This window comes from Hibiscus syriacus, unplaced genomic scaffold (assembly GCF_006381635.1).
Source record: "Hibiscus syriacus cultivar Baekdansim isolate YM2019G1 unplaced genomic scaffold, ASM638163v2 tig00111095_pilon, whole genome shotgun sequence".
Taxonomy (NCBI): Eukaryota; Viridiplantae; Streptophyta; class Magnoliopsida; order Malvales; family Malvaceae; genus Hibiscus; species Hibiscus syriacus.
Genome location: NW_024062980.1, coordinates 2808010 through 2880098, shown reverse-complemented (window position 1 = coordinate 2880098; position 72089 = coordinate 2808010). Strand labels below are relative to the sequence as shown.

Here is a 72089-nt window from a genome sequence, read left to right as displayed (position 1 = left end):
CTTGACATGTTCTTATTATCATTGTTTGGTTACCTCATCAGATATCACTCAAGGTAAATATTTTGTCAAAAGATGAAATATAAATGGAGTATATGATATCTTGAGATAAATGTATTCAAATATATTATTATTTTGGTTATCTTTTAATTGAAAAACAAATTAAGAGAAATTGATTGGTTGACAATAATTTATGGTTTTATTTATATTGTTAATGCAATATATGTATATATTAAATTTGGTTTTCAATTTTGAATGTTGATTTATATAATATATATATTTTGAAACAAACTAATTCATATTTTGGCTAGGTTTATATTTTGATAGATTAGTTGAAACAAAATGCCACCAAAGTGACCTCTTTTGTGTAGATTGATTTATTTAAAATATTAAGATGATTATGTGTTTCTTGTGATTCATGCATTAATTAATGGACTCAAAGAAAATTTAATATTTGGCAGAATTTCAAGTGACACCCGTGGTAATAATATGTGGTAATAAAGTACTTTATGTGAGCATTACATTAGTCCTAAGATTAGTCTTTTGTTGGACATAGCTTATTGTCAATGCTTGATTACTACAACAAGAGTATCGTTTAATGTTAATAATATTATCGAAAGACTTAATGTTGATGCAGTATTTAGTATCATATGATGTGAGTAAGCCATTATTTTGAATTTATTGTTTGCTTATATGATCTTGTTGTTTATTTTGTTCATCTAGTTCTTTTGATATCACAATTTTATTCTCATGATTAATGAGACAAATTTCACGTAATAGAAAAATCACTTACATAAGGTTTTGGTTGTATGAACATAGACTTTTCACTAAGGAAATAGCAATTTCCACCTCTCATGGGGATAACATCCTGAATTGATATAGAAAAATTTTGAGAGGTGAAAATTGTTCAAATTGCACAAGTTTAGTGGTCATAAAACACAACATTTTAGAAGCCTTTAGGGGAACATAATCTAAAAAGATTACTAAGGCTAATGGTTTCCTTGACGAGTTGAGAAATGTTTTCCCAAAAACAATAAGATTTAGACATCACTTTTGTCTTCTTTGATGTCTATAAAGTATAAGGGTCAAGGAAATGTGAGGGAGTACATTATAGATATGTTTCATATTGCTTCAAGACTTAAGGCACTTAATATCAATTTTTTCTAAAGAATTACTTGTTCTTATGATTCCAGTATCGCTTCTTATATAGTTTAATCAACTTAAAAGGAGAAGCGATTTCTAAATGAGCTCATTTTTCATTATATCCAAGAGAAAGAAGGGTTGAAGCATAATAAGTTTGAAAGAACTCACATGAAGAGTGCATATAAAGATAAAAGGGAAAATAAAACCAGAATGTAGTTGTTAAGTGTCCATCTCACTTGAAAAGGGTTGTTCTCTTTTGAGATAAGTTAGGAAAAACGAGGAGAAATTGAGTTCTAAAACATTAATCAACTACTCTGGTTATTTTGAATGATCCAGGGGTTATAAGTTTTATGATCTCATAATTAGGAATATTTTTAAAATGAGATCTATAACATTATCTTTGATGATGTTGCGTTTGGAGGGAGAAATAAGGTTTAAGAAATTGCTTTTGAGGGGGAATTGAATTATAAATCAATTCCTATTATCACTTTTGATGATATTGTAACCTCGTAGACATGGCCTATGCATTACAACAAGATCTTGCATATTACGATAAAATTTTCCAAAACATTTTTCAATAATGTAAAACCATATTACAAATAAATATCTTTAATATATAGTTGTTAACATTAAAATTCAATTTTTAGATAATTAAAGTCGTAAAAACTGAATAAAATAAAATATTCCAACATTTTCAAAATATAGACATATGTCACCCAAAATAAAGGCAAACCGAAAGATAAAAACATAACAAAAAAATATCATTGTACGAATGTGTAGATCCTCCAAGTTCCAGGTATGGGTCGCCTATCTAAAATATTTGAAAGAGAAAAGTTTGGGGGAATGAGCTAGGGAACCCAGTGTGTTCCAACAATGTAGAAATAAAACATACTGTTAATTTTTTTAAAATCATCAGTAGAGTTTTTAGTTTAAAATTTCAGTATCGCCCTCCAACTGAACACCATATGCAGTTTCTCATAACTACATCCATAAGGACATACCCTATGCCCGAAGGGCGTAGATGTCAACCTAAGGGAGCACCTTGGGTCCATAAGGTCTTACCCTAGCCAAAGCATAGGTTCCCACCTGAGGGGAGTACCTTCAGGTCCATAAGGACTTACCCAACGCACACAGCAAATGAGCCACCCTAAGAGAGTACCTTAGGGTCCATAAGGTCTTAACACTAAGCCCATTAGGCCCAAGAGCCCACCCAAGATTCGCCTTAGGTCGATAAGGAATTATCAGCTCGATCAGTCTGAACCTATATAAAGAATTACCAGTTTGACCGAGCTGAGCCTATAGAGACTTCATACCAGATTCCAGAGTACCCTGAAGAAAATACTTTTCAGGCAGTAATCAATGGTAGTAGGAAATCAGAGTTCAAACTTATTTATTTATCAGTAAAAATAGAAACCAGATAATAGTAATCAGACAATCAAGCTTACTTTAGTCAATAAAAAATCAGACTTTAAATCAAATAAATCATATGGTAGTAAAATCAGAGAAAATAATATATTTCAAATAAGAGAAAATAATCATGTGCGCATGAGATATCAATCAGATATTCAAAACATGTATATGGCACTCAAGGAACACACCTCACAAAAACTTGATCATATGTAAATGTGTGTGTTGTGGCACACAATTATGTGCAAGTTTACACAATCGATGCAGGTAATAGAAGTGTCACTAATTAGTCATAAGATTCTTATCTAAAAAGAAAAAGCAAGAAGTACCAAATGATATGAATAGATGGAAAAATAATGTTAAGGCGAGAAAAATTATAAAGTGAAATGTGTAGAAAAGTTTGGTTAAGGTAATAAAGATATGCAAAGGTAAACAAGTAAAAATTTCCTGAGCAAGTAAAAATATTGAGTTTAATATAATCTGAAAAACCTCACACAATCAGACTTCTAACGGAGCATTTGGGTTAGATTTGCTATGGCGAGAAATTATTCTCTGTATAGGATGATTTAGTATGTTATGCCTATGTTGCCCAATAGGTTAATCAAGAATGTTCCTATAACTTTTGCTAAAGCAATACTACTCAACATGAACTACAACCCTTGGTTTGTCAAACTGTTGTTGTGGCAATACTCCTCAGCGTAAATAGTAACTTTTAGTCTATCATACTAAAACATTTACCATTTTATTCAAATGAAATCCTCTCTTTATCTCTAAGGTGGATTAGAACCTCACCATCCCAGATTAGTTCCCTTGTCTACATAGATCTAATCTAACTCTCTCGGTATCAGGTATCAACTCCTAGAAAAATGGTAATCTCTCAAAAGCTCTAACAAAGACTAGGTATATTTTGCTGAGCCACCAGGCAATCTCTCAAAAGTTTTTACAGTGTCAAGGCAAAATATTAAAACAATGAACAAAACAACATTTAGCACAAACAAAAGGCATCATTCATTAACAATCAAATAAAATATCAATAAAACATCATCCAACACCAAGTAAAACGGTTTATGGTGTGGTAAATATCATCCCAAAATTAATCTTTAAGTACAAGCCCTTTAAGTGATATGGAAATAAAGAAAAATGGTAGAAAAACTCCCAAAACAGAGCTCTACCGTGACATTTGGACCACCTCCATGACTGCTCGGGCGACCGACCTCTCTCGAGGGCCTAGCCACCACTCCAATGAAGCACGGCTATGGAGGGCACCAAGGACGGTCGAGTGGAGGACGGTGGAAAAATGAAGTGTTACAGTCGCTTACTCCAAGCCTAGGGTATATTCCCTCCTTGATTCCCCTTTATGAAAAGATATAATAGGGTATTTATAGTGGAAATTTCTAAGTTTAATGCCCATGGAAATTCCCTAAATACCCTTGGTTTCATTCCCTTTGCGTGAATAACATGACAGCTGGCAGTATTCCCAAATTCTTTAATGAGGGCATGATTGCACGTGAGGTCGATTGGAGAGTTGGCCAAGTGACGTCAGCTATTGTGTTATACTTAAAAGATAAAACTCACCTTGGCACAAAAATGTGTTCCTCATTGTTATCTTCTTATGTTCCTCGGGCCCTAGTAAATTAATTTGTCTCGGCAAATGAATTCTTCTTTAGTCATTTCTTGTATCATTACAGCCAATAAACAACATTTCCCCTTAGCAGCATTAGATTACTCAAATAAATTTTACCTTGGCAAAACTTAACCTCTACATGCAAATACGTCCTAAATGCAACTAAATGCAGCTAAAATGCCAAACCAATGGCTTTTAGACATTCAAAAACTTAAGTAAAAAAAGACACAAAATACAGTCTTTTAAGGAGTTATCAGAGTGCCATAGAGTTTTCCAGGCTTGTTATGGATGTGGATCACGTGAACACCATATTAGAGACTACCCCGAGGTAGTGAGCATAGCACCACTGATTGATTAGAGATTAGTCTCGCCAGCTCAGAGAGATGGGGGATCCTTTCAGATATGAGATAGTTCAATTTCTTGGCAGTAAAACAAAGGCACTATCAGATCTGTGGCTTTTCCTGAGGCTAGGATTGACCCTCATCAGTATGGTATCCGGGCCCAGGAGGATAACAAGACCACCAACTTCATCTCAGGTATATTTATAACTTTTAGCATGTTTGTTACTGCCTTAGTAGATCTGGGGTCAACCCACTCATATGTTTGTCGAGAGCTTACCATATAAAGAGATATCCCAATGAAAGACCTAGAAGTCAAGGTCCGAGTTTGAAGCCCTTTAGGATTAGATGTATTAGTGGGCAAGGTTCACCTTATATGTCTACTTGAGTTTGATTTAATCATAGGCATAGATTGGCAACCTGAGTACGATGCAAGTTTAAGGTGTAGAGCTAGGTAACTCAAACTTCGTAAGTCATATGGAACCAAGATTTTGATGGCGAGCAAGGAGCTCGGGTTGTACCTCAAGGATTGTTTCGGCCTTAAAGGCCCACAAGCTGATAAGTTCAGGTTGTGAGGTATTTTTAGCTCACATAGTAAACACTCTCTTTTTATCCTTTTCATTTATTCTCTCTTTCTATTTTCCCTCTTTTTTCTCTCTAAGCTCCATACCAAAGATAATGTCTTTGAGCATTTTTCATATTAATATTCATCCTAGTTAACCACCAGCTACATTGGTTTAAAGATTCAAGCCTTGTGTTTTTATTTTTGTAAGAAAATAAGGGGTTTTATCATCCAAGCCTAAGGAAGAGTGTTTGTTAGATAAATGAGCTCCATTTCGGGATCCTTTAATCAAGGTAGTGTATTTCTAATCCTATGGAGTATTAAGTTTCCAGAAATTTCAAGAAATTGCTAAGATTTGGATATTTGAGCATGTTTAGGGTTTATCTTTAATTTCATAATCAAATCACATTTTAGGTGATAATAATGTGTTTTTAAGACACCTTAAGACCCTAAAACACTTAAAAACTTTAAAACAAGATTAGAAACTAAACCAAGTCATTTGAGATATTTTTAAGTGATTCTTGAGCCTAAAATATCTATTTTAGGGTTTAAGTATCAATACTAGAATGAACAGTATCAATACTAGTTGAATTGGGGCTAAAATTAGGGATTTTAGAAAAGAGTATCAATATTATCAGGGTAAATATCCATATTTTCCCTACAGTACCGATGCTCATGGTAGAAGTATCGATACTGAGGCCCCATTTCAATAACATAATACATTTTTGTTATCGATACGCATAGGCATATCGATACTTGACCCTATGGTATCGATACTATACCTAGAGTATCAAAACTACCCACCTTGTGTGATCAGATTTGACCCAATTAAGGACCATAAGAGCTAGAGATAGTTCGTAAGGATAAGACTTAGTCCGTAAATGATGTAAATAGCCAAAGGGGCCCAGTGACACTCGTAAGAGTGGGTTAAACCTAGTGTAACCATAGTAGGCGTAATAGGTCTAAGAATCTTCAATGAGCATGTAATAAATATTTGTGGATGGAGGATCAGTGCACAAGGTATACCGGCGAGAGGTATGACCAAGCAATCAGATTATGAGACACCAGTATCGTAAACCGCCAAAACAACCGAGAGTGTTGAACGTGCAGTTATTCCTTAAATTCAAGGGCAAATTGAGGGAAAACGTAGTAATAGTTAATAAAGTCTCGCTACTCGTAAATAAACTTGAGTTAGATATCATGCCAACCAGAACCTCATCTAGTAAACAGTAAACAAAAAATAGTATTGAAGCCTCGAAATACGTATATATTTCACCAGAGTCAAAGAATAACTAAAATACCATTAAACAACGTATAACCAGATCAATAAAGATTACCAGTAGTAAAAGATTAATAAACCATCGTATAATGTTCTAGACAAGAGAACAAGTATGATAACAACTAGAAGCAAAAACAGTAACAATAACAGCTAGAAACAATAACAGTTAGGACGCCATAAAACTAGCCTTTGTGTGACACTCAGGAAACAGTTAGGAAACCAAAGTTACTTTAGCAGTAGGGTGATTATCTTGTTTGTTAGTATGTCTAGGTATATACCTAATAACTCCATAAAAAGACTTAATTTATAGTCTTTTCACTTAGGTTATTGTTCATCTAAACAAAGTACGCATTGCATTTTTAGTTGCATTTAGTCGCATATAGGTTATATTTGCTTGTGGTGGATAAGTTTTGCCTAGGCAAGATTTATTTGGCTTAACTGATGCAGCTGAGGAGAAGGGGTTGTTTGAGTTGTGTTTATGCAAAAAATCTACAGAGGAAGAACATTTCAGTCATGACAACGAAAAGTTGCAAAGGCTAATGGAGCAAATGAGAACGTGAGGAGCAGATTTATCTCGCTGAGGCAAGATTTATCTGAAGAAGTCTGAAGCACATGTGGCGAAACCGCCTATGTCACATGCCAGCTGGATGACCTACTTCACGTGCAAGCAAGCCTTGATTATTTTGACAGCCGTCGGCTGCCTTTCCTTTTTAAGTTTGGGAAATTAATAAAGGCTAATTAAGGAAACTCCAAAAGCATGCAAAGCCCTAGGAGATTATCCTTATAATTATCAGTCGTAGCCGCAAAATGAAAAAAAAGGAGAGCAAGGAAGAATAAAGAAGAGCTTTACCTCAGGCGTGAGCAAGCAATTGTAGTGTTTTCCCTCCGTCTACCCCCAATATTCCTTGGTGTCCTCCATAGCCAGACGATAGTAGAGCGATGATCAGGCCTCGAGAGAGGGTGATCACCAAGGCAGGCGTGGTGTTGATCAGGGTTGTCGTGGCAAAGCCCCTGTTTTGGTAGTCGTTCTTCCATTGTTTCTAAACTTTAATTTTATTTGGGGTTGTATATGATATTTGATAACATCATGAATGCTTTACTTGGTGTTAAACTTTGTTTGCCTGAATAATATTTTTATGTTTATGAATGATGAATTATGTTTACTTATGACTGTTTTGCTCATAGTTTAAATATTTTTCCTTAACACTGTAAGAGCATCGAGAGATCGCCTGGGGTTTCGGTAAAACATGTCTGGGCATTGTAAGAGCATCGAGAGATAGCCTTTTGTCTAGAAAGTGATTCTTGAATTCGAGAGAATTAAGAGAGATCAACGTGAGCAAAGGAATGAATCTGGGATGGCGAAGTTCTAACTTGTCTACCTTAGAGATAAGGAGTGAGTTTCAAACGACTAAAAAGAGTAAAGGCTAGAGTAGGTTAAGATAACGTCTATAGTTAACGCCGAGAGGTATTGCCATAGCAACCATCTAAGAATACCTAGTAATCCTGTTGGGAAGTTTAATGAGTCATAATAATTCATTATGGGCTTAAAATAATTATTTTCGAGACAATAGTTTAGCATCAGTGCTCTGTGACACGTCTGAATATGTGAGGTTGTTTGCATTATATTTAATCCAATACTTGTTTTGTTTTGTTTCATCTATCTGCATATTTTCTTTGTCTCGACCACACTTGTCTGCAATCATTGAATCATTATTCTTAGCTCCTTAATATTAGTTTTTAGCTTTAATACTTAGTAGGATTAATTTGTGGAATTAGTTCTAGTTGTGGTGAAAAGATATTTCTAATTCAATCCCTGTGGAGACATTCCTCTAACACTCATTCCAATACTAACTCCTTGGAATTATCCTTGCAGAAATTCATGGCCTCGACAAAAGATTTCATGGCGTCTACAAAGACCTTGATGCATGAACATTCTGCAATAATAAAAAATCAAGGAAATTTGTTACAAAGCCAAGCAATACTTTTGCAAAGCCATAGTTCATCTCTCAGAGCATTGGAGAATCAAGTGGGATAGATTGCCACGGTATTACATTCTCGCCCACACGGAAATCTCGCTAGTGATACTGAAGTCACTAAGCATCATGGAAAAGAGCAATATAATGTACTTACGCTAAGGAGTGGAAAACAAGTTGATCAAGATGACAAGTTTGGTGGAGAACAACTGAACAATTCTCACCAAGGCGTAACACAACTGGATGAGGAATCTGAGAATGCTGAACAAGAGAAAGAACATGAAGAGAAGGAATAAAGTGAAGGCTCAGAAAAGCATCAACCAGATAACAATAAATTCACGGTCAAGGCCAGCGATTACCCTGCACCATCATTAGTTGATGTGAGACCTCTGCCACCGTTCCCTCAATGATTGAAGAAACATGATGATGACATCCAGTTCACGAAATTCATTGATATTCTAGACCAGTTGTGTATAAATGTGCCCTACTCGAAGCCATTGAGTAAATGCCTTCTTATGTCAAGTATCTAAAAGAAATTGTTACAAATAAAAGGAAGGTAGAACGTGTCGCCACGACAAAAGAAATCTGCTCAGCAGTGAGCAAACTCCCACCAAAGTAAAAAGACCCTGGCAGCTTTGTGATACTATATTCCATTGGTAATGACTTCATTGGATGAGCTCTCATTGACTTGGGATCAAGTGTAAACTTAATACCAAAATTGATATTCATGAAACTAGACGGGTATCACGCCCATCCCACCTCGGTCATTCTACAGTTGGCTGATCGGTCTTATGTGCGACCCGAGGGCAGAATTGAAGACGTTGTAGTAAAGGTGGATAAATTTGTATTTCCAGTGAATTTTCTCATTCTGGATTGTGAAGCCGATGAAAATGCACCAATCATTTTGGGACGCCCATTCTTAGCCACCGGGAGAATTTTAATATATTGTGAAAAATGAGATTTCACCATGAGAGTTGGCAAGCAAAGCATCACGATCAATGTTTTCAACTCTATGAAATACGCAGATGATCCAGAGGAATGGCAATGCATTAGTAAGATTGAAGAAAAGGCAATCCTTGGACGAGGTGAATCCCTAAGGCTCGATACGTACAATACTTTGTACCATGAACCTACAACCGAGATGCACGAAGCAGAAAACTTTGGCCCAGACAAACTATTTTCAGAAGACGGTTCTGACAATCATGGCCACGACAATAGAAATCTGCACAATGAACACCTTGAAAGCGACGACAATACAAAACACGGAGGAAAGACAAAGGATCAATTGAAAATTCTTCATAGGTCAGGTATGACATTCAAACCTTTAGATTATGATGAAGTTAAATCTCAAGAGTCATCTTCACAACATGCACCAAAATTATAGATTAAGACTTTACCATCACATTTGAAATATGCTTATCTAGGAGTTGATGAAACTTTACTAGTGACAATCTCTGCCAACCTAACCACCGAACAGGAGAAGAGTTTGTTGCATGTTTTGTCACAGCACAGAAAAGCTATAGGATGGACGATGACAGACTTGAAAGGAATCAGTCCAACTATATGCATGCACAAAATCAATCTTGAAGATAGTCATAGCACCTCGATAGAACCCCAAAGGCGACTCAACCCGATCATGAAGAAGGTTGTCAAGAAGGAAATAATAAAATGGCTGGATACGGGAGTGATTTATCCTATATCTGATAGTTCATGGGTTAGCCCAGTCTAATGCGTGCCAAAAAAGGTGGTGTAACCGTGGTTAAAAGTGAGCATGATGAGTTACTCACCACGAGAACAGTCACGGGCTGGCGCATATGTATGGATTATAGGAAGCTCAACAAAGCCACAAAGAATGATCATTTTTCCCTCCCTTTCATCGATCAAATGTTGGATAGATTAGCAGGAAATGAATTTTATTGCTTCTTTGATGGATACTCGGGGTATAATCAAATTTTCATAGCACCCGAAGACCAAGAGAAAACAATGTTCACATGCCCGTATGGTACCTATGCAATTAGACGAATTTCGTTTGGACTGTGTAACGCTCCAGCCACATTCCAATGATGCATGATGGCAATCTTTTCAGAAATGGTGGAAGATTGCATGGAAATATTTATGGATGACTTCTCCGTTTCAGGTGATGACTTTGACTGATGCCTCAGTAATTTATCCAAGGTGTTGAAACGTTGTGAAGAAGCCAACCTAGTGCTGAATTGGGAAAAATGCCATTTTATAGTAACTGGAGGAATAGTGTTGGGACACAAAATTTCATGTCATTGCATCGAAGTCGACAAAGCCAAGGTGGATGTAATTGCAAATCTTCCCTCACCCACTAATGTGCGAGGTGTACGCAGTTTCCTTGGACATGCAGGATTCTATAGGCAGTTCATAAAAGACTTTTCTAAAATATCTAAACCTTTATGTCTTTTGCTTTAACAAAATCATCCATTTAAGTTTACTAATGATTGTTTGAATACCTTCACAGATTTGAAGAAAAAGCTTTCAGCAGCGCCAATAGTTATCCCACCAGACTGGAACAAACCATTTGAGCTTATGTGCGACGCTAGTGACAATGAGGTCAGAGCAGTGCTAGGGCAACGAAAAAGTAAAATTTTTCATGTTATCTACTATGCATGCTGAATGCTTAATGATGCTCAAGTGAACTATACCACCACTGAAAAGGAACTCTTAGCAGTAGTATTTGCATTCGATAAGTTTAGGTCGTATCTAATAGGCACTAAGGTAATTGTGAACATAAATCACTCAGCTATTAAATATCTGATTAATAAAAAAGATGCAAAGCCTAGAATAATTCAGTGGATATTATTACTACAAGAATTTGATTTAGAGATCAAGGATAGAAAAGGTATAGAAAATCAAGTAGCAGACCATTTGTCTAGGCTAGATAACAAACCTGACTGTCCTGACATTACAGATATTAAAGAGGATTTCTCTGATGAAAAAAATATTATTTGTCATGGTTTCACCATGGTATGTTGACATCGTTAATTTTCTTGTTAGTGGTATTGTTCCTCTTGATTTATCTAGCTAAGGAAAATAGAAAATTTGACACGATGTACGACATTACTACTGGGATGAACCATTTCTATTCAAGCAGTGCGGAGACCAAATAATCCGAAGGTGCATTCCAGAAGAAGAGTAGCAAGATATCTTACTCCAATGCCACTCGTCACTATACGGAGGACATTTTGGTGGGATGAGAACAGCAGCAAAAGTGCTTCAGTCGGGATTTTATTGGCCAACCTTGTTCAAAGACATGCATGAATTCTACAAGTCATGTGATAGATGCCAACGAACAAAAAACATCTCGAAACGGCATGAGATGCCATGGCAAAACATTTTGGAGATCGAACTCTTCGACGTATGGGGCATAGATTTCATAGGACATTTTCCAACATCATTCGGAGATATGTACATTCTCTTGGCAGTGGATTATGCATCAAAATGGGTTGAAGCCATTGCAACACCTAAGAATGATTCCAAGATAGTGTTGAAGTTTTTGCACAAAACTATATTCACCCGCTTTGGGATAACACGAGCTCTCATTAGCGACGAAGGGACATATTTTGATAATAAATTGATTGCTAAGGCACTGAAAAGATATGGAGTATGACATAGAATTGCTATGGCGTATCACCCTCAGACGAATGGACAAGCTGAAGTATCTAACTAAGAAATCAAGTAGATCCTCAAAAAAGTGGTTAACCCAAGTCAAAAAGATTGGTCGCCAAAGCTAGATGAAGCACTATGGGCATATCGCATAGCATTCAAGACACAGCTAGGAATGTCCCCGTTCAAGCTAGTCTATGGAAAGGAATGTCATCTACTGGTTGAACTCGAACACAAATCTTATTGGGCCATCAAAAAGATAAACATGGATGCTCAGCTTGTTGGAGAAAGAAGACTATTGGAACTAAATGAGATGGATGAATTTAAAGCACATGCACACGAAAATGTTCGCCTTTACAAGGAGAAAACAAAACGATTGCATGACAGAAAAATATTGCCAAGGCAATTTTATTCTGGACAACAAGTACTGCTCTACAATTCATGCCTTAAGTTATTCCCAGGCAAGCTAAAATCACGATGGTCATGACCATTTATCGTACACCAAGTCCATGACAATGGAGAAATTGAAATTTAGAACCAAAACAATGGTTCCATCTTCAAAGTGAATGGGCAGAGACTCAAGGAGTACAAATGAACCCCAGTCATGTGCGACAAACCGGCATCGTTGGCACACGATGACCAAGAGTTTGCATTTCTTAATTGAGCAAATATTCGTTGCCTAGGCAACAGAAATCTGAATTATGTACATAAATAAGTCAAGTTATTTTATGTTTTAATCCGTTTTATGTTATTATTTTATTCTCTCATATTGTAGGCAAAAAAGGAACACGTGGCAGCATGGGGAGTTGAAGCATGCATGAAGGAAAAATGACGAACTAGGGTAAATGGTTTTGGCGGAAGAAAAAAAGGGAAAGAAATCTTTTCCCCTCCTTTACGTCAAATCACATATTTCTCATTTAATGAGAAATATTTTCCCCGCCGAGAAAAGACGCAAATACCCCAAAACCAACCATCACTTTCTAAGAAAAAAACTACCCACTCTTCTTCTTCTTCATCGTGTTTCCATCTTTCTCTATAAACCAGAAAATTTGGTTTCTTTCTATCAAAACCTCCCCATCTCCAACACTAAAATCAGCCAAGAAAAATGGTGAGATCGAGACCGACCCTACCCCCCAGACAAGGTTTCAAACGTTTCCAAATAACCAAAACAGAGGCACGCTTCAAAACCATTCAGCAACGCCAAGTCTATTTGGAAGATGGATTTGTTTTTTCAGCCGAGTGAGAAGAGCATTTTGGACTTGAGGTGATGGACGTCATAAAGAAGCATAATTGGGATAAGTTTACTCATAATCCTAACGACGTAGCACCGAGAATGGTGAGGGAGTTTTATTCCCACCTTACGGACACCTCAAACCACACGGTATATGTTCGAGGAAAACTCATTCGCTTTTCCCCTTCTTCACTTAACAAATACTTTAAGTTGGTGAAGGTGGATGATCAACATAAAAAATTTGTGGCCGAGGAAAATCAAGAAACGTACAGTGGAGTTATAAAGGATTTATGTTTTGGGTGGGCCAAGTTCGAAGGGAATTCCCCCACAAGAAAACGAATAGATTGCCGAGCCCTCAAGCCACACATGAAACTGTGGAACCATTTTCTTAAAGGCAAGCTGATGCCAACGTCCCACAACACCACTGTCCTTGTCAAGTGGATGATGCTGTTGTACTCGATCATATACAACAGGACGATCGATGTGGGTGAAATCATCTTTGAACAGATCCATGACTGTGCCAAGAGGAACCGTGGTAACCTATTGTTTCCAAACCTTATAACTGCGTTGTACAGAAAGAAAAAGGTTCCTGAGGACCCATTTGAGGACTTCATCAAACCCAATGAGGGAATTACAATGAAAAAGGTCCCCGAGTTAATGAGTTTCAATGATGATGACCCTAAAAAAGGTATGGAGCGAGGAGCCAAATCGATTGTCGCGGCTAGAATGGCCGCTGTGGTCACACACACGAGTAAGACGCGTGAAAAGATTGAGTACCTGGAGGACCACATGAAAATTTACTTTGAATATGCCAAGGCAAGGGACATACAACTCAACGCCTTCGTCAAGGAGTTGCTCCCAACCACAATGATCAAACTTCCAACCTTCCCCAGTGTCATCCTCAACTATAATGTGGGCAGCAACACATTCCATGCCTCGACATCTTCTGTCCCGCCAGACGTTCCACCAGGGATGCCCACTGGTGTGCCACTATTGGCAACCCATGTCTCATCTATTCCAAAAGAAAGCTACGGTGACATCGAGGAGTACCTATGTTCCTCATCCTTCTCCACCGCCGAAAGCAGTAGTGATACTTCACCCCACTTCTTCACGGATGAAGATTTCACACCAGCACTGAAGCGATCTAAGCAGGATCCCATTCCATCCCCAGTTCAATCAACACTACCAGCCCCAACAGCAGCTCCAAGTCCACCACCAGTTTCAGTATAACCGACTCCCGCGACCGAGCAGTCCACTCCATCCCGCGCTTCAACCAACAAGAAACGATCCAAGAGAACTGCGGGCCGTATACTTCAGCCATCCCCTTATCAACCAGAAGCAGTAAACTCGGGATCCGAGAGGCCTTCCCCTCCCAAACGACACCGTACGAGGGTGTCAAGTCAAGCCACACCACAGTAAGTTTTTTTTAGTCTTCGTTTTTATTTTTGTTTTTGCATTTGTATATAATAGCATTTAGTGTAGTTTTTATGCATTGAGGATAATGTATTCCTCAAGTTTGGGGGAAATGTTGTCCATTCTGTCATACCTTGTTAAATAGTAATTGATGTTAATTGGTTAAAAATTTTGGTTGTCATGACATAAGCAGGTTAAGATTATTATTGGGAATGAATTAGGTATGCCCAATGATGAATGCAAAATTTTATTGCCTAGGCCAGAATTATTGTAAAGACTGTCTAAAGAAGAGAACCAACCCTAGCCTTGATCATTTGAAACTTATAAACACGATTTTAGGTTGTCTTTGCTATAGGTAATCTGTAAAATTTTAGGGAAAGAACTTTCTAATTACCGAGACTTCAAAAATATTCTAAGGGGAAGGTAAAAACTGTCTAGTGTTTAAAAACTTGAAAACTCAAAAAATACAAAGGGACACTCCTCTGTGCAAAGGCATGAATAATAAAAACTCCAAAAGAAATTAATAGTATCCAAGGCATATGAGTGAATGAAAGTAGTCACAGGATGACTCTGTCTGACTAGCTTGGGGGTAGAAGGTATGCTCCCTTTCACCTAGAGTGTGGAACGGTAGTTGTGATGAGCTGACTCCCCTAAAAAAATATGAATAAACTGAATAAAAGTTGGTAAATAACTAGGAGTATAAACTAAGCCTGATGAATAATTTGTTGCCTTGACAACCTAGAAGTGTTTACCTTAAGTTTTCTAATTACCTCTATGCATAAACTGGTTACAATCACGCACACACAATAGCAAAGGATCCTGACTAGGGAGGGGACTTGACTAATATGATTGTCGAACATGTTGAGGCCACATATTTTTGCTGAGGGCTGAAATCTAAAACCTGATGATGTTCTTGATACTGCTTTGCCATGACAATTTTAATTTTCTTCTAGATATTATCCAATGCTTGAGGACAAGCAATAGCTTAAGTTTGGGGGTGTGATAACTCCGTAAAAAGACTTAATTTATAGTCTTTTCACTTAGGTTATTGTTCGTCTAAATAAAGTATGCATTACATTTTTAGTTGTATTTAGTCACATATAAGTTATATTTTCTTGTGGTGGATTAGTTTTACCTAGGCAATATTTATTTGGCTTAACTGATGCTGCTGAGGAGAAGGGGTTATTTGAGTTGTGTTTGTGCAGAAAGTCTACAGAGGAAGAAAATTTCAGTCGTGATAATGAAAAGTTGCAAAGGCCAATAGAGTAGATAAGAACGTGAGGAGCATATTTATCTCGCCGAGGCAAGATTTATTTAAAGAATTCTGAAGCACATGTGGCGAAACCGCCTATGTCTCATGCTAGCTGGATAACCTACTTCACGTGCAAGCAAGCTTTGATTATTCTGACAGCCGCCAGCCGTCTTTCCTTTTTAAGTTTGGGAAATTAATAACAACTAATTAAGGAAACTCCAAAAGCATGCAAAGTCCTAGGAGATTCTCCTTATAATTATCAGTCGTAGCCGTAAAAAGAAAAGGGAGAGCAAGGAAGAAAAAAGAAGAGCTTTACCTCAGGCGTGAGCAAGCAGCTGCAGTGCTTTCCCTCCGTCTACCCCCAGTCTTTCTTGGTGTCCTCCATAGCCAGACGATAGCAGAGCGCTGATCAGGCCTCGAGAGAGGGTGATCACCAAGGGAGGTGTGGTACTAATCAGGATTGTCGCGACAAAGCCCCGATTTTGGGAGTCGTTCTTCCTTTGTTCCTAAACTCTAATTCTATTTGGGGTTGTATTAAACGATTTTAATCTTGGATGATCTTTGATAACACCATGAATGCTTTACTTGGTGTTAAACTTTGTTTGCCTGAACAATATTTTTATGTTTATGAATGATGAATTATGTTTGCTTATGATTGTTTTGATCATAGTTTAAATATTTTGCCTTAACACTGTAAGAGCATCGAGAGATCACCTGGGGTTTCGGTAAAACATGTATGGGCATTGTAAGAGCATCTAGAGATAGCCTTTTGTCTAGAAAGTGATTCTTGAATTCTAGAGAATTAAGAGAGATCAACGTGAGCAAAGGAATGAATCCAGGATGGTGAAGTTCTAACTTGTCTACCTTAGAGATAAGGAGTGAGTTTCAAAAGACTAAAAGGGATAAAGGCTAGAGTAGGTTAAGATAACGTCTATAGTTAATGCCAAGAGGTATTGCCATAGCAACCGTCTAAGAATACCTAGTAATCCTGTTGGGCAGTTTAGTGAGTCATAATAATTCATTCTAGGGTTAAAATAATTGTTGTCGACACAATAGTTTAGCATTAATGCTCTGTGACACGCCTGAATATGTGAGGTTGTTTGCATTATATTTAATTCAATACTTGTTTTGTTTTGTTTCATCTATCTGCATATTTTCTTTGTCTCGACCACACTTGTCTGCAATCATTGAAACATTATTCTTAACTCCTTAATATTAGTTTTTAGCTTTAATACTTAGTAGGATTAATTTGTGGCATTAGTTCTAAGTGTGGTGAAAAGATATTTCTAATCCAATCCATGTTGAGACGATACTCACTCACTACTATATTACTTGCATCGATTGTGTATACTTGCACAGATTAGCTTGCCTTAGCACATACATTCACAAGAGATCAATACCAGTCAGTGCCACGGTACTTCTTTTACCAACTGGGCACAGGTGCCCCAAGACTCGACGGTGTAAGTTAGCAGGGTGTACATTTTCGATACAATTATAAATCTCACCTCAGATATTCGAGGGGTCAGGTGTACGTCTCCAATGTAGTTCTGAATCTCACCCAGATACCCAAGGGTGTCCTAGGTAGATTAGAGGGGTGTGTGAGCGCCAAGATGGAACCCCTCAGTCGCACCATGATGCATACCTTAGCTTGTGTGATGCATATAGTAGTATCACAATTGCATGCATACAATGCATAGAAAAGTCAGTATTTCATTCAGATAATACATAATAGGGGTAGTATTTTATTTAGATAATGTATAGTAGAGTTAGTGATGCATTCAGATAATGCACAGGAGCGTCAATATAATATTTACACAATGCACAGCAGATATAGCAGTAGGGCTAGATAACTTTAGAGGTTTACTCATGGCTAAGCCTTTAGCTAAGGTTTTAGGGATGTGTAAGACCCCTACTTCAGGGATAGAATAGTTGAGCCTTAAGTAGGTAGCACTTGATTCAGATCATGCATGTACCTAATGTTTAGTACAATATCTTCAACATGCTTGCGTTTATGAAATTTTTATGCTGCTCTAGATTAGCAATATAATTATTGGTCTTTGTAAGCTCATCCTTTGGATGTTTTCCGTTGGTAGGTCAGTAGCTCGAGCAATTCATGAAGCACATCCAACATTTTCCTCACAGCACTGTATCGTAGCTTAGTGGGTATATATATTCTTAGAATCTTACTTATCTATTCAGTTTATTAAACTCAGAGTTTATATTATATTTTGATTTTAAATTATATTTCACGAAGCTCCGATTTTATATTTTTTTTATAACAGTTGTCTATTTTTTAATCATTAAATCATTCGGCATATTTGAAAAGAAAATGAACAAGTTTTGAAAATCAAGGATTGCCTCGGTAGCCCAATGTTGCACTTTAGGCCCAATCAGGTTTAGGGTGTTACATTTAATAGTATCATGGCATCGGGTTGAGTCGGTTCTAGGACCCAGTGGTCAGTATTAGTAAGATGTCAGTAAATACATCCATATAGGTACTAAAAGTACTTATATAATTCTGGAATCTTGATGGTTCTTCCTTCCTTAACCTATGTTGTAGAATTCGTGATGACAGGTAGTTTTTAGTGTAATTCAGTTAATCAGATAGAGAGGCAAGCCTCTAACCCTGATAAAATTAGTAAATGGTTTCTTTCAATGATAGAGATTATTGTTGTCCCATCGGGCTCAAGCATCTCAAAGGTGACCTTTTTCAGAGGTATAACTTCCACTCTCAGAGAGGTAGTGGACGTTTCCTAGAACTCAGACAGTTCAGTCAATCACCAGGGTGTGTAGTGCCAACAGAATCTCAGTAGAGAGACTAAGGATGTATCAGACAGTTGACTTCTTTGGTTCAGGCATTACCCAATTTCAGTCGATCAGTGGTTGTGATAGAGACCATATGACTTTCAGGCAGCTTCACTTTACCCCATAAGGTAAGTTAGAATGTATCAATTTTTTGCTCAAACGTGATATTATCGATTGGTGAAAACTCTATAAATGTCCCTACAACTAGAGGTACCCACGTGGAATCAATTCTCGGGTGAGTTTAGAGCAAGTATATTAGTGAGGTGCATATGGATGACTTGAGATTTCAGTTCTATCAGCTAATTTAGGGAGATCACCCAGTGTTCGAATAGGTGAAAGTTACCTTCCTTGAGTGAGTCATTATGCTCCATAGGTTATCGTGACCGAGTCTTAAGGTAAAAGAGGTATCTTGGAAGATTCTATTTTGATATGAGTGTGCAATTAGTGACAGATCTGCTCAGAGTGTTTCAACGTAGAGCATGAGGATAAGATTGTTGGGTGAGTCAGGTACCCCGAGTATAAGGACTTGTGTATCAGTGGATCTATCTCAGTCAGTGGTATGGAGAACTAGGGGTCTGCATGAGCAAAGAAGAGTGACGTCGGCTTAGTTATTCCAACCGAATCATAGGTCAATTGTAGGATCTCATAGGAGACCGTCACCCCCCCAACAATGGTGAGCTTTTGAAGCTCTGGTAGAGTTTTGGATTATTCAGGGTGCTAGCATTGTAGCAAAAATAACGAGAAATATACTTTAAACCCTCAAGTAAGTATTACGAATATGAAACCTTAATTTTTATGGTAAATGATTGCTTTAGTTCTAGTAGTAGTGTTTTATCTTGATCGAGGGGAGTGATCCCAGTAGCTTAGCTTGGTTGAAAACCTTCTCTGGGATGTGTCAGTTCTATGTTCAAACATAAGGTTAGTGGAGTAAATCGATCAGTTTTTTTATTCATCTTGGCAAATTATGAAGAGATAGGGTCAAGACGTTGTTATCGTAAATGAGATGTCAAATAGAGAATCCAAAAGTGTGGATCTAAGTGACTAGTAGGTAGACTTTGGTGGTTTAAATAAGGGTACCCTAAATAGTTATTTAGGGCTAGATCAGACTCAATAGTGGACCTAAGGGAAGTTGTTAGCACAAGTGTTTCTTGACCTTAGGATTTTGGGATTCAGAGTAAGGAGGATAGGTGGTTTTTCCTTGTTGAGTTGAAGATCAACTCTAAGAAATATTAGCCGTAGAATCTCACCCTTATGTGTTCCCTAAGGGAGTATCCTTGTTTATAGTACCGTCAGATACGAGACTATAAGTATGTCTTCATATCGTCAGTAGAGGGTTCATATGAATGACCCACAGAGAACTAGAAATCCCAGGTTCAATCATAGAGGTAGAGATCTCCATGAGAGTGTTGAGAGTACTCAATTACTCTTGTTAATATAGTGATCACCCTGTTGTCAAAGATCTAAAAATATGTCTCGGCAAGTGCCAAGGCACTTCAGGTTGTAACTGGGTACATATGCCCCAAGTACTCGCAAGGAGTAAATTTTCTTGGTGTATATTCTGATGCATCACTTCCAAAATTTCACCCTAGATTTTAAAGGTACTATAGGTTTCATAGTGAGTAATGAACTCTCAAGGTGTAATGAACCCTTAAACTTCACCATGATGTCTTCTTGCAAGAATAGTTAGTGAGTCAACAAAGTGAGCCAAGCCTCGTCAGTGGTGTCTTCGTGTGGTATATGAGTGTGGCCTATATTTCATACCCAGCAATACGCAATGTGTATAATATCACATATTTTGTGTTCTTTAGATTAATGAAAATCAAGTTCGTTAAGTGTCGTATGACTAGCGAAAATCGTCATCAAATAGCTCAGTATGGGTAAGTGATAGTGAGTGTCAGACGCAATGTCTCAGAATCTTTAATCAAAGTGTGATTAAGATATATCTCCACTTTGTGAGGCATGATATACGGGAGAGCCAGATGTTGCTAGTTTTGCTTGAAAAGTGACCGATTTCTAGTTGCGAGAACCTTATATGCTCGATCAGATGAGTAGGGTGTATGTAAGTCACAAGGTAAATGGGAAATAGTCAGATACCGTGGAATTTTGTAACGCCCCAAATTCGAGGCTGGTAGTTTCGGGTTTACCCGAGAGGTTTGTTGACCCCGTAGAATTTATAATTCAAGTTGATAGGCTTAATTGGTATTGACTTGGGCCCAATTAGCCATAAAAAATGGATTTTTGCATAGTAGGAAGATGAAGAGGGGCCAGTAGTGCAATAAGCCTGTTCTTAAAAGATGGAGACTTTATTATCTTTTTATCTTCTTATCCTCTTCATTTCTTTTCTCTTTCTCTTTTCCTTCTTTTTTCTATCCAAGCTCCATGGTAAAGGTAATGTCTTTTAGTGTTTTTTATACTTCATTTTTGTCCTAATTAACCCCCAGCGGCATTGGTTTAAAGATTCAAGCCTTGGGTTTTTATTTTTATAAGAAAATGAAGGGTTTCATCATCCAAGCCTAAATGAGAGTGTTTGTTAGCTAAAGGAGATCCATTTCGAGATCTTTTAATCAAGGTAATGTATTTCTAATCATTTGGAGTATTAAGTTTCCATAAATTTTAAGAAATTGCTAGGATTTGGATATTTGAGCATGTTTAGGTTTACCTTGGATTTCATGATCAAACCATGTTTTAGGTGTTAATAATGTGTTTTTAAGACACCTTAAGACCCTAAACAACTTAATAAAAACTAAACAAAGTCATTTATGATGATTTTTAGATGATTCCCGAGCCTAAAATATTATTTTTTAGGGTTCAAGTATCGATACTAGGATGAATAGTATCGATACTGGTTGAATTGGGGCTAAAATTACAATTTTTAGAGGGGGGTATCGATACTACCAGGGTGAGTAATGATATGTGCATGCAATATCGATACTCAAGGTATCAATATCGATATTGAGGCCCTATTTTTGTAACAGAATGCATTTTTTGTACTGATAACATAAGGGTGTCGATACTTGACCTTATGGTATCTATACTACAACTAGGTATCGATACTATCCACCTTGTGTGATCAGATTTGACCCGGGTAAGGTCTATAAGAGATAGGGATGGTCTGTAAAGATAAGACTTAATCCGTGAAAGGCATAAATAGCCAAAGGGCCCTAGTGACACTCATAGGAGTAGGTTATAATTAGTGTAGCCATAGCAGCCGTAATACGTCCAAGAATCTTCAGTGAGTACATAAAAAATATTTATGGATGGAAGATCTGTGCGCAATGTGTGCCGACGAGAGGTATGACCAAGCAATTAGATTATGAGAGAGTAGTGTCATAAATCATTATAACGACCAAGAGAGTTGGACATGCAGTTATTCCTTAAATTCGATGGTGAAGTGAGGGAAAGCGTAGTAATAGTGAATAGAGTATCACTACCCATAAATGAACCCAAGTCAAATATCGAGCCAACCAAAACCTCAGCTAGTAAAAAAATAAACACAGAAATCATCGTGAAGCCTCGAAACGCGTAGAGATTTCACTAAAGCCAGATAATGACTAAAATACCCTTAAATAGCGTATAACCATATCAGTATAGATTATTAATAGTAACATATTAATAAAACCTCGCATAATATTCTAGATAAGAGAACGAGATAGATAACAACTAGAAACAAAAATAGTAACAATAACAACTAAGATGTCATAAGACTAACCTTTGTGTAACACTCAAGATACAGCTAGGACGCCCAAGTTATTTTAGCATTAGGCAATTGTCTTGTTTGTTAGTATGCCTAGGTATATAACACTCAATGACATAATACTTCTTTTGCCAGTTGAGCGCAGATGCACCAAGACTCGACGAAGTAAGTTGGCGAGGTGTACATTTTCGATGCAGCTTTGACTCTCACTTCAGATATCTGAGGGGCCAGGTTAATATCTCCAATGCAATTTCGGATCTCACCCAGGCACCCAAGGGTATCCTAGGTAGGCTAGAGGGGGTGTGTGAGATCTGAAATGCAGCCCCTCAGCTGCACCATGATACCTACCTCAACTTGTGTGATGCATAGTAGTATCAGTATTGCATTCAGACAATACAAAATAGAGTCAGTACTGCATTTAGATAATGCATAGCAGAGTTAGTATTGCATTCAGATAATGTATAGTAAAGTTAGTGTTGTATTTTGATAATGCATAAGAGTGTTAGTATATCATTTAGATAATGCATAAGAGTGTCAGTATAGAATTTAGACAATGTGCAACAGATACAGCCAGTAGGGTTATAGACCTTTTAGAGGTGTACTCATGATTAAGCCCTTAGCCGAGGATGCATAAGACCCCTACTTCAAGGATAGAACAATTAAGCCTTAAGTAGCACTTAATTTAGATCATGCATGTACCTACTGCTTAGTACCATATCTTCAATATGCTTGCATTTATAAAATTCTTATATTGCTCTATATTAGTGATTATATTGTTGGGCTTTGTAAGCTCAGCCTTCGGATGTTTTTCATTGGTAGGTCAGTAGCTTGAGCAGTTCGCAGAGCACCGTCGCAGCAGGACTTCTAGCATCTCTTTCAGAGTATTGTATCGTAGCTTAGCGGACATATGTATTCATAGAACCTTACTTATGTATTCAATTTATTAAACTCAGAGTTTATATTATTTTGATTTTAAATTATGTGTCATGGAGCTTCAGTTTATAAATTGTTTCTATAATAGTTGTCTATGTTTTTAATTATGATACAATTTAGCATATTTGAAAAAGAAAATGAATAGGTTTTGAAAATCAGGGGTTGCCTTGGTAGCCCAATGTGGCACTTTAGGCCCAATCGGGTTTAGGGTGTTACAGGTTCCGTGTGACATTCTAATACATTGCGTTTTTGGGTTAGATCGGATTAGGGTGTTACAATCTCTATAACTTTTGGGGTTTATGTTGTAAAGATTAGTTTTGAAAGGATATTGAGAGTGATTTGGGATTCTCCAAGTTTTAGTATAGATAGTGAATTTTAGTATACATTAGATATCATGTATTTTTGTACCCTTAGTCATGTCTACGTTTGTAGTGGATTATTATCCTTCTCATCCGTGTAGGTGGATAAGACCGAATCACATCAAATCTCTTACCTCTTACACGTCTTATTTTACATTGATATCGCTTTGATTATTTTTCTACTTATAAATTCCTAACAGTTTTAATAAAAAAATCATGTGCATAATTTTAAATTAGAGCTTTTATTCTTCATGAATAAACAATATTAATCCATAAAGGGGCAAACTAGATCAAATGGAAAAAAAAATTATCTTCATAAAATTTGAGTTCATGATCGTCTAATACTTAAAATCTCCCTATCCTACCAAAAAGAACTCTCAACCCAAAGGAATTTAAACCTACTGTTAAAAAAATAATCAAATGGTAATTACATATTATATATTAACTTCAATTATTAATTTTATCTAAAGTTTCCAAATAAATAAATTAAGAATTAGATTGTAATGTATTTTATAAATGCTGAAATGGTAATTCTAACAAAAAAAAAGATTTATATCATGATTATTTACTAAAATATCTATAATCATTCTAAAAAACTCCACATATAAAAAAACTTCATATATAATGTTTCATAATTTTGTAGAGAAATATTTAAATTTTGATATATAAGATTTTATTAATAAATTCCCATTGACTATAACTTAATTTTAAATATATATTTAATTCTTTTTGTAACACCACCTACTCGTATTGTATAAATGATGAGGCTAAAGACATCATCACATTTGTATATCAAAATAATGTCCTGTCTAAGGTAAATTTAAATCTTATGGAAGTGAGGACTATTTTTTAGGTTACTTTAAAACTTTAAAAGTATTTATAAAGTTTTTAAAAGAAAATCTAATGAATAATTTACAAAATTTGAACAGGGTATCACTATTTAACTTAAAGTATTAATATCCTTGAAGGCTTGACATGGTATTAGTATCAAGAAGAGATATTAAGGGTCTCTTTGTAATTATCCCTAAATTTTGTTTGAAAAATGTTTTCAGTAAAATAAATTAATTTTTTTAGAAAACATTTTTGAAAAACGTTGTTTGGACATTACTTGATGAATTTTTTAGAAATTATTTATTACAAATATTAAATATAATAAATAATATTATTTATCATAAAAACTTAATATTAATATTGTTAAAATATTAGAATTAATTTATTCTTTGTTATTAAAAAAATTACTTCTGTAATTTTATAATTAAAAATATTAAAATTAATACATTCTATTGAAATAAAAATGGGTACATTGATGATTATTTATGTTTGTATTTTGTCCGGTCACTGATTTCAAAAAATATAAGATATGATCACTTTCATTTTTATTTAATTAAGATATGGTAACTTTCATTAAGATATAGTCATCACGGGTTAACTCCTATTAACAATTAACAGAATATGTGACATGATAGTTTGTATAATCATACATTTTTTCGTGTTATTTACATATTCTCTCAATTTAGTCATACTTTTAAATAAATTTTAACATAAAATATATATTTCTAAATGAAAATAAAAAATAAATATTTTTAAATTAACATAATAATAAAATATATTTAATAAGTTAATATAAAAATATTTTTAAGCTAATATATATATATATATATATTATGAATTTAAGTATTTATACACTAAGATACAAAATATATGCACCATGTTGTCTACTTTAGACCAAGCAATGGTCTTGACTTAATGGTTGGATACATGTTTAGTTTCCTAAGTGACCAAGGTTTGAATCTTTTTTGCCCAATTTGTTTTCTTTTGTTTTTTTTTTCCAACTAGAGGGTGGCACATGTCACTCTTTGATTGATGGAAATAAATATATTAAATTAAAATAAAGTTAGTCATCCAACCAAATTGTGGCACTCGCATGACATGTGCCATCGTTCAATTGAGGATTAAATTTATTTTAATTTATTAAAAGTATAACTAATTTTAGAGAATATGTAGATAATATGGATCAAATGTATGATTATATCAAAATGTTTAATTGTTGTTAACGGTAGTTAACTCGGAGGACCACATCTTAATTAAATAAAAATAAAACTGACAATATCTTATGTTTTTTGAAATCAACGACCAAAAGTGGATAAAACACAAACATAAGTTATTATCCCTGTAGTTAACCCATAAAAATATTATATATTATATTAATTATTTATTAAAGTAGGAGTATTATATTATATTTTGAAAAATTATTAATTAATATATTTTAAATATCTTTATTAAATTATTATTCTAAATTAAATACATAAATAATATTATTCATTAGTATTAATTTAATAATATTATTTCTATAAAATTAGTAAATAATATAAATTTATTAATAATTTGTTATATATATTAAATTAAAAATATATTATATTATATTATTATAATATTATTGAGTATATTTAAAAATATAATATTATATTATTAGAAATATTATTAAATATATTTTTTTATATTTTGATAATTAATATTTTAATTAAAATGATATTAAAATATTATATTAATATTAAATACATAAAATAAAAAAATTTTGAGTATTTTTTTAAGTGAAAATTTCAAAAAATAATTTATGAAAAATCAGACCGTAAGTCATTTTTTCAGAAAACGCAAAAGAAATTATGTTGACTAAGAAAATGTTTTTCATTGACCTATCGGTTTTTCTTCAGCTAAACATTGGAAAATGAGAAAAACGTTTTCTAAAAAATATATTTCTTGAAACAAAAAGATTCTAATATCCATTAAATAATCTTAGTGATAAAAAAAATGTTACTTTTTAGAGGTTCTCAACTTGAGTAATTATATTTGTAGTGTGTGTATTCATTGTCAATTGGGCCAAAATATTATAAACAATTACTACTTTATAATCCCCTTAAAAAAAATCTATTAATATCAATATCATGATGTTGGTATTGATATTTAATTGTTAATACTGATAATAAATTCAAGTTTGATATTTTCATATATTTAATAAAAAAAGTTTATAGGACAAATTATCAATACCTTTTACACCTAAATATTGACATTTTTTTAAATTATTTCAAAACATCTCTTATTATGCTTCAACTCTTTTTAACATATTTTACACAAAATATCACGCATTAATCAAATTTTTATGCTAGTTCAACAAATTAATTTTTAACTTGCTTTGCATATTTGATGCATAAAAAGATTGTTTCACTGTGTTGAAACTATTTTGGGATGGTTTAAATGTGTAGAGTTTTTGAAGAGCTCGTTACATGGTTGGAATTGTCATTAATCGTTTTAGGTTGGTTTTGATTGAATACCTTTAAATTAGGTATGCATCTAACTTCATGATCAAAATCAGACTTATAAGTTGATTACGTGGGAGGAATATTAGAGTATTCTCCGACGCCAAAAATCAATACCTTCAAAATAATTGAATGTTTCTATTTTTAAAGCAAATGAAAACGCACATAAAATGTTAGAAGTAATGATTAATAAAGAATGATTATGTGTGCATAAATAAACAAAACATAACAAACCCATTAGTTTAGTGAAACAAGACATCAAATCTTTTAAGTAAAGTCAAAGGTTTTAATCCTTGTGATTGTGATTGCGATTAGAGTAAAATAGGTTGGGAAGGTCGTCTTTATATCTACAGTACCCGATCCGAATTAGTTGATTAATAGATTAGATTGCGGTGGTTATACAAAAAAATTAAACAAAATGTATAATGTCAAAAAATTAATAAATAACACGTTAAGATTAAATTGCAAAAGAAAAGCTTACAAGGGTCAAATAGGCAATTAAGTTGTAAAAAGACTAAATTGAAAATATAGAGATTAAAATGACCCAAATAGTGAGAAATAACAAATAAAAGGATCAAATTAAAATATACAACAAAAATGGAAGGACTAAAACTGTAATTTACCCAAAATCAAATTAAAGGTGTGGATCCAAGGGTGGATCAGTTCAAGCACACGAGTCATAACGTGATGGGTATGGGTTGAGTCAGATTTTCAATTAACCATATTTGACCCAAAAATTATATATTTTCTACTTGAAATTTAATTCGATCTGAAAATTATATATTCTTCATTCGAAACTCGATTGACCTGGGTTTAGGGTGACTCTACACCCGATCCATATTTTTTAGATAAACTCGAACTCAATCCCACCCAATCGAAAATAAATATATTTATAAAAAAAATATTAAATTTCTTCAATAAAATAAGCATTTGATTGAAAATAAACAATATAAATATGTATTATTGTAATTATTCCTAAATATATAATATACAACTATATAATTTTTTGAGTCTCGTATCTTTTACCTTAAATGTAAACTCAACCCAGCTTAAATTTTCCTCTAAAAAACCTAACCCAACACGATCCAAACCCAATTTTATTTTAAAAAAATCCTAACCCAATAAGAACGAGTCCGATCGGACTCCATCGAATTCGAATTTCGTGTCCAATAAGATCAGTGCACAAGAAAGCGTAGTAATATTGAATAAAGTATCACTAACCAGAAATGAACCCGAGTCAAATATCGACCCAACCAAGCTAGTAAACAGTAAACACAGAAATCGTCGTGAAGTCTCGAAATGCGTAGAGATTTCACCAGAGTCAGAGAATGACTAAAATAACCTTAAAAAACGTATAATCATATTAGTATAGATTATCAATTGTAACATATTAATAAAACCTCGTATAATTTTCTAGATGAAAGAACGAGCGAGATAACAACTAGAAGCAAAAATAGTAAAAATAATAGCTAGAAACAATAACAACTAAGATGTCATAAAACTAACCTTTGTGTAACACTCGGGAAAGAGCTTGGACACCCAAGATATTTTAGCAGTAGGAAATTGTCTTGTTTGTTAGTATGCCTAAGTATATATCAGTCAATGACATAATACTTCTTTTTCCAATTGAATGCAGATGCACCAAGACTCGACGAAGTAAGTTGGCGGGGTATACGTTTTCGATGCAGCTCCAAATCTCACCTCAGATATCTGAGAGGTCGGGTGTACATATCCAATGCAGTTCCAGATCTCACCCAGGCACCCAAGGCTACCCTAGGTAGGCTAGAGGGGTGTGTGAGCTCCGAAATATAACCCCTCAGCTGCACCATGATACCTACCTCAACTTGTGTGATGCATAGTAGTATCAGTATTGCATTCATATAATACATAACAAAGTAAGTGCTACATTTAGATAATGCATAGCATAGTTAGAATTGCATTCAGATAATGCATATCAAAGTTAGTGTTGCATTTAGATAATGCACAAGAGTGTCAGTATAGCATTTAGACAATACGCAGCAAATACAACCAGTAGAGTTATAGACCCTTTAGAGGTGTACTCATGGTTAAGCCCTTAGCCGAGGTTTTAGGGATGCATGAGATCTCTACTTCAGGGGTAGAACAATTAAACCTTAAGTAACACTTGATTTAGATCATGCATGTACCTACTGCTTAGTATCGTATCTTCAACATGCTTGAGTTTATAAAATTCTTATGTTGTCTAGATTATTGATTATATTGTTGGGATTTGTAAGTTCATCCTTCAGATGTTTTTCGTTGGTAGGTCAGTATCTCGAGCAGTTCGTAGAGCACCCTCGCAGCAGAACTTCCAGCATCTCCTTCAGAGTATTGTATCATAGCTTAACGGGCATATGTATTCATAGAACCTTACTTATGTATTCAATTTATTAAACTCAGAGTTTGTATTATTTTGATTCTAAATTATGTGTCATGGAGGTCCGGTTTATAAATTGTTTTTATAATAGTTATCTATGTTTTTAATTATGGTACTATTCAGCATATTTGAAAAAGAAAATGAATAGGTTTTGAAAATCAGAGGTTGTCTCGGTAGCCCAATGTGGCACTTTAGACCTAATTGGGTTTAGAGTGTTACAAGTTTCGTGTGACATTCTAATCCATTGTGTTTTTGGGTTGGATCGGATTAGGGTGTTACAATCTCTGAAACTTTTGGGGTTTATGTTGTAAAGATTAGTTTTGAAAGGATATTGAGAGTGATTTGGGATTCTCCAAGTTTTAGTATAGATAGTGAATTTTAGTATACATTAGATATCATGTATTTTTGTACCCTTCATGATGTCTACGTTTGTAGTGGGTTATTATTCTTTTCATCCATGTAGGTAGATAAGATCGAACCACATTAAATCTCTTACCTCTTACATGTCTTATTTTACATTGATATCGTTTTGATTATTTTTCTACTTATAAATTCCCAACAGTTTTAATAAAAAAAATCATGTGCATAATTTTAAATTAGAGCTTTTATTCTTCATGAATAAACAATATTAATCCATAAAGGGGCAAACTAGATCAAATGGAAAAAAAATTATCTTCATAAAATTTGAGTTCATGATCGTCTAATACTTAAAATCTCCCTATCCTACCAAAAAGAACTCTCAACTCAAAGGAATTTAAACGTACTGTTAAAAAAATAATCAAATGGTAATTACATATTATATATTAACTTCAATTATTAATTTTATCTAAAGTTTCCAAATAAATAAATTAAGAATTAGATTGTAATGTATTTTATAAATGCTGAAATGGTAATTCTAACAAAAAAAAAAGATTTATATCATGATTATTTACTAAAATATCTATAATCATTCTAAAAAACTCCACATATAAAAAAACTTCATATATAATGTTTCATAATTTTGTAGAGAAATATTAAAATTTTGATATATAAGATTTTATTAATAAATTCCCATTGACTATAACTTAATTTTAAATATATATTTAATTCTTTTTGTAACACCACCTACTCGTATTGTATAAATGATGAGGCTAAAGACATCATCACATTTGTATATCAAAATAATGTCCTGTCTAAGGTAAATTTAAATCTTATGGAAGTGAGGACTATTTTTTAGGTTACTTTAAAACTTTAAAAGTATTTAAAACGTTTTTAAAAGAAAATCAAATGAATAATTTACAAAATTTGAACAGGGTATCACTATTTAACTTAAAGTATTAATATCCTTGAAGGCTTGACATGGTATTAGTATCAATAAGAGATATTAAATGTCTCTTTGCCTCACTGAAAATTTTGGGCAAAACTTTCGAGATAATGTTCTGAAATAAATTAATTCACGAGCTAATGGACTCCCAAAATTAATTGTTCAAATAGGGTGAAATCCACAGTGTTAGCTGTAGGTCGCCATGCACTCCGGGCGACCTACCCTTGCTCAAACAGAGAGAATGAACGTGTTGCATGGCACATGCACGTCCCAACACATAGGTCGCCATGCCCTCCGGGCGACCTTGTAGGTCACCATGCACTCCGGGCGACCTACCCTCGCTCGGCTTCCCTCGGATTCCCTCGCATAGCTCGCTCGGTTGCCCTCGGATGCCCTCGCATAGCTCGTTCGGATGGCCTCGGTCGGATGGCCTCGGATGCTCTCGGATGGCCTCGGTCGGATGGCCTCAGATGCCCATCGTGTTGGGACGTGCATGGCACATGCAATCTCTTGTAGCTCGCCCGGAAGACATGGCGACCTAGTAGGTCGCCCGGAAGGCATTGCGACCTACGGCCAACACTGTGGATTTCACCTTATTTGAGCAATTAATCTTGGGAGTGCTTTATCTCGTGAATTAATTTTTTCCAGAACATTATCTCGAAAGTTTTGCCGAAAATTTTGTTTGAAAAATGTTTTTCGTAAAATAAATTTTTTTTTTTGGAAAACGTTTTACAATGTGTGAAAAATATTATGTAAATCATTTTACATTACTTCATGAAATGTTTTAGAATTGTTTTATTATAAATATTAAATAAAATAAATAATATTATTTATCATAATATTATTATTTTTGAAATATTAGAATTAATTTATTCGTTATTATTAAAATATTACTTCTTTAATTTTATAATTAAAAATATTAAGATTAATACATTCTATTGAAATAAAAATAGGGTTAACTACATTGATGATTATTTATGTTTGTGTTTTGTCCACTTTTGGTCACTGATTTTAAAAAATATAAAATATGGTCACTTTCGCTTTTATTTAATTAAGATAAAGTCACTTTTGTTTTTCTCTGATTAAAATGTAGTCATCATGGGTTAACTGCTATTAACAATTAACTGAATATGTGACGTGATAGTTTATATAATCACACATTTGGTATGTATTATTTACATATTCTCTCAATTTAGTAATGCTTTTAAATAAATTTTAACATAAAATATATATTTCTAAATGAAAATAAATATTTTTAAATTAAGTTAATAATAAAATATATTTAATAAGTTAATATAAAAATATTTTTAAGTTAATATATATAAATATTATGAATTTAAGTATTTATACACTGAGATACAAAATATATGCATCATGTTGTCTACTTTAGACCAAGCAATGGTCTTGGCTTAATGTTGGATACATGTTTAGTTTCCTAAGTGATCAATGTTTGAATTTTTTTGCCCAATTTGCTTTCTTTTGTTTTTTTTTAACCAGATGGTGGCACATGTTTTGATTGGTGGAAATAAATATATTAAATTAAAATAAAATTAGCCTCCAACTAAATTGTGATACTGGCATGACATGTGACATCATTCAATTGAGGATTGAATTTATTTTAATTCATTAAAAGTAAGACTAAAGTGAGAGAATATATAGATAACATGAACCAAATGTATGATTATATCAAAATATTTAACTGTTGTTAACGACAGTTGACTCGGGTGACCACATCTTAATTAAATAAAAACAAAAGTGACAATATCTTCTTCTTTTCTTTTTTTTTAAATCAATGACTAAAAATGGTTAAAACACAAATATAAGTTATTATCCTTGTAGTTAACCCATAAAAATATTATAAATTATATTAATTATTTATTAAAGTAAGAGTATTATATTATATTTTGAAAATTATTAATTAATATATTTTAAATATCTTTATTAAAATAGTGTACTATTATACTAAATTAAATACATAAATAATATTCTTCATTATTATTAATTTAATAATATTATTTCTATAAAATTAGTAAATAATATAAATTTATTAATAATTTGTTATATATATTAAAATAAAATATATTATATTATATTATTATAATATTATTGAGTATATTTAAAAAAATATTATATTATATTATTATAAAATTATTAAATATATTTTTAATATTTTAATCATTAATATTTTAATAAAATGATATTAAAATATTATAATAATATTAAATACATAAAATAAAATTATTTTGAGTATTTTTTTAAGTGAAAAATTCAAAAAATGACTTATGAAAAATAAGACCGTAAGTCATTTTGCAGAAAATGCAAAAGAAATTATGTTGACTAGGAAAATGTTTTCCATTGACCTATCGGTTTTTCTTCAGGTAAAAATTGGAAAATGAGAAAACGTTTTCTAAAAAATATTTTACTTGAAACAAAAAGACGTTGATATGCATTAAATAATATTAGTGATAAAAAAATGTTACTTTTTAGAAGTTCTCAGCTTAAGTAATTATATTTGTAGTATGTGTATTCATTGTGGGTCACAGCCATCGGGTGTAGCATCTCTGTCTTCTTTTTAATGCATTTGTAGTAATTTCCATGACTTCTACTTTTTATACGTTTCTGTCATTGGAATTTATGAAGGCTTAGAACTAGGGTAGCGGAGTAGTGTTGCCTTAGTTTAGGTTTTAACCCATTTGACTTTATTCCTTCTCGTAGCTTGCTATCGCTGACTTCTGTGTATCATTCTCTTCATGTTTCCTCTTTTTAAATTTAGCCAGGTCTTACGTTTCTGTCTATATGCAGAGATTTTTTCGCAGGGATTACTTTTCATTTTAGACGCGTATATGAAGATTGCATAAGAAGATTGTTCAACTATGTATTTATTTATTTATTTATTTATACATGCATTGTATTTTATCTTTATTTTTAATTTTTCTAACTGCCGGAGGTCTTCTACGGAAGCTGCTCTCAACCTGGCGTTAGGGGCAGCCTACTACCCTACCTCTCCCTTATCCCATTACATATGGGAATAAGGTTTTGTTATTGTTGTATTCATTGTCAATTGAGCCAAAATATTATAAACAATTACTACTTTATAATAACCTTATACTAATAAAAAAATCTATTAATATCATTATCATGCTGTGGTATTGATATTTGATTGTTAATACTGATAATAAATTCAAGTTTTATATTTTCATACATTTAATAAAAGAAGTTTATAGGATATCGACACAAATTATCAATACCTTTTACCCCTAAATGCAGAATTTTGACATTTTTTTTAAAATTATTTCAAAACATCTCTTATTATGCTTCAACTCTTTTTAACATATTTTACACAAAATATCACGCATTAATCAAATTTTTATGCTAGTTCAACAAATTAATTTTTAACTTGCTTTGCATATTTGATGCATAAAAAGATTGATTAACTGTGTTGAAACCATTTTGAAGAGCACGTTACGTGGCCTGGAAATCGCGCTAATAGAGGATCCACACGGTTGGCTTTAATCTGATGAAGAAAGGAGTATAGTAGCATAATGCTTAAGCAAATAGATGGTAGGTTTCACAGACGACTTCGACATCCCTCAAATAGGGTTATGGCGATGTTTCCAAGGAGCCTTGTCTTTGTAGAAAATGGTTTTTAAAAGATAAATATTTTTATCACATGGAGCTGAGGGAGACTGCTGTGGAAGTATTGTAATACATTCACAATGATAAAAGTATCCTTTTTTTTATTGAATTATTATTTCAATTTAAACTTTTTAAAAAATATTTTTGTCCAGACGTTTCCGGATCTGTGAACGAGAATAGTTGGTTCATAAGCGACCCAAAAATAAAAATATTTTTATTTTAAAATAAAACGTTGAAAATTAAAATGTTTTATTAAAAAAGTTAAAGTGATTTAAATTTTAAAGATTTTTTCATCTTAAAATAAAATAATATGCAAACTACATCGTTGAAGTGTTATATTTGAAGGGATTCAAACTCAGGACCTTTGAATCTAAAGGTTAAAGTTTAATCATTAGATCAATTCGAGCTTTTATTCTATTCTAATAAAAATAATATAGATACCAAATTACATAAATAATTTATAATTTAAAACTAAAATACCATGGTTTATAAATAATATATTTTTATATAATTTATAATATAAAAAATAAATTTCGGACATTTCAAAAACAGATTCCATTTCCCTGTTCCCTCAAAAAAGTATTCTGAAGCCCAAATCTTTATTTCATTTGTTATTGTTGCCGAATCAATCGCCACCGTTCACTCCTCTTCATTGCGGAATTCTTACTACCGATTACTCCACCCTCATTGAATCCTAAATATTTAATTTAGGCAAACTAATTTTGGGTTTTTATTTACCCAATACTTCATCTTGGAATATTTGTATTTTATAAGATTTTTGTTTATAGTTGTCGGTATTAGAGGCAGTCCAAAAAGATTTCATGAAATAGTAGAAGGAACTTGATACTTCATTGTTGGTGCACACACACACACAGAAACAACCTCACTTAAGTCCCCAAACTAACACTTATTTAAATTACAACTAGACACGTTTTTCAGCACAATTTCCTCTAGGCCCTTCTCTTCTTGCGTGACAAGCTACTTGGACAGGGAATTCAGAGCTTAACTTGCCTGCCAGAAACCCAGCTGAATGGAACACTGGGTGTTTCCGTAGTAGCCTTCAATTGAGCTCTCTCCTCCAGCCTTCTAATTCTCGGTGCAAGACGGCACACGAAGTCCTGAGCTTCACGGCCTTCGGGCGAAAGTCCGGTGAGTTGCTCCACCTTCCATCTCTCCACCAGATACTCAACTATATCGGCATAGTCCTTGACCGTGTAAACCCCGATTCGTTGCGCAACGGATGCATAGTGGTCGAAGAGGTTTTCGTCTATGCCATCGTACATCAAGTGGGCTGGCATCGATATTTTCTTCCTCATCATGTCGGCAAAGGACTGGACGGATCCGTCGGGATCGATCTCAAAGAGCTTTTCGAGGATTTTAGTGTATGCTGTCTCGTGACGCTTTTCGTCTGCAGCAATCGAACCACATAACTGAGCCAAATTCATGTCACCATGCACCTTGGCTAGCCTGGCTGTATTCCCATGGGAGATAAAAGTCGCCCTTTCTTGGAAAGTTGTGTAGATGAATCCCAAGTAAGGGCTATTCTCCGTACCCGGATCCTATAAAATATACATCTCAGTATGCAGAAACGACCTCAGTTGAAGTATTCATTTTGCAATTTAACTAACAAGGTAAATCATGTGGCCAAAGCATCTTACCATTCCGGATCCGATCAAATACTGAATCGTCTTCTCAACTTGCCTCATGTCCACCCTCCCACACAAGTAGAGATACTTGTTGAGTAGATCAGTGTGCCGGTTCTCTTCGGCGGTCCAAGCCCTCGTCCAAGTAGCCCAAGAAGTAGGGCTAGCACCAGTTTCATCACGAGTTCCATCTAATGTATTAAGCATTGTTTGGTAGGTCGGAAGGGCTTCCTCCGTGATCATGTCACCGACCAACACGATGAAGTACTCGTCTGGAATCTCATTCGCCCGCGCTCTGAGCTCTCGGACTTGGTCCTCGAATCCGTCAGATGAAGGATCAGGAAGAAAATCCTTAGGCTGCCAACATTTATCAACTTGTTTAAGATGAATGAGAATGTTATCCCTAGCCCAATCATCCAAAGATTTAAAGATCTCGATCTTCTGGGGAGGCATGGTGTGTGTGGCCTGATGCACCAGCTTAGGTGCCATGAACGGCTGCTTCAGTGTTTCTGCCTCTCTGCATCAAGTAAAAAAACCAATTGGGGATTACATTCTTATTTTTTCTTTAAACAAACTTATAAAAGCATAACTCGAAAGATTCAAATCCGAACAATTATATCTATAAGGTGCATATACGTTGTCAATAATTACTATAAATCTATCCCAAGTCAAACCACACTAACTTAACTATTACACTAACTAAGAAACTCAAATTATAAAATAAAACAATATTATATATGTACCAAAAAAATATTATCTTATACAACAATAATTGAGGTTTTTTATGATGCAACATTTTTATTATTTTAAAAATATAAATTAAGAAAACGTAACAATATTTTAAATTAAGTTGTAAGATTAAAAAACACTATTAATGTACCAATTATGTTTCCTTTAAAAAAATACCAATTGAGATTTCATAAATCGAATGGGATCAATTTAATTAAAAAATCAACTAAAAATATAAGATAGAATATTTGTAAGATAAATTAAAAATTAAAAACAATGTTTTCTCTACTTTGTCTTATCATTACTTAATAATAATTAATATCATTACAATAGATTTTTTATTTTGTACTTCAATATATTTGTCGGGCTGATTTTTTACAATACAGTTGAAAAAAAATTATTAGATTAGTACATTCGAGAAATTATTTACTCGAATAGGATGAATATTATAATACACCCAATTTGCATGGAGGTTCAAAGTAGCATAATGGTCCTCCTCAATTTTTTATATAAAAACTAAACCTTAATTAAAAATTAAAATATAAAAAAAAAAAATGAGAGACGCATTACACTCCATGCGTCTCCCTCAAATTTATATTAAAATCGAGTTTTAATCTATGTCTTAAACCGTACTTTTAACAAATATCCTATTTCAAAAAATAATCTCAACTCATCATTATTCGAGCTAATAAAAAATTCAAACACATTATATAAAAGTTTAGTCTAAATATATTAATTCTTTTACTAAATTTACCAAAAGTTTGGTGTAATGGTTATGTAATGATTATCTTTTTATTTTTTATTAAAATTTTCTATTAAGGTTTTTTTCATTATTAAATTTTTTTATTAAAGTATTTTTCATTTATTTCTTCAACATAATAATAATTGTTTGAATTTATTTTTTTCGATCCACCGCCGTCCACCGTCCGATTGTTTTGATTTTTTAGTATGTTGTTCGTGTTGGCCTTGCGCAACTTTTCACCATTCGAAACGTTGATCGGAGATCCCGATCTCTGTAAAGAAGACAAAAATCGTTCGGATTTATTTTCTCCTATCCGTTGTTGTCCACCGTCCGATCGTCCTGATTTTTCAATATGTTGTTCGTATTGGCCTTGTGCAACTTTTCACCGTTCGGAACGTTGATCAAAGACCCCGATCTTCGGCGAAAATCCGACAGAATGCAAGAAACATTTTTTTTCTCTTCAATTCTTCTCTCTCCCGTATACTCCTTCTCTTTAATTTTTATGATGAATTTTAGTATAATAGATAATTTAAAATAATAGATAGTGAATTTTTTAGTAGGATTTTATTTAATGGGTAGCGGGTTTTTTGTGATGATTGTTTAATAGGTAGTGAGTTTTTTAGTGATGCCAAAAATTGGTTTAATCTAGTAGGTTAAGTAAATGGTTGTTTGTTTGCCTCTTAGTAGGATCATTCAGCGCTGAATGTTAAATCGTTCAGCATTCAGCGCGTTTGTTTTGCACTTCTGAATGATTCAGTGCTAACTGATTTAGCAAAACAATGCTGAATGATTCAGCACAGAAGTACATTCTGAATCATTCAGAGCCAATTATCAAACAACATGTCATATTTAGAGTCAAACCATTCAGAGTCTCTGAATCATTCAGCATTTAAATCATTCAGCGCTTAATTATTCTGAAATAAACAAAAAATCCCTAAATCAATCTACCAAGATTTACTAAACTTACAGGTTAAACCAACTTTTGGCACCATTAAAAAACCCACTACCTATTAAACAACCATCAACTAAAAACTCATTACCCATTAAATAAAACCCGATTAAAAAACTCATTATCTATTATTTTAAATCATCAACTACATTAAAATTCATCATAAAAATCAAATAGAAGAAAAGAGCATACGGAAAAGAAAAGAATTGAACAGAAAAAAGAGAAAAAAAAATATTTCTTGCACTCGATCGGATTTTCGGCAGTGATCGGGATCTCCAATCAACGTTTCGAATGGTGAAAAATTGTGCAAGACCAACACGAACAACATACTGAAAAATCAGGATAATTGGACGATGGACAACAACCGATCGAAGAAAATAAATCCGAACGATTTTTGACCTCTTTACGAAAATCAAAATATCCGATCAACGTTCCGAAAGGTAAAAAATTATACAAGACCAACAGGAAAAACAAATTAAAAAAATAGAACGATCAGACGGTAAACAGTGACAGATCGAAAAAAATAAATTCAAACGATTATTACCATGTTAAAAAAATAAATAAAAAAATTTTAATAATAAACTTTAATAATTAAAAAAACTGAATAAAATTTTTTAATAAAAAATAAAAAAATAAGCATCACATAATCATTACATTAAATTAAACTTTTGGTAGGTTTAATAAAAGAAGTAGTATATTTAGACTATCTAAAAATTTACCCCATATTTGTCGTGTCTTCTATCTAATTTTTTTTATTTTCTACTTTTTCTTTCTTTTTCTTTTCTATGTGTCGTGTCTGTTTTCTTTCTACTTATATTTCCTATGTATTTACCACCTACCACCGGCCAGAACATGTCGCCGGAGCTTCTTTTTCAGCTCGACTTTGGGATATATTTTTGTGGGAACTACTGATCTGGTACCTGGTCCACCACACAACCGGTTTTTGGCTGCCGACAGCATATCGGTGCTTCGATCTACTACTGGTTGCTCCGATCAACGCCTTTTGACGATGAAAAACCCCATCGCGGGTAAGTTCATCCGTAACTTCGCCGGAATACGGCGAAAACCAAAATTAATAAAAACGACGAAAGAACAAGTTTGGAAGTTTTTAAATTTTTTTGCAACAAAATGGTCACATAAACTGTGTTAACTTCTTGTCACTTGCAAACGAATAATAAACGCCAAATAAGCTATTTCAAAACTTCATTCATCCCGCAAAGAAAAATAACACCAAGCATGCCGTAAGATCCTAAGAGATCACCAAATTTTGATCATTTTACACAAATATGCATACATGAAACGAAGACCCAAGGCCAAAAACATGTAAAAGCTAAAGATAAGGGGAGAGATCCATATTTTAACAAGCAAAAAACGAAGTAATAAGTACAAAAATAAAGGAAGGAAAGAAGAGACTTACTTGGAGCGAGGGGGGACAGTGGAGACCATAGAAACCTTGGGAGATCTAAGGGTGGCCATGGGTGGAAGACCAAAAGAAGGTAGTTTCTTAGTTTGAGAAACCATGGGGGTGAATTGAAGAGCCATTTTGCTTTGCTTTGGGGCGACGATAAAATCTATGCGTGTGTGTGTTCAGAGCAGCTAAGTCTCAATGGAGTTGTCCATTTAAACTAAAAAACACTGACAGTGGAAGACTGACTTTGGTTGTTTCAACATTGACCCTAAAGTTTGTTTTAATTACTGGTCTCCCATTACTTTTTAGTTTTGTTTAATGTGGTTGGTGACTCAATAATGATAGACACTCTCCTCTTAATATTATCAATTTAGCACTATTTTTGATACGGTGATAATAAAACGTGGATCGTCAGTCACATCTTTGTGGGTTCTATTCGAGTTGGCGCTATTTAAGAAAATGCGTGAATGGTCATCTGCGTCTTTGCTGAACGTATGACACGTACGAAAGGAGATGATTCTTCCATTATGCACGTTGAATTATTGGGTACTCCATTATTACCCGAGCCTGAAAACTTAACTTTTTAACGATCCTCTCCCCGATAAATAATCTCTTTGAATGCAAACATTACCGCACACAAATTACTTGCTTATTCTGACTTCTATCAAACTAAGTATATTTTGTTATTGTTTTTATAAGGTAAAATTATTTTTTATTATATTATATTTATTTTTATTTAATTATTTGAGTAAATTTTATTGTATTAATTATTTTGTATTTTTTACGGTTGTAAAATTGGAAGGCAGAATCATACCTCGATACATTTTGTAAATACGGTAACAATATAAAATTGTGTTTATTTAAATTATTGTGAAAATTTTTAATTTTTTTGGATTAGTTTATATTTTAATTCATATACTATTAATTTAATTAGGTGTAATTCAACTATTATTTTTGTAGATATAAGACTCTCAATCTTTCAAACTCTCAAAATGACGCATATTTCAGCTATTGTTTACTATGATGGAGAAATTCGGGAACATGAAATCGACGTTGTCTTCGCATCAAATCATTCTGTTAGAATATCCTTCAAGAGAAACATCACTTTTAAGGAGTTGATCACTAAAATTTCAATGAATGTTCATGTTTGAAGTACTAGAAGAATGTCCTCACTTTAGTACATATTTTCAACCGCAATATTTCTATTAACTTATACAGCGTTCGAACTCTCCAACGATGTTGATGTTGCTATGATGGTTGATTATCAAAATCAATATTCAGACGCCGATACACAGATGTATGCGATATTTGTTGAAGTGTCTACGGTTCGTGGTATGTCATTGTACTCCCACTATGGGCTGGCCAAGTTGACATCCCAACTCAAGTAATGTGTAATGATTTTAACTCGTTAATGGGAAATCCACATCATGGTGTCATCCCATCAAGTTCAATGGGGAGACATTCATCAGCAACTTGTTACGATCTGTACTGAGGTGGTTCCACAAACAATCCATATGAAAATATCGCTTCCAGTTCAAGGGGAAGGCATTCATCTGCTAATTTTTTTGACATGAATATGCAGATGCCCTCGACGCAACAATCTGTGTTGTACTCATTTGACACGATTCCTTCAAGTTCTAGGGGGAGTCATTCATCTGCGAGCTTCTACGACCTCAATATCGAGATGCCTTTAAGTTAAAGGGGAAGGTATTTAACTATCAGCTTGTTCGACCTAAATGTCGATCGTTCCACTACTAAAAATATGTCTTCCAATGTGTCCAGCGTAATAACATATACAACTGGATGGTTCGTGTATCGAAGATGAAGAGGAAAAATAATATATGAGAAATGGCAGTATACAACGGTCCTCACACATGCTATTCTGGAAGGATCAACCAGGATCATTCCATCTTGGACTCTAACATTATCTGCCAAGCCATCATGCTCAATGGTCAAAGCAAGCTCCCATATAGCTATTGTGGTGTTGATTTTAGTTATACAGTCGCAATATGGGTACACCATCTCATACAGGAAAGCATGAAAGGTAAAGTTGTTGAGTTAATCGATCGATGGAATCGGCCAAGAGGGGGTGAATTGGCAATTAAAATTTTGGTGGAAGCTTTTGCAGAAAATTGAAAGTAATTGCACATCGATTTACAGTGGTTCGACTTTCTCAACAAAGTCTACGTACACTACCTTAGCTATCCACACTAAGGATTTTCCAACAAATTCACTAATTTGTTCTTTCTTTTGAGGCCAAAGAGATAACCTTACAACTCCCTCAAGAATTATACCCCAATTCTTGAGAACACTCTTTCTCAAAGAGAATATTACAAATTTCGCAAACTTACAAGAAAACCTCACAAGGTAAGATGTTTGCACAATTCTAGAACAAAGAAAGAACACTCAAGAATAAATATAATTGAGCACAATAAGTGTTCTTGAAAGAAAAATGAATATTGAATGAAAAATAGGCTTGAAATGCTCAAATTTGAGGTTTGATGCTTTCTCTTTGATTCTCTCTTGATTCTAGTTGCTTGTTGTTGATCAATGGCTTCTAAGGTTTTTTAAATACACCTTGAATCACTTCTGAACGTTGAGGATCATTAATGAAGTTATTGGAGCCGTTTAAGTGTGAAAACAATTCATATTTCTGCTTGGAGCGTGGGGGGAATCGGTACCCCCTCATGGGGAATCGGTTCCCTAAGTGTAAAATTCAAATATTTCGACCGTTGATCAGGGGGGAATCGGTTCCCTCCGAGCATACTGAAATTTCTCAGAGCCAAACCATTCAGGGGGAAATTAGTACCCCCTTGGGGGGAATCGGTTCCCTTTGAGCAATCTGGAATTTTTGGCTTTGAAATGGTTCGAAATATTTTGTAAAATTGTTTTGAAATTATTTTAAGATTAAAACTTAATTTTACACTTGAGTAAGGATTAAAAATGATATTTGAAAGATTTGGAGTAATATTTTGATATTCGAATAATTATATCGAATATACTTAGAAAATCTTTTTGGAAAATCTTAAAATTCATTTAACTTAATTTTTTATATCGAAATATCAAAATATTTTCAACAATCTCCCCCTTTTTGATATAACAAAACATTTTAGTAATTTTAAGATTTTATTTTGAAATCAAGTTTGAAATTACTCCCCCTTACTCTAACACTTCTCCCCTTTAAAACACTTTTAACATTTCTCCCCCCTTTTTGTTAAATCAAAAAGACTTTTAAAAGATATTAAACAAGGTTTTGAAATCATTCAGCCAACTGATTATATATAGATAAATAGCTTAAGCTGCTAAGATCACAATCAAGAGAAACGTTAGCCATTAGTTTCATAATCAATATTCATAAACATGTAATGGATAATTGGTAATATATGTCTAAAGATGCAAAATAAACACGAAATACAAATCAAATGTATTAAACATAAGTTCGAACAACCAAAAATAAACAATCCAAAAGCATTCAAAATGTTTTAACAATTTTAAGTTTTAAATTCAAACCAAACACAACTAAAACAAAGCAAGATCTATTCATCCATAGAAGGATCAGGAGGAGGAGGAGGATATCGAGCTCTCATCTCAAGAGAGAGTCCATCCAAACGATTGTTCATCTCCCGTTGTTGAGCTCCCAAGGAAGTGAGCTGGGACTCAATGAAAGAAAAACGTGATTTCATGGATGTAGAATGTAAGTTAAATGTCTCCATAAAAGATTGAAAATAGGGAGGCATTTGATCCGCTTGTTGTGCTTGCTCAGCGAGCTGATCTGGTTCGTCTTCATCGTCAGAATCGTCATCAACTGTTGGTGGTGCTTGTGAAGAACTAGCTCCCGGAGTAAGTTCAGCAGATCGAACCCATACAACGGTTTCTTTATCCTTGGTCCATCCCGATCTCGTTAAGGAAAGAAGATTGATTTGTTTTTTAAGAGGAAAGGAGGCATCTAGACCAACTCTAAGCTCGACTTTAGAAAAAGATTACTCAGAATGCAACCATAAACTAGAGAATAACAAAGTTTCTTATTTGGAACTAAGTTTACGGTTTCAACAATTTCAGCAAAAATAATCTCAGGAAGATTTATTTTAATATTGTTTTCAAAACAATGTAACCACCAAATATCCAAAGCTCTAAGAGTAGAGTAACGACCTCCGGATGGTCGAAACCACCAAGTGATCATTAGATGAAGAAAACGCTCATAAAGATCTAAGACACTTGCACTATCGCTTCTTTTATATCGAGAACCTAATAACTGTTTTTCATTAGATAAACCATCATTATCTAATCCTAATGCATTGGCTATGTAAGGCGGGTCAAGATAGAAGTATTGTCCTAGAAGGTAGGAACGAACTCCTATAGTTTCGGATTGATTTCGGTTTTTAATACAAACAACATTAGAATAAAAGATACGAACAAACTGATGGTAAACCTTAGGTTCAAGATCACAAAGTTTATCAAATTTCCATTCTAGTAAGATAGGGAAATATTTAAAATTGATATCAATCATAACTTGAAGAGATGGGATACGTTTTTCTCTAATTTTATACGAGTCAAAATACTGATAATACCAAAAACGATGATTTCTAGGACCAGGTTGATTGAAGCAAGAGTTTTAGATAGTTAAATTAGGATCAATGGGATTAGGAATAGGATTTGGTGGGATAGGAGGAGGGTTTGATTGACGGTTTGAACGACTAGACCTAGCTCGTTTTGACATGGTTTAAGAAATAGGAATAGAATGGATAACCTGCAATTTAGAAAAAAAACACATGTATGCAATTCAATCAATCCCAAAACTCAATTGAGTCCTCAATATTTCAAGGTTCTATAAAACAAATCTAATGGGCAAAGTTTTGAAAATTATTGAAAATAATGTTTGAAAAACTATAATATGTATAGTTAACATGTAAATAACAAAATTAAATCAAAACACAACAATTTAATTTTTTTTTAAATATTTCAAAAATTATTTGAAAAGTTGTGAGATTTTGATGAAATTGGTTGTAAAATATAGTTTCTAAACACTAAACAATCAGTGCCCAATCATTATTTCAATCTAGAACTAAGTAAATCTAGTCTTATGTTCAAAAATTGACAAAATAGAAGTTTTAGAAAAATACCTTGAAGATTTTCGGATTTTGTGAGAATGTGATGATTTTTGCACTAGTTTGATGATTCCAACAGGTTTAGGAATTGAAAGATGAAGAGATTCCGAATAAAAATCGATGTTTGAAGCAAAGTGGAGATTTTGAGTGATGGAGAGAGTGAGAGGCGGCAAAGAAGAGAAAGAGAGATAAAAGAGGAAAAAAAGGGATTCTGGCCGAGTATATCCAGAACCCTTGGGGGGTATCGATTCCCCTAAAAGGGGAATCGGTTCCCTTTCAAAGGGGGAATCGGTTCCCCTTCATGGGGGTATCGATTCCCTCTGCCCTATAATTCAAAAATCTATATTTTAAATCTTCACAAATGCTAAATTAATTTGCTCTAGTGGTATTGGCATCTCATATATAGAAAAATTAATTATGTTCAATCAAACAATTTATCCTTAAACTACATTTGAACATAAAATTAATTTTAACTATGAATCATAAACTCCCCCTAACTAATAGCAAAGAATGCAATAAAAAATTATTATTATTATAAGCATTTTCCATTTATTCTAAAAGTGCTACAATTGATTTAAACACTAAGTTTTTCTTTGTCCAAAATCTTTCTTTGTCTAAAGGTTTTGTAAAGATATCCGCTAATTGGTGCAAAGTATCAACAAATTCTAGAACTACATCTTCCTTAGTGACATGGTCTCTAATGAAGTAATGTCTAATTTCAATGTGCTTAGTTCTAGAGTGTTGGATGGGATTTTTAGTGAGACAAATAGCACTAGTATTGTCACACTTGATAGGAATAGTACTTACATCAATTCCATAATCAAAAAGTTTTTGTTTCATCCATAAAACTTGTGCACAACAACTACCGGCTGAAATGTATTCAGCTTCAGTGGTAGATAATGCAACACAATTTGTTTCTTTGAAAACCAAGAAATCAGCATATTTCCAAGAAATTGGCAAGTGCCAGAGGTGCTTTTCCTATCTAATTTGCATCCTCCATAATCCGCATTAGAAAAGGCATGCAAGCTAAAGCTAGAGTCTCTAGGATACCAAAGTCCTAAACTAGGAGTGTCCTTAAGGTATCTAAAGATTCTCTTAACAGCTAGTAAATGTGATTCCTTAGGGCGTGATTGAAATCTAGCACATAAGCAAACACTAAACATATTGTCTGGTCTACTTGCAGTTAGATAAAGTAAAGATCCAATCATTGACCTATATAATTTAACATCTACACATTTACCTCCTTCATCTAAGTCAAGCTTTATTGAAGAGCTCATTAGAGTGTCATGAGGCTTGCCATTTTCCAGTTCAAATTTCTTGAGCATATCTTTGATGTACTTAGATTGATTGATGAAGATGCCATCTTTTCTTTGCTTAATTTGGAGTCCCAAGAAAAATGAGAGCTCCCCCATCATGCTCATTTCGAATTCGCTTTGCATTAGCTTAAAAAATTATTGGCAAAGAACATCATTAGTAGAACCAAATATTATATCATCAACATAAATTTGAACTACTAATAAATCTTTACCTTTATGCTTTAAAAATAATGTAGTGTCAGCCTTCCCTTTTGAAAAACCTTTTTCAATTAAAAAGTTTGACGATCTTTCATACCAAGCTCTAGGAGCTTGTTTTAAACCATAAAGTGCTTTTGTCAATTTAAGAACATGATCCGGAAATTTTGAATCTTCAAAACCTGGAGGTTGTTCCACATACACTTCTTCTTTTATAAAACCATTTAAAAATGCACTTTTAACATCCATTTGATATAATTTGAATTCATTGAAACATGCAAATGCTAATAACATTCTAATTGCTTCCATCCTAGCTACGGGAGCATATGTTTCATCATAGTCTAAGCCTTCTTCTTGAGTATACCCTTGAGCAACAAGTCTAGCCTTGTTTCTCACAATATTACCACTTTCATCAAGCTTATTCCTAAATACCCATCTAGTACCTATAGTAGATTTATTACTAGGCTTTTCAACTAATGTCCATACTTTACTTCTCTCAAATTGATTTAATTCTTCTTGCATAGCCATAATCCAATGTTCATCTTTTAATGCTTCTATGATGTTCTTAGGCTCTATGCATGAAATAAATGCAACATAATTACAAATATTTCTAAGAGAGGATCTAATTGTTACCCCTTTGGATGGATCACCTATAATCTCACCATCTTTAACATAGTTGTACTCTCTTGGATAAGATACTTCCATTTCTTCAATGGTTGGATTCTCGAGAGGATCATGAGTTTCCTCATCTTTCGTTTCTTCCTTTGATGATGATTCTTCAACGTCATGTCTAACATCATTTGCTTGTACAATACCTACATCATCATTAACACAAGAATCCTTCCTCAGAAGGAGATTATCATCGAAAACAACATGTATAGACTCTTCTACAACTAAAGTTCTTTTATTAAATACTCGATAAGCTTTAGAATTTAGGGAATAACCCAAAAAAATTCCTTCATCACTTTTAGCATCAAATTTGCCAAGGTTTTCTTTACCGTTGTTTAAAACAAAATATTTACATCCAAAAGGATGAAAATAGCTAATCTTATGCTTTTTATTTTTGAAAATTTCATATAGATTTTTCTTTAAAATTGGCCTAATCATTACTCGATTTACAACATAACAAGCGGTATTTGTGGCTTCCGCCCAAAAATATTTTGGCAAATTATTTTCACAAAGCATAGTTCTAGCCATTTCTTCTAAAGTTCGATTTTTCCTCTCAACAACTCCATTTTGTTGAGGGGTTCTAGGTGCTGAAATATTATGGCTAATACCATTAGAATTACAAAAATCATTAAATCCAAGATTTTCAAATTCAGTGCCATGATCACTTCTAACACTAGTGATAGAGTAACCTTTTTCGTTTTAGATTACTTTTGAAAATGTGATGACATTTTCTAATGCTTCATCTTTAGTACTTAAGAATAGAACCCAAGTATATCTAGAATAGTCATCTACCAAGACAAATGCATATTGTTTTCCACCCAAGCTAGTAGTCCTAGTTGGCCTAAAAAGATCTATACGAATCAATTATAATACTCTACTAGTTGATACATCATTAATGGATTTAAAAGAAATTCGCTTTTGTTTTCCTTTAGCACAAGCATCACATATTTTATCATTATTAAATTTAAGCTTAGGCAACCCTCTTACTAAGTCTCCTTGAATTAGCCGTTGCAAAACACTCATACTAGCATGTCCTAGTCTCCTATGTCATAACCAACTATCATGTTCATTCATAGCAACTAGGCACAAATTAGTCATATCAATAGAATCTAAATGCACCATGTATATGTTTCCTATTCTATGACCAACAAGCATAATCCGATTAGATGCAATGTCAATGACTTTACAACCATTAATTTCAAACATGACATTGAATCCCTTATCGCATAATTGACTAATACTCAATAGATTATGCTTTAATCCATTCACATATAACCCATTTTTAATTTGTATGGAAGAGATAATACATATAGTAGCAATACCTTCAATGTGACCTTTTGAATTATCACCAAAAGTCATTTCTCCTCCATTTTTTGCATTAAGCTCTATGAACCGGCTTTTGTCTCCAGTCATGTGTCTCGAGCATCCACTATCAAAGTACCATGAATTTGTATTTGTTTCCCGTGCCTTGTAGCAATGCTCCTTTTCCTACAAACATAGATTAATTTCTAATTTTTGGTACCCAAATTCTTTTGGGTCCATATTCATTAGTTTCTAAAATCCTTGTCCCCTTTGGTATCCATTTATGAAGGACATCATTATCTTTAGTAGTAATAAATTCTTTAGGAACCCATATACTTCTAACAATTTTAGCATTCAAGGTTAGTTGAGGACTTCTATGATTGTAGCTTCTAAAACTTTTCTTAACAAAGTTGGATTTTGAATTCTCACCTTTTTCAAAACTTTTTGTTCTAACCTTATTAAAACAAGTTTTAAGATCATCAACCTTCTTTTGATGATCATCATGAACTTTTGAAAGTAAGTTATGCAAATCAATAATTTTCTTTTCAAAATCATTAATTTTGATTTGCAATTCTTTGATCTTACTTTCAAGCTCATTGTTGGTCTTGGATATAAGACTATTTTTTTTCAATTTTGAAATATCATTTTTTTATTTTCAAAATAGAGTCTTATAATCCGAAGCCAACCCATTATAATCCTCTAATAACTCATCATAAGATAATTCATCCAAATCGAATGAGTTAGAGGTTACCTTCGAATCTTCCCCGATAACCATCAAGCACAAGTTTGCAACTTCTTGTTCCTCTTCATCGGAACCTTCTTCATCGCTCCATATAGCTACATGAGCCTTGTGCTTCTTTTTGTATTGACCTTTTTTCTTCAATTGTGGGCAATCATTTTTGACATGCCCCGGCTTTTTGCATTCATAGCAAATGATCGGGTCTTTCTCATTCGATTCAGTTTTGAAGCCTTCATGATGTTTGAAGTTTCTTCCACGGTTAGGCATCATCAACTTTCTGAATCGTTTGGCAAATAATGCCATTTCCTCTTCTTCATCATCGTCATTCGAATCACTCTCATCTTTTGTGGATTTGAGAGCAACTCCAATGTTTTTCTTCTTCTCCTTCTCCTTTGGTGTCTCGTCAATCTTATCGAGGTCCACCTCATATTCAAGCATCATTTCATGAGTGAGGAGGGAATCGATTAGTTTTTCAAGAGTTAAGGACGTTTGGTCCTTAGACTCGATGTTGCCATCTTCTTTGATTGTCATGATTTTAGAAGGGAGTAAACTAACTTCCTCACAAGCTTTTCATTTGAAATGATCTCTCCATTTGAGACCATTGACAATAGTTGAGAATCTATCTGTCATAGCTTTGATATCTTCATTTGGTTTCATCTTGAAATTTTCATAGCTATGCATTAGAATACTAATTTTAGATTTTTTTACCTCATCGGTACCTTCATGAGTGACTTGAAGCTTGTCCCATATTTCTTTGGCGGTTGTACAAGATGAAACTCTTTCGTATTCATCTGGTCCAAGAGCACAAAATATGATATGGATGGCTTTGGAGTTGAGCTTGAACATTCTTGTCTCTCATTCACTCCATAATCTTGGATGAGTGAGAGGCTTGACGTATCCTTCTTCTACAGCATTCCATGCTCCCATGTCACTTGCTTGAATGAAGTACATCATCCTATTCTTCCAATAGGCATAGTTAGCTCCATTGAAGAAATGAGGCTTGTTGACGGGCATCGGATCGAGACCGGAGTCGAAATTTGAAGCGGAGGCCATTGATGACTTGATAATCGATGTAACTCTTCCCGAATCAACTCAAGAAGCGATTAAACCTTCAAATGAGTGAGGCTCTGATACCAATTGTTGAGTTAATCGATCGATGGAATCGGCCAAGAGGGGGTGAATTGGCAATTAAAATTTTGGTGGAAGCTTTTGCAGAAAATTGAAAGTAATTGCACAACGATTTACAGTGGTTCGACTTTCTCAACAAAGTCTACGTCCTCTACCTTAGCTATACATACTAAGGATTTTCTAACAAATTCACTAATTTGTTCTTTCTTTTGAGGCCAAAGAGATAACCTTACAACTCCCTCAAGAATTATACCCAAATTCTTGAGAACACTTTTTCTCAAAGAGAAGATTACAAATTTCGCAAACTTACAAGAAAACCTCACAAGGTAAGATGTTTGCACAATTCTAGAACAAAGAAAGAACACTCAAGAATAAATATAATTGAGCACAATAAGTGTTCTTGAAAGCAAAATGAATATTGAATGAAAAATAGGCTTGAAATGCTCAAACTTGAGGTTTGATGCTTTCTCTTTGATTCTCTCTTGATTCTAGTTGCTTGTTGTTGATCAATGGCTTCTAAGGTTGTTTAAATACACCTTGAATCACTTTTGAACGTTGGGGATCATTAATGAAGTTATTGGAGCCGTTTAAGTGTGAAAATAATTAATATTTCTACTTGGAGCGTGGGGGGAATCGGTTCCCCCTCATGGGGAATCGGTTCCCTAAGTGTAAAATTTAAATATTTCAACCTTTGATCAGGGGAAATCGGTAACCCCTTGGGGGGAATCGGTTCCCTCTGAGCAATCTGGAATTTTCGACTTTGAAATGGTTCGAAATATTTTGTAAAATTGTTTTGAAATTATTTTAAGATTAAAACTTAATTTTACGCTTGAGTAAGGATTAAAAATGACATTTGAAAGATTTGGAGTAATATTTTGATATTCGAATAATTATATCGAATATACTTAGAAAATCTTTTTGGAAAATCTTAAAATTCATTTAACTTAATTTTTTATATCGAAATATCAAAATGTTTTCAACAAAAGCATAATGCCATTAAAAACTTCACGGCGAGTGGGATGCATCTTACAGCAAACTACCAAGTTGGTTTAAGGTAGTGCGCAGATTGAATCCTATGACAATTGTCAACTTCGAAACTTACAATGCATACCACAATGATCATGTGTTTCGCGATTGATGTTAATTATATTTGTTTTTTAAACTTACCTACAGTGCATTAATGTTGTGAAATACTACAAGCTCATGGTTCAAATTGATGGGACGTTCTTTTATGGAAAATATAAGCAAGTTTTACTATTGGCAATTATCCAAGATGGTAATCGCAACATTCTTCCTGTTGCTTTTGCCCTTGTTGAAGGATAATATACAGATTCTTGGGCTTCTTTCCTCAGAAACTTACACTTACATTTTGTCACGATGGAAAAAATATGTGTTATTTCAGATCACGGAGCTGGGATCAAAGCAACAACGAATTCTTTGGGTCTAATGTAGCAACCACCCTATGTCCAACATCGATACTGTATCCAACACATTGTTGCTAACTATCATGGAAAGTTCAAGAAGAATGATGAACGCCAATTACTTGTGCGCATGGGTATGTTAAAATGCCTAATTTTATTTCTCAATCATTTTCATTTTTTATGAACGCTTAACAGTAAGTTCTACATTTGACGCTTAGGTTACGAACTATTACCTGCAACATTTGAGTCCATACTTTAAGATTTGCGAAGAAAGAGCGAGCAATGATACAATTATATCAACCTCATCAACAAAGAAATGTGGACAAATGCATATGATGGTGGATATCGATATGGAAACATGACGACCAACTTGGCTGAGGCTATCAATCCGACCTTAAAGAGGGCATACCATTTACTAATAATGTCTTTGGTTAAAACGATATATTTTCATTTGAGAGCATTTTTTTCCAAGCTCGGGGGACAAGCTCAAACTTTGATGCAAAACGGTCATGCCTATCACCCAAGATTAGTTGCATGTCTACAAAAAAGAATTGTTTCATCAACTTGTTCAGAGATAATCTACGAGACAAGTGGTGTGACTGTGGGTTTTTTCAAGCTTTAAAGTATCCATGCTCTCATGTCATTGCAACTTGCTTTCATACCCGTCAAGACTATAATTGTTTTATGGATCCCATATATCGACTTTCAGAAGTATTTAAGGTATATGAATTTGATTTTCCCCCATAGGTAATGAGAAAGACCCCGATGAGGTTCAGAATTGGCTTCCGATTATACCAGATCCTCCTTATTAAGGGAGCCCGGTCGTCCAAAATCCGCTCGAATTCATTGTGATATGGATATTCGAGAGATGTCTAGAGAAAAAAAATGTGGTCATTGTAGAAACCTAGGAAACAATAGGAAAAAATGTTCATATATTTTTTCATCAAGTAATTATTGATGTTGTGATGATGTAATTGTTGTTTATGAAATCTAAGTTTGTGTTATTTAATTTTCATTTACTTTCTATTAATTCCATTTGAGCATCACTGAGTAATAGACTACTCAAGTGAAAATTAAATAAAAATATTACAAACTAAATATAAGAAAATGATATAATTCAAACAATAAAAACAACTAAATAAAAACATTAAATGCAAACGATACAATTCGAACAATTAAATAATAAAAAATTAAAAAATAAATAAATAAAAGTCCATAATTAAATAAAAACTTTACAATTACTGCTAAACAAACAAAATTAAATAAAAACATTACAAGCTAAACAACTCTATCGGTGCATGTGTCTTGAATGTGCTCCATAGGGTGGTGGTTATCTGTGTCGATGAGGATTTCTTCGTATAACTTGATCTTCTTCCTCCTTTTCATCGTCATCGTCATTATCATCAGGAGCAGCTACATTTTGTTGATAAGGGACAGATGACGATGTAGAACCTCCGTAGAATAAGGACCCTGGAGAATTGACTATCCCACCACTCATAGAAAATTATGAAAACTGCAAAAACACCGTCATCGATAAGAACAAAAACTGCGCCAGAGGTGTCTGTGTATGTGGTGAACCTTCACCCACCAAATAAATAGCATATAAACCCCATGTTGGATCTACAAACATAGAAGTATCCGCAGGTGGGGTCATAAAACCCTACGGTAGTGGCATTTTAACCAGCTGCGATGGCCTCTGACCCGGTTGAAGTGGCATCTTATATGGAAGTGGTGGCGTCTGACCCGAATGTTGTAGCATTTGAAATGACTTCAGTGTCATTTGATATGGCTGTGGTGTCATCTGAAATGGATGTGGAATGTACACCGGTGTAGACGGTGGCTATTGTAATGGTTTTGGTGTTGCAGCTGAGGACGAGACAGAAGTGTCTGCTATCCATCCACGAGTCAGGGGACGATGATGTTGTGACGGTGAAAGTATTTATCGACGCTGATGAATGCTCCGTCTCATGCTTCCTCAAAAAGTAGGAACAGTTTCCCGTTCGTGTTGAACTACTCATAATAATCATCTATAATCAAATAATGATCACATAAATGGGTTCCATACGGGGAATGCGTCCATGTCGATCCTCTCATATCATTACCGACTCGATGTGCTTAGTAACCGCTCAAAAATAGCATAACATATCAGAGGAATCACCGCCATCCAGACATCTAATGGGCCTATCAAGTGATATGGGATGCAAATCCTCATTTCTTCATTAGAATAAGGAGCCCATGAAAACTAAAATAAATATATATAATTCTTATTAAAATAATATTCTAATTATATAACGATAATTAAAAATAAATAATAAAATTTAAATGCATACATATGTATCAGCCTTTTGATCAATGTGTAGTCGAATTTCTTCCAATTTATCTAGTAAATATCGATGATATTTTCTTGCACTTGACCACCTATTCAATGAAAAAAATTCATTTTATACTAAACAAAATTATTTATATATGAATTCAGTATTGAAATTACCTCAACAATAGTAGGAAGACCAATAGATTTTTCACGACCAGACATAAAAAGAACATGCGATACCACACCCAAGACTGGAGAAGAAGAAGATATATGCCGATAGCTTTTTTCGATAATCAGTTGGTATACAGATTTCCCTATACAGAAATGCCAAACTGCAAAGCACCAACTGAGTGCGCCGACAACGTGAAAATCTGCGAGGTGACGCAACCACATACAATGAACTTAGTTGTGTGATTTGTCAGGCATCAGGATCCCTCCTATGAGCTGTAATATGCATGCTCATGCATACATTTTAACATGTTTGTCGGAGGCATTGCGACTTAAATGTTTTAAAGTTGTATCCAACCAATTTAACTATATTCAACCAATTTAACTATATTCAACCACAGTTGAAATTAGGTAGGACACCTCCAAGATACTCCTCGCACGGAATGCGAGTCATCATACGCCACCCCAGAAATCACATCCCCATCTACGGAAGCCCCAAAAGTATAGAAACATCCTCCAGTGTAATAATGCACTCTCCACACGAAAGATGGAATATGTGTATCTCTGGTCTCTACATCTCAACCAGTGTAGAAATAAGGTTGGATTCAAGGTTATTGTGCCCTTCATATTTTGCTATATAACCAAATCCAGCCTCGACTAAATAAGACCTGACACGAGTAGGTATCTCTAACTTAACGTTATGAATAAATAGATCTAATATACGATCTCTCTCATAATTTAATAAATAGTATATAGATTAAAATATAAACTAATACTAAAAAATTAAATAAATAAAACATTCACAATAATTAAAATAACAACACAACTTAAAATTGTTATCGTATCGACAAAATACCTCGAGATATGATTCACATCTAAACGTAGCAACCCGTCTTCCATTTTATAACTGCAAAAAGTAATAAAAAAATTAGTGCAATAAAATTTAAGAAAATAATAAATTATTAAATAATTATAATATAATAAAAATATTTTACATTCTTAATATAAAGACTGATAATAGTAAGAATGAGAGAATTTGAGATTTAAGTGTGGTTTGAAGGTTGTGTTCAGTGTGGTATTTATAGGGAGAAGGGGGACGGGTTGTAATAAATGTGGGAGACGGACAGTTCGAATGAATTAAAGGAAAGACGTGGATCATGATATGCACATTCCATACATGTCAGACGTTTAGCGAAGGCGCGGGTGGCCATCCTCGCCTTTACATGGTGTCAGCTCGGACATAACCCCGTGAAAGCGCAATTGATGATCCGCGCTTTATTGCCACCATGTCAGAAAGGGTGCTAGATCATTAATATTAAGAGAGAGGGTGCCTGAACAGGTAATTATTGCATCTAAGTGTGATATTTTGGTAGAAACGCTTTAAAAATGTGTTTAATGATAAACTCATTGAGTGGTATTAGAGATAAAAGTTAATGTTTTTAAGAGAATTTGAGTTCGAACCGTTATGTCTATAGGGTGTGTTTGCATTCTTAGTGACTATTTAAAAAAGTTGTTAAATGATTATATATTATTGTATCTGCTCTTATATTCAAGACCTCTGAAATTTTAGGAGCTTTTCAGAGTAGGTTGGATATAGTCGTTTGTTTGATATTGTCAAATTTATTACCGATAAATTCTGTCACATGGTAGTCCAGTTAATTTAATTTATTGAATTACGAATGATAATCATTACTTCAAAACTTATACATATCTTGAGTTTGATCCCCATACATACTAAAAGTCGATATATAACCTTTAAGCAAAAATCAGATAAAAGAATTTCCTTCTTTTTTTCTTTCTCTCTTTCCTCTCACGGTTGTTATTCATCATCTTCAATATGCTTCAAAAGATCACGGACTAGGGCTCTCCACCAAAATCAAAATGGATGAACTGTCTATAGTTGTCGTATAACACATTGATTCCATTAATAATACAATGTTGTGAACGTGAACATACTTCTCAGCCTAAAAGAATTGGTTAAGATAAGTATCTCAGAACAAAACAATCATTTCAACTTATAATCCTTGTACCAAAACTCAACCGAGTGTATTTTCAGGCCACTATAAGGGGTTGTTAACGTAATCATACATGGATCCCAACCTTCAGTATCCTTTGGAATAAGCCCCGTAAAGTGTAATGTCTGTGGGAATTGCTGCAAAAAGTCTCGTACTTGTAGATTATTAGAAGGTTAGTTTCGAGGTTATCAATTTTTTCCAAATTCTTGGTAAGAACATCGATGATCCATTGGTCGTCGGCTCGCATCAATGACTTTATAATCAAGAGAATCTTAATGGATAGTGGAGGTTCTACATTGGGAAGTTTTTAAAAATATGTAGGGGTCACAAGAGCAATTGAAGTCTTATGGATTTATTTATGATTTCTCCAACTACCCGGTGGAAGCAGGTATAAAGCTATTAAGGAAAACCAAGGCTAAATTTAAGGGATTTTGCTATGCCTTGGGCGTGAGTTTAGTTGGCTAAAAGCTGGAAAATATTTTCTTCCTTCTCCATCTCTTTTTCATTCTTCCTCCTCCATCTCTTTTTCATTCTTCCTCCCTCAAACTCCATAAGTTAAAGGTAAGTCTTTGAGCAAGTGTTATCTCTAATGAACAACCGAAAAAATAACAAGAAGGGGTGAATTGACCTTTTAAAAATTTGGTGGAAGTAATGAAAAAATAAAACTTTGCACAACGATTTATAGTGTTTCGAATTCTAAACCAAGTCTACATCCACTACCTTAGCTATACACACTAAGGATTTCTCAAATCCACTAGATTTACAAACTTTTAAGGATAAGGTGTAACCTTACAAAGACACACAAGGTTTATACCCCAAAACCTTGTTTACACACTCTCCCAAAGAGAAATTACTAACTTAGCAAAATAAAGAAAACCTCACAAAGAAAAATATGTTTACAACTAATTAAGCACACACCCAAATTACACTTGAGCAAGAATAAACAAGAAGCTTTCAAGTGTATTTACAAGAATTTGACAATTTAGCACTAAAGACTATTTTGATGTTGAAATGATCTTGCAATTGACTTTCTTCTTATTCTCCATTTAAATCTTGTTCCCTTTTATGTCTTCTAACATCAATCTAGTTGTCTAGAGTTGTTGGGGATTAAATAGAGCCATTGGATTCATTAATTTTGAGCATTTAATGCTTACTTACACATTTGCTCGATACCGAGCCTTCCAATAGTCAAAATTATAGTTGTTAAGCCTTCAATATAGATATTGTTTGAATTACTATCGATACCCACCCTTCGGTCTCGAGACTGAAGCCTTAGTATTGAGACCAAAAACCATTCTAGTAATTTGGTATCGAGACTGCTAGTTCAGTTGGCAAAAATTAAGTGTATTGAGCTTTAAAAACAATGTTTATAAAAATGTGGATTAACTCAAAAACACTTGGGATTATTTTTCACACTTAAAAATACTTTAAATTGTTTATGACAAATTATATATAAATATTGTGAAATTGCAAATTTTAACAATTTAAAATATTATAATAATCATGTTATATCAAAATCAAAATTTAGTTCAACAACATGTTTTAAGCTTCCTTTAAGCTTCAAATTCTTCCTTAAACCTTCCAGCAACATTGTTTATGATTCAAAAGCTTGTTTTCATGTTTTGGCTAGAAAAAATTGGGGTTTATCATCCAAGTTCTAAAATGACAGTGTCAGCTAGCTAAAAGAGCTTAATTTTGGGATTCTAGCATCAAGGTAGTGTATTTCTAATCCTTCGTGGAATTAAGGCTTTCATAAGCATGAAGATTTGTTAATATTTAAGTATTTGAGTATTTTAGGGTTTATGCTTGATTTCATGATTAGATGATATTTTTTTATGTAAAACATGTATTTTTATGTTACTTTATGACCTTAAGTAACTTTCTTAAACTTTACCACATGTTTTGGGATCAAACTAAGACCTTTATAATGGTATTTGGGTGTTTCTCAAGCTTAAACAAGGCAATTCTGGGTTCGAGTATTGATACTATATGAACATGATTGATATTGGATGAACTAGGATATTTTCTAGGCATTTTATAATGGAGTATCGATACTACAGCACTGATATCAATACTGAGAGTGTCAGTATTGATATTGGGAGGATTTTTAGCAACCAGAAGTTGTTTTTAGTACTGATACTCATAGGGGTATCGATACTTGGCCTAGGGGTATTGATACTGGATGTATAGTATTTATACCACTCATTTAAAATGGTTAGCTTCAACTTCGCTAAGGCCCGTATGAGTTAAGGATGACCCGTAATAGTGAAACTCAGTCTATGAGGGACGTAAATGGCAAAATGTGTCTGGAAACACTCTTAGGAGTGGATTACGACCGAAGTAACTATATTAAGTACAATATGTCCAAGCATTTTTAGTCGAGTATGTATCGAGTAACTAAGAACAAGGATCATTACGGATGATGTATTCACAAGTGGTACGATAAGCAAGTCATATTACGAAATAGAGGAATCGTGTACAATGAGAACATTGCTACTCTGTAATGAACTTGATTCAGGTATCGCTCTAGCAAGTAATTCAGCCACTGAACAACAAGATTAGTAACTGTTGTAAAATCATAAAACACATAGAGACCTCCTTAGAGACATAAATAACTAAAGCACCCTTGAGTAACGAATGGCCATAATAGAGCCACTTAACCAACTAATAGATATAACAGACTAATAAACCTTTGTATAGTATTATAGATGACAAAACGAGCGAGATGTCAACTAGTGAGGTAATGACCTTACTTTAGTATGCCAAGTCATGTTAGTGTGTGACGAGGTTATCTCAGTTTCCCTAGTCAGGCATTATCAGTGATGTGTAGCTAGACTACCTCAATTGCCCCCGTGGGGCATTATCAGTGTTTTGGGATTTGAGCCCTCAATCATGCATGTATAGTTGCATCAATCCAGTACAAAAGATAAACTTAGAGCTTGGCTTGACAGCTATGTGAGACTGAGACAATGCTTCAGTTGAGCGAGAATTATATTGATGTTATGTAATCACCGAGTTCCCCTCCATGATCTATCTGATTGTTTTGTGAGACCATAAGATCTTTCAGCAGCTTAGTGGGAATTTTACTGATGCTATGTTATTATCGGGTTCCCACAGTTAACTAGTATTTGATGGCTATGTGAGACCAAATACTAGCATTTTATCGCATTTCGGTAATTCACAACAATGTCAGCGTCGTATTCAGATAATTTACAATAGTTACAATCATTGTGGTTAGAGACCCATTAGAGGTGTGCTCATAACGAGGCCCTTAACAAAGGATTAAGAGAAGTATGAGACTCCTACTTCAGCGATAGAATAATTGAACCTTAAGTGGGTAGATATTGATTATGATCATGCATATAGCTACTGCTTAGTACCATGTATTTAGCACTCTTGTGTTTATGAGACTCATAATGTTGCTCTAGATTAGTGATTATACTGTTGGGCTTTGTAAGCTCATCGTTTAGATGTTTTTATTCGCAGTTCATTAGCTTGAGCTATTCTTAGAGCACCGTCGCAGTAGGACTTCTAGCATCCCTTCTAGAGTATTGTATTGTAGCTTTAGTGTGCATATATATTCATAGGACCCTTATTGTTGTATTCAGATTTATAACTTTGAGTTTATATTACTTTAGTTTTAAACAATGTGTCATGGAGCTATAGTTTTATAAAAGTGTTTTTATAATTGTTGTATATGTTTATTTTGGTACATGTAGCATGTTTTGAAAAGAAAATGAACATGTTTTGAATATCATGGGTTAGCTCAATAGCCTAATGTGGAACTTTAGGCCCAATCAGGATTAGGGCGTTATATAAAGTACTAAAACAGGAGCGATGAACCATTTAGCTTCCTCATTCACATCCCAACCCATGAAAAATTACAAGTGTGACATTCTTGTACAGATTATACGACAATACAAGGTATATGGTATAAAAATCAAAGTACTTTCAAGAGCATGCACAAGTACATACAATCACAGTACATGAAACATGTTCAGACATCTAATGTAATGCCCCGAAACCTGGATTAGTAGTTTAGGTCATCCCGAGACCCATAGTTTAAACCCAAAGGATTCATTAGAATAGCTTGGATCAAGTTTAGCTGAGTTGGGCTTGTGTTAAGCCAAAAGGATTATTGAATGATGATGGGTATTTGATGAATTGGAAAGTAGATGGACTAAAAGTGAAATTTACCCATTATTTGCTTTAAAAGCTAAAACCCCCTTATTTTATGGTTTTTAAGGGAACTACTTCCATCATCATTTACAAAACTTTCTTCTTCTTCCTTCCATCGTTTTATTTTCCTCTTCCTTTCTAAAACCAAGATATCAAACATTTAAAATATAGTTTTGCTTAACTAAGGTGAGATTATAAATCCTCATTCTCCTAGCTTCAATTCAAGCTCCATTTCTCAAGTTTTTAACCATAGAACCAAAAATGGGTTTTGAGGGGTTTATCAGAATCTATAGATTCTATGATTTATGTTATAAACATGTTTTAAGGCCATATTTATACCCCTTTATGATTACATAAGACACTAAAAATATTTGGAAACTCAAAATAGCAAAGTGAGTGAGATTAAGTGCCTAAATAGGGCATTTTCGAGGAAAGGTATCGGTACTGAAGGAATAGTACCGATACTGTTCTTATTTCAGGCTTAAAAATTATAAAGTTCATGAGGGCAGTATCGATACCCTTAAAGGAGTATCGATACTGAGGGTTCGATATCGATACCTGGGTGCTTATATAGATCAGTTTTCCAGAATACCATTTTAGTAGCGGTACTCTAGGGAGTATCAATACCCAGGGTCCAAGTATCAATACTCCCTATAATAGTATTGATACCTCCCCTTTTCTTTCAAGAGACGTTGGCTCTGGTGTATCGATACCTTAGGTAGGGTATCGATACTTAAAAGACAATATTGATACTATAAGGCCAATATCGATACCAAGGTTCTGTTTTAGGCTTTAATAAGAGATATTTTAGAGGCAAGTGAGGTTTCCCAAAATTCTCTAATTACTCTTAAGTAAGACTACAAGAACAATAATAATGCTTAATCACACCTAGAAATGAGATTAATTAGGGTGACATAAAACTAGCCTTGATTGATGCTCGGGAAACAATCAGGACACCCTATTTCCTTTAGTAAAGATAGATAGAGTCAGTCTGGATATCCTTAGGTAGTGCGCAAGGCACTTTAAACTGACTAACTAGGGTGCAAGGTCCGACACTTGTAAGGGGTGAGTTAGTCGAGGGTATTGTGTCCGATGCAAAGATTTCGGGCCTCATCCTCGGTAGAATAGAAAGACGTGTGAGCTCTGAGATGCATAAATCTCTTAGTCACACCACGATGTCTACTATAGAGTAAAGGGAAAGTATACGAGTATTCTAATCATTTCATTTTATCAGTTGACTTGAGCATTTTAATGAACTCTTTTTAGTATGGTTTAGTTATTTGCTTTTGGAATTTATTTCCTTACGCAGATTCATAAGTGGAGCTGTTGAGGAGCTTTTGTTCAAACTAGATCCAGACCAGATTCAGAGCAGAGTACATCTCGAGTTCTTCTTAGAGGGTATGTATATTTGTAAACCATCTTTTGTATATTTGAGTCATAACTTATTTTTAAATGATGGTATGTACATTTTGATTTATTATTTTGGGAGCTCCCGATTGTAAACAGTTTTATATAAATGTTGTCATTTTATTTCATGATGAGTATTCCCAAATGATTGTTTTAATTGAGCATGTAAAGAAACTTTTTGGTAAGCCACTCTGGTGGTTCTGTGTGGCGCTCTTATCGGCTAACTGTGTGTTGTATTGGTTTAGGGTGTTACATCTAACATGCAATTTAAAAACATGTTTAACAACTAATCAGTGAATGCAGTTTGAAACACATATCGTAGTAACATAGGCAAAGACACACAGGAGTTAATGTACATTACCTTGACATTGATCAATGTTAAATCATTCTCAAACTAAATAGATTAATTAATCAAAAAATTATTAAACAATACCAAAATAATTGTAGCACGATAAACACACACCTAACAGTAACAAGTCGAAAATAAATGAAGTTTCATTTTCTTGATGTATCACCTTGTTGCAACCGGTGGTTACATGAGCTCTCTTCAGATCTTAATTTAGCAACGAAAACAGTAATTATTAAGATTTAATTTTAATTATTTGATAATTAAGAATCTTTAGTGGCACGATAATTAATCAACTTATATTTATATTTAGTTCACCGATTCAACTATTCTTAATATGGTATTCTGATTCACAATTGGATGGGTTTTGGCCGAAGGATTTCCATTAATAGAAAACAATTCAACAATCCAACCATCTTTATTCTAAAACAAAACAAATACCCATATAATAACTCTTTGGAATCAGTTTCATTATATATGGGCAGAATTTAATTACAATTAATGTAAAACTTTTAGTTTTATATCTTTTTATGATTGGTGGATGAGACAAATCAAATATCGAGATTAACAATAGAAAATGTGAAGATATTTTTTAAAAAGAATAAGGAATTAATTTTAACATTTAATTTCTTTCATCCCACGATCATAAAAAAGTATAAAATTAAAAGTTTTACATTAAATATAAGTGGATCCTAACTATATCATGTTAGTTGTATTGGTAAAAGAGACCGAGCAAGGCCAGCTTTATGTATATCATGTCAGTCAAGTCTTACAAAATTTACCAAAGCACAAAAGAGATCATTTTTGCATTAGTGGTGGCTGCCAAAATACTTGGGCAATACTTGCAAGCTTTCTCCATCTTAGTTTTGACCAACCAACCCGACTCCTTGAGACGGACGGTGAAATAGAGTATAAGGTGAAACACCTCATACTCCTTGGTACCACCAATGAGTAACTTGGTTGATGAGCACACTCAACCAGATAAATTCTTGGGCCGACATATTGTGAAGACTCGACAAAATTGACCCATTAAGTGAGACAGTTAAATTATTTGGCCATTAGGTCGCTCAGATTTTTATTTTAGTATTTATGATAAATACTACAGTGAATGGTAAACTCGTCATATTAAGATGACAAGTTTATCTAAATAATACTTTTAAATGAACTCATATAAATGAGACCCAAGAGGTCTAATATTTTAATATATTTTAAAAAATAAGTCACGTTGACGTGACAAGTTCTAATGGACAAATTTTTAAATTTTATAAAATATAGATGTTGAAACTTGTCACGTCAACGTGGTGAGTTTCGTCAAATTTTATTTAAAAAATAATTTAAAAAATAATATATTACAAACTAAATTATTACAAATTAATAATAATATTTTAAACTAATACAATCACTAAAAATAAAATAGAAAATTTACTTATATTTCCTTAATTCTCGATGATACCGAGGAGTGGTCGAATAATAATGGTGTGGGGCTCGTTGATTTTGTCGTGATCGTCCGCCTTAATTTTCTTCATCTTTGTTTGCTTCTTCTTCAACAGGAGGTGTATTAAACATCACTCCATTTTGATTTCCACCTTCAAAATACAATGATGGAGTATTTAAGCTATTTGACTCCATCATTAATGTCATTGACTCGAATTGCCTACCCAAATCAATACCTTGTTGACCGTATAGAATATGATATTATTCAACCACAGGTTCATTCGAAGATGGTTGAGCGCTTTGCATTGCATCCCATAAACCTTCAACCCAATTCGGTCGGCTCTCTATTGAAGCTTGATATAGATGATAAAAACCATAACTGGTTTGAGATGCAAAATATTCTGAAGAAGCAGAAGTAAAAGAAGAAGAAGAAGATGATGTTGATGATGGTTTCTAGCCTTCTGCGTATTTGGCCTTCATTTCTTCCTATTCGACCCTATCTCCAGTGTTGTTAAATATAGTTTCTCATTTGCTTCATAATTTTGGAGGTAGGGAGATACATCAAAATCATGACCAGTAATTATAATCTTGAAATGCATAGGCACAGATAGATGTCAGTCATTCTATTGCTGAATGTATACAACATGCTTCCTCAGCCAATTCTATTTATGCTTCCCACATGCATCAATTCTATAGAGCTGGTCCATCTCAAATATTTGCGTAGGAATTGGCTGATGGGATACAAACTAGGTCAACATTCTATCTACGAAGTGCATCTCAACGATCGCAAAATGAAGCAAAGACGTTACGGTACACCATAACTCTAAGCCTTCAAAAATCTCGGTGGCAGTAACTAGTAGATCTCCAGCTCACAATATGGAATCCAAAAAACTGTGAACATTAATCAAATTATAAAAATTAGTATAAATTATAAATAAATAAATTAAATTTTAAATGATTTACTAAAATAATATTTAACTTATGTCGACTAGCGATATGGATCCTCATTTGTAGATTTATTTTTTTTGCACCCAACAACTTTGTCTCGATAATTTTATGTTGTAATTTAAACAATATAATAAATAAAAATTAACAAAATAAGGATACAAAATAATTTAAAATTTTAGTAAAAATAAAGTTAAAAAATTACCTTCCAACTAGAGGAAACTCAATCGGGACTAATGTAATTGGCTAAAAAATGGGAACCAATACCATGCCCAAGACTATGGAAAAACTAGACAACCCGTTACATTGGCTTTTTGACCACTTTCAACGATTATAGCTTGTAAAGTTCTCGGTATAAAAATGCCAAGAGCCCCAACTAGTGTTACGACACTCAGTAAAATTATTTAATATCGGATGATAATAAGTGTGAGCCAAATTCTTAGATTTATCCAATAATAATATCCCTTTAATCAATTAGAGAATATACGACCAGGCTACAAATTTGACCTCATCCTCGGCAGTCTTGATCCACTTGAAATTTGAACTCCAATCAAGTTATTTGTATCTGCATCCTGTCAACGACATATATGGTGTCCTCTTTCCCAAAACTTGCTGAACAATATCAAATCAGTTGTAAGTGTTTGTGCCTTACTAGTGTCCCACCGTTTATCGGAACAACAAGTTGGTAAGTGACATCTTCCAACGTAATTGTCGCTTCACCACTCAAAAAAATATGCGTTTCAGGCCTCTAACGTTCAATCAACGCCAAAATCAGTGCAAGGTTCACCTTAAAACCATAAAGAAATGTGACTGTATACAAACCGGATTGTTGTAGATAAATAATAATCCACTTATATGGATCTTTAAGTTTCATTCCTTACTGACTAAAGCCCCTTTCTTCTTCCTACAATACCGATTTCAACCAAATAATCAAATTTCGAAAACAAAAAAATTAATAATTTGAAAAAATATATAAGAAAAAAATTTTGTAGGAGGGAGTTTAATCGAAGAAATATGGAAAACATCAAGACATAACATTTCATCTTGGGTAGACATTTTAACCGAAATTCTTCAAAAAAAATAAAACAAAGTTTTCTCAATAATAATTTTTCTTCTTAACAATACATATGTTGGTAATGCTCAATCCCACATAGTATTGGAAATACTATTGGGAATGGGTATTTATGGTTTGTATTTCCCACTTCCTTGTTGAGTGAAAGAGAACAATGGGGGCTCTCGCGCACCGCCGCCGCTGTCGTCCGTCTTAGCTCGGCACGGCTCGGTTCGGCTCGGCTCGTGGTCGTGGTCGTGGTCGTGGTAATACGTGTCTTCAACACGTCCGCGCGGATACAATCTTTTTAGAGAAAATTCTTGAGGAATTTCTCTTTGAAAGAAACAAATAGAAAAATGTGAAAGATTTCAACTGGTATTTATAGGCTGTTGAGGACTGTTTAAATTCAAATGATAATAGCTGGTTTATGAGAGTTATCAGAAATTAAACAACTTTACTAAATTAAATCAAAAAACGTTAAGATGTATCTGGACTGATTTCCAGCTTTGTACAGAGGAGACAAGTTGTTAATATCAGGAGTTACAGGAGTTATTTCATTTAATTTCAGGGGTTACATGATATAATTCCGGGAGTTATAACAGCTGAATAATGATGTAATGAACCTGGACTATTTCTGAGTCAGATTCATCTAGACGTTTCAGCTGTTACAAAGAAGAGATTTAATCCTGAAATTTTATGGACGATTTTAACCCTATTTCTAGCCTATAAATAGAGAGCTATATTCAGCTTCTCAACTCACACTCAACATTCAGAATTCACTCTCCAAATGTTTTCTAAATATTCTCTCTGTGTGCTTTCCGATAAGAAGAGCAATACCACCGGCAGTCCACTCCGATTTCGGGTGTACGAAATTTGGAGCGAGCGTGTTAACCTCGAGGGACAGTCTGCCTACTGCAGCGATTACACACATCGGGGCGAATTTGTTTCTAAGACAGTGGTTATACCATGACACGGTTTACGAATATATTCCTTTTAATTACTGTTTATATTTCCAGTTAGTGCTAACAGTGTAGTTTTGCAGTCTATTTTACCAACACTTTAGAAATGAATTCTATATACTGCAATCATGTCAACACCTTTGAGCAAACTGATACCTGATCTTTCCAAGCTCGATGCACTTGATGGAAAGAATTATAGAAGGTGGTCCCAAAGAATCCTGATATTCTTCGAGCAACTTGATCTTGACTACGTATTGCTCAAGCCACCACCTACCATGCCGCCAACCCCAGCTACCGGTAATGATGCTGATGTAGTCCTCAATGATGATGCCCTAGCAACTGCCGCTGCTGCACTCGCTACCTACGAGAAGTACGAGAAAGACAACAAAATGGTGTGAGGACATCTGCTCAGTCACATGTCAAATAAATTATTTGATATGTTCCTTAGAGAAAGGAGTGCCAAGGCAATATGGGATACTCTCAATAAAAAGTATGGTGCGGACGATGTTGGCATCAAGAAGTACGTTGTCGACGAATGGCTCAAATTCCAGATGACTGATGACAAGCCGATAATGGATCAAGTCCATGACTATGAGAACCTAGTCGCTGACATCATCGCCGAAGGGATGCAAATGTGCGAGGTGCTGTAAGCCAATGTTCTCATTGAGAAGCTGCCCAAGTCCTGGTCTGACTACCGCAACTCTCTTAAGCATAAGAAGAGAGAAATTTCCCTTGAAGAGCTCGTGGGCCATATGAAGATTGAAGAAGCTAACCGTTTAAAAGATAAGCTTACTAATCTATGAGTAATTTATCTTTTAGAGCTAACTTGGTTGAGCCTAAATTTAAGAAGATCATGAAACGTGGGAATCAAGATAAGAAGAAGAAACCTCATAAGGCTACCAACTTCAAGAAGTCAGGAAAGGCCAAACCTGAAGGAAAGATGCTCAAGTGCTATGTCTGCGGTTTACCCGACCACAAAGCTTACCAATGCCAACACCGCTCAGACCGCCAGAATAAAAACAAGCCACAGATGCACGTTGTAGAAGAAGATGATGAGATCATTGCTGCGGTGGTCTCAGAAGTCAATCTGGTGGAAAACAGTTCGGAATGGGTTGTTGACACTGGCGCTTCAAAGCATTTCTACGCAAGAAATGAGTTTTTCACCAAATTCGAGGATGGGAACGTAGGTGAACGTGTGTACATGGGGAACTCTAGCAGCTCTGAAGTGCTAGGAAAAGGCAAGGTTTTACTCAAGCTGACCTTTGGTAAAACTCTGGCTTTAAATAATGTTTTGTATGTACCTCTGGTAAAACTCTGGCATTAAGTTAGTTTTTGAGGCAGATAAACATGTACTTTCCCGAAATGGTGATTTTGTTGGGAAAGGGTTTTTAAGCAATGGTTTATTTGTCATAGAAACTCAATTTAATGAAAAAAAGCTACCACTTCTGCTTATATTGTTGAATCCATTGATATATGGCATGCTAGATTAGGACACGTGAATATTCATTCTTTAAAGAAATTAATAAATATGAATGTTCTGCCTAAACTAGACACAAATAGCTTTAACAAATGTGAGATTTGTGTAGAAGCTAAGCATACTAGACCTCACTTTAAGACTGTTTCTAATAGAAAGACTGAGTTGTTATAACTTATTCATACTGATCTAGTAGATTTTAGAAACACTGAAAGTAAAGGAGGAAAACACTACTACATAACTTTTGTAGATGATTATTCAAGGTATACAAAAGTTTATCTCCTAAGGACTAAAGATGAAACTGAAAAATTCTTTCTTATTTATAAGGCAGAAGTTGAAAATCAGTTAGATAGGAGAATCAAACGGGTTAGATCTGATAGAGGTGGTGAATATGGATCTAATTTCTTAAAAGATATTTGTGAAAAGAATGGCATAATTCATGAAACTTCAGCCCCCTATTTTCCTCAACAGAATGGTATAGCCGAAAGGAAAAATAGAACTTTAAAAGAGATGATGAATTATTTACTAATAAGTTCAGGGTTATCTGATAACATGTGGGGGGAAGCCATTCTATCGTCAACTCATATCTTGAACCGAGTTCCTCATAAGAAATTAGATTCTACCCTATATGAATTGTGGAAAGGATACGCTCCTAATTTACAATACCTGAAAGTGTGGGGGTGTCTGGCTAAAGTGGGTTTGCCAGACTTTAAGAAGTCCACCATCGGACCTAAAACTATTGATGCATTGTTTATAGGGTATGCTACGAATAGTGTTGGATACAGATTCATACTTTTACAAGATTATTCTATTTGTGAGTCAAGGAATGCTGTTTTCTTTGAAAATACTTTTCCTTTAAAGGAACCGAGAATAAATATTTAAACAAAAATAGAATATATTCCATCAACTTCTTCTAGTAATCCTGCTATGTCTTTTGAACAAATTGATTTTGAGCCTAAAAGAAGTAAAAGGAAAAGAGTTAAAACCTCTTTTGGACCAGACGTTATTACTTCCTTTATTTCTGAAATAAATGATTTAGACTCCATTTCAAATCCTATAGCTCAAATTTTTTTGTTAGATGAGGATCCTAAAACTTTTGAAGAAGCTATAAGATCAATCGATGCTAGTTTTTGGAAAAGCGTTGTTAATGATGAACTAGAATCGATAATGTCTAATCATACTTGGGAATTAGTTGACTTGCCTAAGGGATTCAAACCAATCTCCAACAAATGGGTCTTCCGGAAGAAATTAAGGCCAGATGGTTTGATTCAGCGGTACAAGGAAAGGTTAGTTGTCAAAGGGTTCACTCAAAGGTTTGGTTTAGACTACTTTGATACATACTCTCCCGTTACAAAAATCTCAACGATTCGTGCATTATTGGCACTAGCCTCTATTCATAAGTTGCAGGTACATCAAATGGATGTTAAGACTGCTTTCTTGAATGGAGATCTAGATGAGGAGATTTACATGGGGCAACCACTAGGTTTTGAAGCACCTGGTATGGAAGGCAAAGTTTGTAGACTCAAAAAGTCACTCTATGGACATAAGCAGGCTCCTAAACAGTGGTATGAGAAATTTCATAAAACTATTCTAAGTTTTGGTTTTGTTATGAATGGTTCGGATGCTTGTGTGTATTCGAAGATGTTTGACACTGAATGTGTTATCATAAGTCTTTATGTTGATGACATGTTGATTTTCAGTTCTAACATTGAGTCCATTAACAAAGTTAAAAAATTCTTGTCCACTAAGTTTGAGATAACAGATTTGGGAGAATTAGATGTAATCATAGGAGTCAAAGTTACTATTGAGTTAATTGATTGACGAATATGGCCAAGAGGGGGGTGAATTGGCAATTAAAATTTTGGTGGAAGCTTTTGCAGAAAATTGAAAGAAATTTGCACAGCAATTTAGAGTGGTTCGACTTTCTCAACCAAAGTCTATGTCCACTACCTTAGCTTTCCACACTAAGGATTTTCCACAAATTCACTAATTTGTCTTTCTTTTGAGGACAAAGAGTAACCTTACAAACCCTTAAGAATTATACCCCAAATTCTTGAGAACACTCTCTCCCAAAGAGAACAATACAAATTTACAAACTTACAAGGAAATCCTCACAATGTAGATTGTTTGCACAATTCTAGAACAAAGAAAAGAACACTAAAAAATGAATACAATTGAGAACAGTAAGTGTTCTTAAAAGCAAAATGAATATTGAATGAAAAATAGGCTTGAAATGCTCAAACTTGAGGTTTGATGCTTTCTCTTTGATTCTCTCTTAATTCTAGTTGCTTGATGTTTCTTGTTGTTGATCAATGGCTTCTAAGCTTGCTTAAATACACCTTGAATCACTTCTGAACATTGGGGATGATTAGTGGAGTCAATATAACCGTTTAAGTGTGAAAACAATTAATTAAAACAGTTGGGAGCGTCAGTGAATCAATGCATACCCATAGTGCATCGGTGCATCAGTGTAAAATTCAAATATTTTGACCGTTGGACCCTTAGTGCATCGGTGCACTAAGAGTGCATCGATGTATCAAGTGCATTCGATGTTTCCATAAAATCCTCAGTGCATTGGTGCATGGTATGTGCATCGATGCATGAAATGCATTCGATGTTCAATTTAATTCATGGTGCAACGGTGCATCACTCTGGAAAATTGATTTTAAGCTTGATTTTGGTTCAAAATACTTTGTGAAAATTGTTTCAAAAAATATATTAAGTATAAAACACAATTTTACACATTTAGTAAGGTTTGAGATTGATCTTAAAGACTTGGAGTAATAATTTGATATTCGATTAATTGAATCGAATATATTTAGAAAATCATTTGTAAAATCTTAAAATTTATTTAAACTAATTTGTTATATCGAAATACAAAAATGTTTTCAACAGTTACCAAAACTGAGAAGGGATTTTCTTTATGTCAAGCATATTATATAGAGAAAGTGCTAAAGAAATTTGACAGTTTTGATGTCATCCCTGTTCGAACTCCTTAGGACCCTAGCATACATCTAGTTAAGAATAAAGGAAGTAGTGTTTCCCAAATTGAATATGCTAAATTAATTGGGAGCTTAATGTTCTTAATGAACTATACTCGACCTGATATTGCTTATGCTGTGACTGAGTAGATATACTCATAATCCGAGTGGTGAGCATTGGATTGCTCTTAAACGCTTACTGAAGTATCTTAAGGGTATTTTGGATTGGAAACTTGAGTTTATTAGCTTTCCTGTGGTACTAGAAGGATATTATGATACCAACTGGGTTTCTGATAATGATGAGGTAAGCTCTACGAGCGGGTATGTTTTTACTTTGGGTGGAGCAACAATCTCGTGGAAATCATCAAAGCAGACTTGTATTGCTCGTTCTACCATGGAGTCAGAGTTTATAGCTCTTGACCTAACTGTGCAAGAAGCCGAGTGGCTCAGAAGCTTGTTAGCAGATATTCCGTTATGGGGAAGACCGACTCCTCCAGTTTCATTGTTGTGTGATTCACAAGCTGCGATATATGTGGCTAAGAACCAAGCTTACAATGGTAAGAAAAGACACATTCGCATAAGACATGAATCAGTTAGACACTTAATAAAGAATGGAGTGCTCTCTTTAGAGTATGTGAAGTCAGAAATGAACCTAGCAGATCCGCTTACCAAAGGGTTAAGTCGGAAGCTGGTCCTAGATTTGTCGAGGGGGATGGGTCTCAAGCCCATTGGTTGAGGAATTCATGGTGGATACCCAACTTAGTTAACTAAGTTCCATGTGGTCAAACGAAACCATGGAAAGACTCATAGTGCACATTCCTACTTCCTATCCCTATGACGAATAATGTGCATGCCCAGGATGAGCTTAAGTGCTCTTAATAAATTCATAGCCCATGCTTTGGGTGGTCTTAGTGAGAAAGACTTGATGAATTTACTGATTTTGGCTGAATATCTATTCTTAATAAGTTCATAACCCAATTTGAGTGGATATTCCTAAGTGAGAAGGAAATAATGAACTTACCAACAGAAAGGTTGAGTTTGTTAAACTCTTAATAAATTCAAATCCAAGTATTTGGATGGTTCTAGTGAGAAGGACTTATTGAATTTACTGATAAATGAGGTTGAATATTTATTCTTAATGACTTCTTAGCCCAGAGTTTGGGTGGTTCATTTATAATGAACTTG

General features: G+C 34.1%; 1 protein-coding gene across 1 annotated transcript; it reads right to left on the bottom strand.

Annotated features, from left to right (window-relative positions):
- Positions 1-35118: 35118 nt before the first annotated feature.
- LOC120152610 (stearoyl-[acyl-carrier-protein] 9-desaturase, chloroplastic-like) lies at positions 35119-39955 on the bottom strand. The gene is made up of 3 exons (XM_039164808.1): positions 39769-39955; positions 35947-36448; positions 35119-35847 (listed from the first exon to the last, which is right to left on the bottom strand). Exons 1-3 carry the CDS (start codon positions 39891-39893, stop codon positions 35284-35286), a joined length of 1191 nt encoding a protein of 396 aa, XP_039020739.1. The 5' UTR covers positions 39894-39955; the 3' UTR covers positions 35119-35283.
- Between the last annotated feature and the right edge of the window lie 32134 nt (positions 39956-72089).

What these genes read in the sequence shown, in the direction of transcription:
- LOC120152610 (XM_039164808.1), bottom strand. Translation starts at nt 39,893, where the DNA reads ATGGCTCTTCAATTCACCCCCATGGTTTCTCAAACTAAGAAACTACCT. An exon ending in ACTGTCCCCCCTCGCTCCAA is followed by an intron (nt 36,449 to 39,768) that starts GTAAGTCTCTTC and finishes TACTTGATGCAG; the next exon opens with AGAGGCAGAAACACTGAAGC. An exon ending in ATTTGATCGGATCCGGAATG is followed by an intron (nt 35,848 to 35,946) that starts GTAAGATGCTTT and finishes TATATTTTATAG; the next exon opens with GATCCGGGTACGGAGAATAG.